This window comes from Porites lutea, chromosome 14, assembly GCF_958299795.1.
Source record: "Porites lutea chromosome 14, jaPorLute2.1, whole genome shotgun sequence".
Lineage (NCBI taxonomy): Eukaryota > Metazoa > Cnidaria > Anthozoa > Scleractinia > Poritidae > Porites > Porites lutea.
The window spans coordinates 19,309,325-19,381,413 of NC_133214.1; the positions used below are offsets into that span (position 1 = coordinate 19,309,325).

Sequence of the window (72,089 nt, forward strand, 5' to 3'; positions counted from 1 at the left end):
TGAAGAAGATGTAAACAGCATATTAAACACATGTTTTTTGATCTACGGCAGCTTTGAAGGGGATTTTTGTACTGAAAAGATCATTTTTTTTTTTAAAGAAAAAACAGAATAGTCAAGTACTGAACAAGCCTCAAATGAGACTGTTACTAAAAATTTCTGGAGGTACCTTTTATCAAATCCAGGCAGAAAATTCTGCTCTTTTACAGAGAATCGACTCTAAACCCCTAACAGACCGTATTTACGTCTTTGAATATAGCACTTTGGTTACCAAAACATAAGAACACCAGTTGGTTTAATAGGTCGATATGTAAGATCTGAAGTAAAGATAGCCAGCTACTTCGAGGTCTCTGGTGGCATTTCATGAGTTCAAAAGTTATAATAATTTGGATTTGTGTAATACATGTTCAATAATTATTAACATGTATTGGATTTGTGTAATACATGTTCAATAATTATTGAACATGTATTACACAAATCCAAATTCTTATGACTTTTGAACTTATGAAATGCCACCAGAGACCTCGAAGTAGCTGGCTATCTTTACTTCAGATCTTACATATCGACCTTTTGGCTTATACTAGCTTGTTTTCTATGTTTGCAGGTCTAGCAATTTTCTTTATATTGACTTGAAAGACACGTGAATTTGACTTGAATTTTGCTTATCAAAAATTTTACTCTTTATTAAACCAACTGGTGTTCTTATGTTTTGGTAACGAAAGTGCTATATCCAAAGACGTAAATACGGTCTGTTAGGGGTTTAGAGTCGATTCTCTGGAAAAGAGCTGATAAGCAATGATGTGTATACTGCTTCAATATTCACTGCAGCAGATAGGTGGCCATTAGAGAAAGCGGATGAGTATTCATTGGTGCAGTTAGCTGGTCATTTGGGAAATTACCACATATTAATTAACCCCAACAGATAAGCAATGATTTGTGTACTGCTTCAATATTCACTGCAGCAGATAGGTGGCCATTAGAGAAAGTGGATGAGTATTCATTGGTGCAGTTAGCTGGTCATTTGGGAAATTACCACGTATTAATTCACCCTAACAGATAAGCAATGATTTGTGTACTGCTTCAATATTCACTGCAGCAGATAGCTGGCTATTAGAGAAAGCTGTTGAGTACATTCATATTGGTGCAGTTACCTTGTCATTAGGAAATTACCACATATTATTCACTGTAACTGGATAAGTAATGATTTGTGTACCAATTGAATACTTACTGCAACAGATAGCTGGCCAGTGGAGAAAGTGGTTGAGTGTTCATTGGGGCAGTTACCTAGTCATTTGGGAAATTACCACATATTAATGTTCTGTCTGATTTTAGAAAAGGGCACCTTTCTCAGAGTCCCAACTATTGGCTAGAGTAGCTATCTAACATTCCGTTATACAGTAGTGGTCATGCACGCAAGCATTGATCAATGCTTGCGTGCATGACCGCTACTGTATAACGGAACGTTAGATAGCTACTCTAGCCAATAGTTGGGACTCTGAGAAAGGTGCCCTTTTCTAAAATCAGACAGAAAATTAATATGTGGTAATTTCCCAAATGACTAGGTAACTGCCCCAATGAACACTCAACCACTTTCTCCACTGGCCAGCTATCTGTTGCAGTAAGTATTCAAGCGGTACACAAATCATTACTTATCCAGTTACAGTGAATAATATGTGGTAATTTCCTAATGACAAGGTAACTGCACCAATATGAATGTACTCAACAGCTTTCTCTAATAGCCAGCTATCTGCTGCAGTGAATATTGAAGCAGTACACAAATCATTGCTTATCTGTTAGGGTGAATTAATACGTGGTGATTTCCCAAATGACCAGCTAACTGCACCAATGAATACTCATCCACTTTCTCTAATGGCCAGCTATCTGCTGCAGTGAATATTGAAGCAGAACACAAATCTTTGCTTATCTGTAAGGGTGAATTATATATATATATACAGCTGTTTGCGAAAATTTTGAACCCCCCAGAAATATATAAATATGAATATATACAGTCAGTTTTAGTGCAAAAAGTCTGTAAACAGGAGAAATTCACACCTGCCTGTAACTGCATCATCATGCATGCATTCTTTTATCACAAGAAAACAATATTTGCCAATGGGTAAATTACACCCTTACGATATTAACAGATCACGCCAATATATGTTTATATATCTGGGGGGTTCAAAATTTTTGCAAACAGCTGTATATATATATATATATATATATATATATATATATATATATATATATAAAGGAAAAAAACACACACACAGAGCAACTAACAGAAGCGATTTGATAGCGAAATAAACGACTGGACAAGCCAAGCTGAAACAACCTAACGTTAATTTGAAAATCAACAGTAGAAATACCATTTAGAAGCCAATCGATTTTTTTCTTATCTGAGGCACAATGCCATTTATTTCCAAGTAATTGTGCAGCGGAGGTATACAACTTTTCACGCAGAGAAGCAAAACTTGGGCAGTATATATAGCAAATGATGTTTCATGTCTTCAATAGATGCATCACAAAGAGCACAGGCAGGTGAAGGACAGCAATTATTCTGAAAAAAGTGATAATTTAAGGCACCAAATTAAGTCTCAAACGAGTGTGAAAAATTGACGCTGAACGATCCCCGATATAAAAAAGATAGCTGCGGGATGGAAAATGCAGGAATTTTAAAAGGTTGCTCTTGAAGATACCTGGAGAAGACGATATGCGTGTTTCTAATGGAGGACTGTTCCACTCTTGAACTGATGAAAAGAGAAAAGATTTTTTGTGCCTTTCAGTACGAACGAAAGGTAAGCAGAAACTATTGGCAGAACGGAGACTATAACTAGATCTTTCAGAAACGAAATTAGGACATAAATCGCATAAAGAAGGCGAGGCTAACTTAAATACCATTTTGTACATCTAAATAAGTTTATGAATTTACTTGATGAGTTTGTCAGACACTAGTCATTCAAAAATCTTTGATTAGAAACACTTATTGTCCAGACACTCTTTCTCGCTCTTTGGGGGAATACGACTCAGTCCACAAGCCTGAATCAACGGCTAGCTTATCACTAGCAGAACAATAGACGATTACGAAATTCATTTTACTTCAGTTTTGTTTTTTAAAAGAGGATTATAGCGTGCATTTGTATAGAAGAGGTAATAGATTAGACAAGGAATGATACTGGAATAAGGCTATAAAGGAGGTTAAGTATTAAAAAAGGTAGAGTTTGCATGAAAAGCTGAAGTGAGACAAAAGTATTTTACAACAAGACGCTTAGAAGCGTTCACGTGGGATGCATTGGTAATGCAAGCAGCAAGTTTAAATTGTTACTGTAGTAAGAATAAAATGTCTACATGTGTCTCATGTTAGGGTTGGGAGTTTGTGATCATGGGAAATGGCAGGATAAAAGGAGAGACTGTTTAATAATTCAAATACTTTAATTCTCTTAGTGGTATCAATGGGTATTTTAACAATGGTACTAATCATATAAACGCTAAGAATTTGCTTTTTTTTGTAATTACAAACTGTAACATAACTTGTATAGTAATAATACTGTAGCTAAGCGCAACAAAACGAACTAGAGTACAAATACAGTGAACGACAACCAACTTAGACATGTGTCAATGAACTTTTCAAGGAAATCTTAAATGCGTTTTAAGATTTTTACGTTCAAATGGAAATAGTTTTACTAAAGAGGTGTGATTTTGGAATGTGTGAAGTTCGTCTTGAGGGACATATCTTTTAAGATGAACGTTCTTGAATATTGCAAATGTAAAAGTGTTTCCATGACAACTTCCTCATTTACTGAGTTTCGTTGTGCTAGGTTGTAACTAAATTATTTCCTATTCAAAAAAGATAACGATTTGTTGATTCAACGGAATGATGTAGAGAATTCTCACAATACAATTTTTCTTGGTAGATGTAACAAAGGACTAATGCACGAATTTCAGTGGTTCAACGGTAACAAAACCGCTTATGCCACGGATCAATGTTCTTTGTTAAGCTTGACTTTAATCTGATAAAAGTCCAAAATGCTTAGTTTTCCTCAAAAGAGGCTTGGTTTCGCTCAATAGAGGCTTAGTTACTCTCAAAAGGGTCTCCGTTTTCCTCAAAAGACGCTCATCCATTCTTAGGAAAGGTTCATTCATCTCCAGAAGTCGCGTGTTTGTGAGCAACGGGTTCGTCATGTTAGCTTGTTGGTCCTTTCCACTTCGTACGAAACGACTTAAACCTAGTGCAAAATATAAATAGCGGGGTTTTATTCGGCCGACATTCACGGTTTCCTTATCCATCCTTAGAAGAGGCTCGTTCGTCTTCAGAAGATGCTTGTTTGACAGCAATGGGTTCGCCATGTTGGCTTGTTTGTTCATTTCACTTGGCAGGAAACGACTTAAACTTGATCCAAAATACAAACCGCTGCGTTTTATTCGGCCAAGATTAACGGTGCCAATGTTGTGGTAAGTAAAGGGAGTAATTCTGCTTGAGAACATTGTGTAAAAGGGACAATTTACTTACCGATTACGAAGAACCAGCAGACAAGAGCCTGTTGAAAGCACATGGCAATCTTGATTCCAATTGGCTACAATATATCACGTGATGAAATTACGGTGTTACAGACTGATTTCGATATCAATAGTGCAAGCTAGTAACCTAGCCTGCAAAACCCAACCTGCACAAAAACGACGCGCAGTGTCTCATCCGATATCCAGTCACCGAGAAGTGGGTTGAAAAACGAGGCACAGCAAAGTTTTTAAGACCGACTTCGAGGTGTCTGGATGTCGGATGAAACACTGAGTGGAGTTTTTAATATAGCTTCTCAAATGAACAATAATTCTTGGAGAAATTCAAAGATAAAGTTGGCAAAATTTTATGATAATTAGTATCCGATATACTACAAACCACCGTCACGGTTGTGATTTCCTTTGTTTTCTCTTCATGAATTATTTATGAGTTTGAGAACTTCTAATCAAATCTTTTTTTATGGTTTACAATCTACTATTGTTTGCAATCCCAGAAGATGCCCGCAAGTCTGAGCCTATAAACCAAGAAACTAAGCTTAAAACTTTACTTTCACATAAGTTTTATACCAGATTTAGGCCGCAACTTTTGGGATATTTTCCCTCAAATCTTCCTCACTTTCAGGGTTTGGATCAAGCCTTCAAAAAAGGTAGTCTTTGAACCACTGTAACTTAAAAATGTTTACATCAAAGATATTTTTATTTAGCCTATGAACTATCGAAGGTTAACCAAAAAAACTGAATCGAACAGTGTTTTTGTGCGGGCATTCGTTTGTTTGCAACGCGCTTCTAAAAATCCATCAATTTTAGTCTTTCAAACACTCTCTGAGAGGCCGAGACGGAGTCAATTCGCTTTTGGCTCGTAGCAGAGCAAGGATATTTACAGGATCTATTTAGTCTCCTTTTTTTCGATTTACAGGATATTTACAGGATCTTCATAGCGTCTTTCCATTAAGACCTTGAGACTTGAGTAATTTCGTAATAACATAACTACGTGGATTTCCAAGGTAGGAAATATGGGATTCGTTCTTCGAACATGCCAGTCCTAAATTTTAACTTTCCTTAAAAATTTCTCCTTTCTGTTTGGGATCTCCTCTTTGAAATAAACACAATTCTTTCATATTATTTTTATTATTTTATTTTTTTTTAAATTCAATATTTATCCAGGGGCATCCAATTTAGTAGAGCTAGTTTAAATGGAGCCCTGACACAGCTCAAAAACAAAGACATTACCACATTAAAACTAGACAATGAAGTTAGTTACAAAGACAACATGTACCGCAGGTGTTACTGTTTAAAGTGGCGCTTTAGCTTGATTTTGAATTCACCGAGGATCTCTACTTGTCTAATGATTCTCGGTAGGGTGTTGTCTGTTCTCTCGTTCGGGAAAGTCAATTCAAGCCATAAAGCTTCAACATCGATCGAACTTATATCTGTTCTTAGCCGTGCAACGAGGTTTGATTTATACTAAATCGCAGTGCCCCCGCCACACTGGTCGTCTTTACGATCTTTCCGGACGAGATTATAACCTTTAACTGTTAGCTCGCCGTCATGACAAGAACTATTTAGCCAAGTTTAATTAAGACAGAACACGTCGAAAGGATTGTCCCGTAGGAATATCCTAAGTTCATCAAGGTGTTCAGATAGGCTCCTAATGTTCAGATGACCAATCTTCAAGCCAGGCTTCTGCAAACTTGAGTTTATCCATCCAGGGTTAGGAAAGACGTCACCTGGGAGAAGAATCAATAGTATTGCAGTAGAGCTGTACTGAAGGAGTTTCATTGCCCTAATTGCCTTTAGTCTTGGCTGGAAGCGATCGCCGTTGTTATGGGAGTGAAGTGAACGGTGTTTTATAAACTGATTAGCTTTTTTCCATTGAATGGCTTTTCAAGTTGACACTCCTCGAATAATTTTTTAATTAGGCTGTTAACCCGCAAGAAGGATAGCCTAATCCCTGATTTGAAAACGATGTGGTAATTCTCCTTATATGGGCAGCTTAGTTGACTTTCAAGTAGTCATAAACGATATGTATTTATTTCTGTTTCGGATCTCCCCTTTGAAATGAACACAATTCTTTCAGACCGACCCCTCCCAGTGGAAAACTTGTTCTCGTTCTTTTTGTCCCGCAGAAAGAAATAAGGTTTGAGTTGTATATTATAATGTGATTAGCTTTTTTCCATTGAATGGCTTTTCAAGTTGACACTCCTCGAATGATTTTTTAATTAGGGCTGTTAACCCGCAAGAAGGATAGCCTAATCCCTGATTTGAAAACGATGTGGTAATTCTCCTTATATGGGCAGCTTAGTTGACTTTCAAGTAGTCATAAACGATATGTATTTAGGTTCTTGGCATTTTTAACCGACTTCCAAGCTTGGCACAATGTTAGGAGCAAACGTTTTCGCTTTCCTGATTGCCGTTGCTGTCCTGGTGGCAACGGTTTTCTTCCCGACTGAAGTCCATGGAAGAAGTAAGTGCTACCCTTTGAAACAAAACTTTTAAACCTTTAACTAAGGAACTTTAACTAATAGCTAAGGAACAACGTAAATATCTTCTATCAATTCTTTACCAAGCTTGATGAAGCAGACTTCTTCACTTGAGTATCAACGAATTTTTTTGAGATTCGGTATCTTTTTTTTACAGCTAAAATTTATACAACACACCAAATTTGTGTTTGGGTTTGATCATGTCGTAGAACAAAACACTGTTTACTAAAGACAGTACACGAAAACTTGAGCGGCTCACCGAAAAATATCTGTTCGGTGAAAAAAAGTCATCCCGAAATTTGGAAATTTACTCAATATGCTATACTGACTCAAAGGCCTGCTACATTTCACAAAAGGCGGAAATAATCAACTTACATTTGTTAACTATCAGCAGTTTTCGGAGAGAGCAATCAAACATATCCCCAGTATTTTATCATACTGTGATACGCATGACTGTTTTGGCCTTTTGACCTTTCGAACACTTTCCTCCCCTCCAAACACCTTGGACAAAAATCACTTTCGATAAGCAAAAAGTCGGTGCGTTTATTATGCAGTCATTAAGTTCTTACGTGAAGAGTTCATTGCTAATCTGCTTTATAATTTGTTTAAGACTATTAACTGACTGTATTTTCCCTTTCAGACAGAAAACTGCACTTCAAGAAGCCGAGCAAGCACTTATTGGAGCTTCCTAAAGAAATTTCTTACAGCGATCCCAAAAAATCGGCTGTGCAAAATTCCTTTAGCCAGCGCCTTTTTGATAATGGCAGAAGCGTGTTGATACGAAAGTTAACGAAAGAAAGTGCCTTTATTCAAGGCATGGTTTCAGCGACACTAAACGCAAATTACTACGGCGCATACATGGTTCAAGATATGGCCTACCTTTACAATGCAGTTAATGCATTCAACCGTGCCGCTGAAAAGATGAGAGACCAAGGGCAAAGTGAATTTGAGCAATTTTACAAAAACGAGTCTTCTGTTTGGGAGTCTAAGTACTTGGCGCCGATGCTAAGAGACTGGCATCTTAATAATACTCAAGACGTGCAACCTGGCACTGCAGCCCAAGAGTACATGTCTTTCCTGACTACTGTGAGCGAAAAGCATGCTAAATACCTAGCTATAGCGATGCTACCATGCACGATGCTTTGGCGCTGGATGGCTGATGAGCTATTTCCTTGTGTCCAGGAGAACAGCGCTTATTATAGCTGGTTTGAAGTAAACAAGAGCGGCCGTCCGGGCGACAAAAGCCGCCTGGAGAGTTTTGTTGATGAGAAATTCCGTTCACAGGAGGAATATGAAGAAGCCAAAGTTTTTTTCTGTCAAGCAATGTTGAGCGAGTTGAATTTCTTCAGCGAGAGTGGTAAAGAGTCACTTTACGTCCTCCCTCCGGATTGCCAACCCCTGATAGGGTAAATAATTGCTCACGAGCTAGAGTAGCTAATATCTTTTCGCCCTTCCTCGGGAATGCTAATTCAAGGGCTAATCATTTCAATGTGAACTTTGTTCTAAATTCGGGACTACTCAAGGTATGAATATTGATCATTACATTGAAATTGTGAAATTGGTTTTTTGTTAGTTACATAATCATGATGTGGGCTGCGCATCTAGATCTTTATTTGTCTAAAGCAAAGCTTGCTTATTAGATTCTAAGATATGGAAAGAACTAATTTGTGTGTTAATAAGTGCTTTCTGAGAACTTCATGTAACAAGTTCTTTTCAAAATGGAATAAAATTCTTTGCAAATCTCGCCACGTGAAAACATGGTGTTTTGTTTTGCTTTTTTCTGTTGTATGATTTCCCGCGCACCAAACGAAAGTCTAATGGTAACCATTTACGGTGACTCATAATGTTTTATACTTTCCTGTCTTAATTTGGCTCTTTATCACAGCTGCACAACAATATGGAAGAGCAACTTTCACTACAAATTTGTATAGGTTTTACCAAACAGCAAATGAGATCAGTCTCCGTTAAGGTCAAACGTCCCCTTTTCTTGAACCTTTCAGACCAATAGAATTTTGAAGCGTGATTGAGACGGCTCGTTTTTGCTGCTTCGGTGCTCCCAGGCATTGATAGGCTAAATAATTGCGCGGAATTCGAAGCCATGACCTCTGCGATGCCGGTGCATTGCTCTACCACCTGAGCTATTGAAGCCACTCAGTTGGTTAACCACTCATTTGCGTCCTAGTGGATGACGCGTATATTTAGAGAAGTACTTACAGTTGCTATATACAGTCAGTATATAACAGAAAAAAATTCTCTATTTACTTGATCAGGGGCCACATGGAATCGTTGGGTAATGGTAACGTTTATTTTGTTCGCGCCCCCAAGTAAGAGATGGTTAGGATGACGTAAAACAGAAAATCCCCGAAGGGACCTCTTTGATAGATTTTGTGACATTTATTGTACAGTCATTTTTCGATACTCTTTTGTGTTACGTGATGTATAGCAGCTGTTTTGAAATTACCAAAATAGAGTACGCGCAGATGAAGTTATAAGGTGCGTATAACTGTGTATATATAAACACTTTTTTTTTCATAAACAATATTTATTGCAATATTTGCCCTAAGAGCCTAAAGGGCTCATCTAGAGAGCTTACGCTGTTTACATTCAATATTCTAAAAATACAAATGCACGTCAAGATCGAACACACACACATAATATATAGATTTAGCCAGGGCTAAAAGGGAAGCCTCCCTTTCTATACTTATGGCATACATGAACTCTAAGCCAGAAAAAAAGAAATCTTCACATCCCTAAGAGCTTCGGCACCAGACACCTTTAGAGAGAGGGGCTACATGATTAAGAAAAAATATTCCACAAACAAACCTGAATTGAAAAAATTGTTAAATTGTAGGTCTCTTAAGTAGCAGCAATTTACAGGTTACGATTTCTAGGGTCGGTGTTTCTGTGTTTAAGGGAAGACCTAAAAGAAAAATCAGGCCGACTTAAGGACTTTTGTCTTCCCGTAAGCCCATTAAATTTTCTCTTCTTTTCTTTTTTCTTTTAAACGGGCCCGGACGAACAGTTATGTGTAGCCTTTACATTTATACCTCACAATATCTGAAAGAAAATTTTACCGTAAGGTGTATAATATTTTCTCTGAGGACAGACATAGGAAAGCAAACGATAACCTTTTTCGTTACTAATAACAATAATCCAATCTTCAAAAATTTGACCCTTGAGGTCAATAAAAAGCAGTTGAAAGTCGCTAGTTAGGGCTTAAAAGGGACGAATTAGTCGCTGGCAACACACGAAAAGTTGCCCTTGGCAAAAGCGACAGATTTGTAAGGAAATGAACAACATTTTAAATCACAGAAATAATGACCTTTCAGTCTCTTAAACTATGAGGCTCATAACGAGATGCCCGACTAAAACAGACCTAGAATCCACCTTTCTTGACCCCACAATCGGTTGTCCAAGACAAAGTCACTTCAACTAAACACTTACAAAGCGTTTTCATGCTTGTACACTATATTCTTATAACACAAGCGCCACGACATACCTGAAATCTGTCTGTTAACAACTTCAGGAAATCACACAATTAACCACGTTCGCGGCACTGATAAAACTATCCACAACCAACCAGGCACAATGTTTCCAGACTTAATACGGGCGAAATAACTCTCTCTCAATAACTCTCGCTTTCTCCACATAAATCATCACATGTAAACTTTGCTGACACAGTCGATTTATTCAAGATCCCGGATGTAGACGAGCCGTTTTGAAAGGGACACATGGACGCCGGCCTTCAAAACAATTTTTTACTAAGTCTCTGGCCTGGTCAGAAATCAGCATCAATTTTGCTCTCGCCGAATACTTTTGACTCCTAAAAGCTACTTTTTGAGGCCAGAGACTCGTCACCGCCCACATGAAAGCTCGCAATATGATGCCTTTCCGTCTCAAGCCCGAGATCAGGCTTTCACCCGTTTAGCCAAAATGAGACGAAATACGGTAACATATTGGACGACGGCAGACTTTGCCAATCGTGAGACTTGTTCCTTCATAAGGATTAATGATGCCTTCCGGAAAACTTTGCTGCAGGCGGCCAAAAAAAAACCTAGCAAATTAACCGACCACGGAAAACAACTTCTACCGCGCGCTGATTTCAAATGTAATAGTGTTTTATGACAAGGAGAGAATTATCGGAAATGATAGGTAGGGGAGAGCTGCGGGGGGGGGGGGGGGGTTGAAGAAGATGTAAACAGCATATTAAACACATGTTTTTTGATCTACGGCAGCTTTGAAGGGGATTTTTGTACTGAAAAGATCATTTTTTTTTTTAAAGAAAAAACAGAATAGTCAAATACTGAACAAGCCTCAAATGAGACTGTTACTAAAAATTTCTGGAGGTACCTTTTATCAAATCCAGGCAGAAAATTCTGCTCTTTTACAGAGAATCGACTATAAACCCCTAACAGACCGTATTTACGTCTTTGAATATAGCACTTTGGTTACCAAAACATAAGAACACCAGTTGGTTTAATAGGTCGATATGTAAGATCTGAAGTAAAGATAGCCAGCTACTTCGAGGTCTCTGGTGGCATTTCATGAGTTCAAAAGTTATAATAATTTGGATTTGTGTAATACATGTTCAATAATTATTAACATGTATTGGATTTGTGTAATACATGTTCAATAATTATTGAACATGTATTACACAAATCCAAATTCTTATGACTTTTGAACTTATGAAATGCCACCAGAGACCTCGAAGTAGCTGGCTATCTTTACTTCGGATCTTACATATCGACCTTTTGGCTTATACTAGCTTGTTTTCTATGTTTGCAGGTCTAGCAATTTTCTTTATATTGACTTGAAAGACACGTGAATTTGACTTGAATTTTGCTTATCAAAAATTTTACTCTTTATTCAACCAACTGGTGTTCTTATGTTTTGGTAACGAAAGTGCTATATCCAAAGACGTAAATACGGTCTGTTAGGGGTTTAGAGTCGATTCTCTGGAAAAGAGCTGATAAGCAATGATGTGTATACTGCTTCAATATTCACTGCAGCAGATATTTGGCCATTAGAGAAAGTGGATGAGTATTCATTGGTGCAGTTAGCTGGTCATTTGGGAAATTACCACATATTAATTAACTCCAACAGATAAGCAATGATTTGTGTACTGCTTCAATATTCACTGCAGCAGATAGGTGGCCATTAGAGAAAGTGGATGAGTATTCATTGGTGCAGTTAGCTGGTCATTTGGGAAATTACCAAGTATTAATTCACCCTAACAGATAAGCAATGATTTGTGTACTGCTTCAATATTCACTGCAGCAGATAGCTGGCTATTAGAGAAAGCTGTTGAGTACATTCATATTGGTGCAGTCACCTTTTCATTAGGAAATTACCACACATTATTCACTGTAACTGGATAAGTAATGATTTGTGTACCACTTGAATACTTACTGCAACAGATAGCTGGCCAGTGGAAAAAGTGGTTGAGTGTTCATTGGGGCAGTTACCTAGTCATTTGGGAAATTACCACATATTAATTTTCTGTCTGATTTTAGAAAAGGGCACCTTTCTCAGAGTCCCAACTATTGGCTAGAGTAGCTATCTAACATTCCGTTATACAGTAGTGGTCATGCACGCAAGCATTGAAGTCATTGCATGCTGTTAGTTTATTCTGCTCCGGCCCATATAAGCTGTTAGGACAAGGGCCTCGGATACAGGGGTGAGGGGAATAGGGGGAGAAGGGGTGTGGCTCATTAGCCAATTTCTGCCATACTTGAAAGAAGCTTGGCCACTCTAAGGCCTCTTTGGTAATTTAGAAGTTAAGTCAATATTGGAACCACAGAAAAGACATACATTTGTTACAGACCCTCTTCTGTTGTAGGGTACCTTTTTCCAAAATCAGACAGATACATATATATATATATATATAACCAAAAAAGTGGAAAGAAATCCTCATCTACTATAAAGTGCTCAATAGCAGAGCTAGAGCTATGAATAATTATATTCTGTATTTCAAATTTCTGTGATTGTAACCGTTATTTCTGGCAGTTGCCTGATCATTGCTTCCCAAGAAGCATGAAACTCAGAGTTGCAGTAAATGTTCAAATAACCTAGCTCTTGGAGTATAATTATATATATATATATCTATATATATCTATATATATATATATATATATATATATATATATATTGTTAAAAATAAATATATATGATCAGCTAGCTTCTTTAATGAGAAACGTTGGTTCTTAGCAATCTGCTTATGGATTCCATGACTGAAGTATTTAACAACTTTAAGATCATTTCTTTCTTTATTTTATTTTATTTTTAATTTGCCACATAGAATAAATATTACAGAAAGAAAATGAAATATATATACAATATATTATTACTAAGATTGCACAATTTACAGCGCAGGAAAAGCTACCAAAAAAAAGTTCAAAATTAAATGTAATATTAAGTGACTTAACTTTTGTAATAGATAGAGTGGCGAGGAAGCCCAATAGAAGCTAAATAGCTTGGAGAAAATTGGGCTCCTCATATTTAATTATGATTTAATGTAAGCTGCCATATCTAGTCAGGCGAGTTTAATTTATAGCTCTCTCTATGAGGTATTTTTTAATGAAGTCTTGAAACTACAGGACAGTTTTTTTAATATAGTAATTTAATTTAATCTCGCACTTCCTAAACCAGAGATATGATCAGCTAGATAAAATTTAACACAGAAAAGTAAATGTAGAAACTTGAAATCAGGAGCACCTAACGAGAATATAGTTCAAAACCACTTAAACGTAGTATTGTTAAACGTATCTTAGTATTTAAACGGTAGATATAGGCATATTTTTATCCCCTAAAAATTTTTTATCTGTTCGGATTTCCTAGCTGAAAGTCTAGGGATCCGAAAATTATAGGGATCAAAACTTACCTTTTCGAAAATTTCATCCAGAAAAAAGGCTCCCGAAAATTCTAGGTGACCTTTTGAGGGTAAAAATCCGTTAAAAATGGGCAATTATGCCATTTTTTAGATGTTCGAAAATCCTAGGAGAGGCAGGCAAGCAAGAAATTTTACAAAAAATGTTCCGAAAATTCTAGATCTCAAATCGTCTTCCGAACAGATATTTTCCGAAAATTGACGTTGGGTGCCCCTGTTGAAATTAATGCGAAACCTTTCCTCGGTATTACAAATACAAACAAAGAAGGAATGCGCGTACTCATCAATCATAAATACACAGACAAACAATTGAAGTTAACGCAGAAAGTTAATAACGGACACCTTTTTTAATTTACCGTTCGTCCTTTATTTAACTCTTTATTCGGTGGACACGTTTTTAGCGTCGAAACTTCAAGGACAGACGAAAATGTTGCCATCAGAGTGACAATCAAGAGGGCTTGAACCTTCTCTGACGAGTTCTGCACTGCCGGTCGCCATTATTATTTACATTATTTTGCGCTTTACAGTTGTATACATAAATTGCAATTTGCTTGCGTTAGAATAGAAGAAGTTTAGACGATTTTTTCAAACCTCTAATTTCAGTCGTTTTGTTTATTGTTTTCCCCATAAATCCCTCGAAGACTCGTAAGCTGAGTACAGTAGCCTAGTAGCGTTGCAGCCGGACTTGTAACTCAAGACATAGCTAACTTAGGCCACGTGAGTTAAATGTGAGAGCTGCGAGATCACCACAGAATAAATATACCCCTTGCTTTCAAAATAGGGCCAAGAGCACAACCTTGCTGAAAAAAGGAGTTGTGTTTGCATACTAGCTTGGGCTGTATCATGGCTATCTAGAAAAAGGCGCAAATTTGAGAAGAGACAAAAGAAAAACACGTGCGAAAACTAACATGCATATAGCTGTAACAGGCACCAAAATCCATTCAACAGAAAATAATAAAAAGCAGCACTTTCTTGTGGTACTTATATTATGCTGCACCGGAGGTTCTAACTTCTCAGCGGGGGCATGGGCGCAGGTTCTCAGTCATTCAATATTTCTTTGCTTTCATCCTGAAGGTATGAATTGGTATTATCATTATCATTATCATTATTATCATTGTTATTATTGTTGTTGTTATTATTATTATTATTATTATTATTATTATCATCATCATCAAGAAACTTAGCTTAGACTGTAAGGAGTTTTAACTGAAGCTTGAACGGTAATGAACTAGGATTGGCAATTAAACAAAGAAGAGAAATTAGTAGAAGTTGAATTCTGGTTTGTCACTAGAACTGTGCTAGTCCCCGTCAAGTTCTACGTTGACACTTTCTTCTTTGCTTTTTCTTTTTCTTCCCTTTCCTTTCCTTATGCTTGTGTGATTTTTTAGCTTATTGGGCGCAAAAACCCTGCTTCGGCCTTTTTCACTCACATGGCTGCTAATTTCGCTAGCGGTTCGTTTTCAAACAATCGGTTAGTTTGTTATAGTAGCGGAGTTCACCCATCTGAGAAAATTTGGTAATCACGTGACCGTACACCGGCCGACTGGCCGACCGCCCGAGTGTCCGTCCGCACCACAGGGATACCAATGTAAAATAATTCAATCAACAGGTATGGAAACCGAAATGCAACTCACGGTTTTATTTGGAAAGAAATCGAATGACCGCCTGGACTTTTAGAAAGAAAAAACAACAACAAAGTCTCGTCTTTTTCGACGTTACTTTTGATGTTTACACTCACGTGGATAACAGGAAAAGAGCTAGAGCGAGTGATTGAAAACAAAAGAGACAAATGTTGTAGGAAGAAAAACATGAAACTTCAAAGCGGCGGTGAGACAATTAGGGCCATTTACTCGAGGAAAATTAAACGCGTCTTAAACAGGACGCGAACTGGACCATTTATACGAGCATGTCTTATCTTAGTCTTCCGTATACTTAAACTTACTATTAAAGTGTAAGATTATAATACGAAGATAGCAATTTGATTAGTAAATATAAATTGTGATAGTTTAAAGTTAAAAGGGTCTACTTACACCAGCAGATGTCACGCATTTGTCCAGGAGGTCTATTATCGCCTTCTCCTTACATAATAACAAAAAATATTTTTCCTTCGCGATGGACCAAGTGTTTCTTTTTACCTTTAACGGCTTGCTCATTGTATTTGAGCGAAGAAAAAAATAAAGCAGAAACGAAAACGCGTTGTAATTTGTAGACAATTTTTCCTCGCCAGTGGCCTGCCAATCCACCGCGGGGCAAGCGATAATTTTCCCGCCAAAAATTAACGCATGCGTACTATGCGTTCGCGTCCTATGTAAGACGCGGAGGTCATTTATACGAAGTTTTTCTCGTCTTAGCTAAGACGCGTCTTATCTAAGAACAGGTGTTAAGGTGACTCGACCCAGTTTTTTTGGGGGGGTACCATCCTACTTTGAAGCTCTCTGGTATCCCCACCTTTACTTTTATCGTAAGTCTAACACATAGAATGGATAACATATAGATCAATCTACAATGTAACATAAAATTTTTGGCGATCGGAGTAAATGTCACGTGGTTATAATGCCACGCCTCTTTGAGGTCTGAGTCGAAAATCTGCTGTTGCCGGCATTTTTTCGTGAAAATCTCTCGGCTACACATAGTGCGCATTAGTGCCTTAAGCTGAACAGAGTTTCACCAAAATCGCAAAGACCCAATTCGAGAAATTCAGCGGTTTCCAAATTTAGGTCATAATTTATGCGAAAATGATAAGCAAACTTTACACGGATTATATCTAATAAACTATGAGATTCATCTCTTTATTTTGGGCATCGTTAAAACAGATGGGTCCTTGCAAGTCAGCAAAACGCTTTAGGGCCTTGTAAATGCGCGCGATTTCGATTTCCTCGTATAAATGGTCCTAATGAGAAATGCTAGCGGCCCGCAAGGCGAAAATGAGCGGCAGTGAAAAACAAGAGCGAAGATGAACACAAGAGACAAAATATTGGGTAAGCACATACGACAATTCCTCCATAAAAATAATGTGTAACTAAGAAGTTCGACGTTTTAGCCCTACAGAACAGCGTTGTAGTTGTGCAAAACAACGGCAAAGAAAGACAAAGGCGTGCTGCACGTGCAAATTTGTTTTTTTTGCTAATTAGAAAAAAAGTGTACTGCACGTGCAATTTGTTTTTTTGCTAGTTAGATCTATTGATCTTGATGCCATTTTCATTGCTGTCCGCGTTTAGCATTACACGATTTAATTTTTTTTGTTTATAAGTATTATTAACCAGAGCTTCGCTTTTAGCCCTGGCTAAATCTATATATTACAAACCTTGCTACAGCGCCAGACCATGCTTAGGGCCTCTTCACATGGGCCTGGTTGACCGGGCTGGTCCGATTTCCAAGATCCCGCCTCTCCTCTAAATCCTTTGTAAAATTTTCGATGTGTTCATATGAGAGGGTGGGCAGGCTCGGTTCCCGAGATCTCGGTTTTTCCAACCGGGATCTTGGTAAGCGGGCTAAAAATTTTGCCATATGAACATTTCAGCCCGGTTACCGCGATGAAAGCGGGATAAATTCTGGCGGCTCGGATGGCGTTGTCTTGCCTTGCCTGCTGTGTTTTCTACATCATAAGCATCCCTTTTAACTGCAGCGATACAGCTTTAAGGGTTGCCAAATCTATGGTAGGCGCGAAAGTTATAAATATTGTGTTTTCCCATGTTTGTTTTGTTTTTCGAATTTCTCGCCGGCACTCGTCTCGTCTTCAGGTTATTAATACGATTTACCTATCACTTGCTGATTAGGCGCCGGGCAGCCTTTGTGGGGTATAGCTATCCCATTAACTACTAAAGTGATACAGCTTGTCCAGCAGCCGCGGAATAAAACGACGGTTCCTCATTTCAGGGGAACTTCGATCGCAATGTGGCAGTCTGTCATATAGTTTTGCGAACTGCTGCGTGTTATTTCCAGAGCATCCCTACGTAATACATAGACGATCTCTAAATCCGTTCCGCAGCTCTGTGCACAAGAGAAAAGCAAAAATCTTCCTTTGATCAACCAATTAAATTTCAAAAAGGTGAAATAATTTAATATTTCTTTGCCTAAATAGCAGCACTCCAGAACTGCAAGAACTGCCTGTATTCGTAACTCGATGGCTTCACGTTCACTATTTACACTTCGGACTTAAAAAAAAAAACAAGGGACGGCACGGTTCGAGTCCAGGGGCCTAAAAATCGGACACCGGGGCCTTGAACTCTCAACACGGTGGTTGCACCTTTTACTGATGTAGACATAAATTTATCTCTGCAGGCCTGCGCTATTATGAAATCTTACAAGTGCTATGTTTTGAATTGGATTCTGATACCTTTGATGAACGTTTTGATGTGCACTTTGCACGACTTGTGCGTTGCGTCCCGGTAAAATGTTACGAAATATAACTTTCCTGAAGCCAAGTCTAAAAGGTTCGCTAAAGATCGCATAGAGAACAGGATTCATGGCAGAGTTAAGCACTTGTAGCCAAAGGATAAATGGAATTAACCAGATGGGTAAAGTGCGTGCCAGCTCTCTAGCCAGACGATGTATCCAGACGAAAATAAATTGCGGTGCCCAACAGATAAAGAAAGAAAGTACAACAGCAATCATCATTTTGGTGATTTTCCGTGCCATACGATTTGCTTTCTGTTGTTGCAAAGCACTCGGTTCTCCAGGAACGTGCCTTGTCCACAGATGATAGATGATGATTGGGTAAAGTATTAGCATCACTGTGAATGGAAGTAGAAAGCATATGCTCAGCGTGATCACCATACTTAATGGAACTTGTTCTACGTCGCAGACTGAGATGTTCAGTCTTGAACTCGAGGAACTTTTACCGCCAATTTCGTGCCACATGTGTATGGGAAGTAAAATAGCCGCGAGCCATATTGCGGGAATAATAACCTTTGTGAATTTGGACCAAGGTTGGTGCTTCAGTGGTCGGATCACAGCCAAAAAGCGATCTGTTTGTATCCAAACCCGGCTAAAAATACAGCCTAGGAGAGCGACCAAAACGAGATAGAAATTCAGCTTGCATAGCAAACCTCCAAATTTCCCAGGAATCCAAACTAATCCAACAAACAAGAATTTGATTAATGGCGGGCACGTCACTGAAGTCGTTACCAAGTACAGGCCATGTTGAGTATTAGAAGAAATGTGGTGGACTTCAATAGTTGATCCTTTCTGATTATATAGATCACCATCGAGTTACCGAGGAAGGATACAATAAATGCCATGCTAGTCAGGAACGTGAAGACTACTTTGGTAGTTAGGAAAAAGTCTGGCGATTTCAGGATAAACAAAGAAAAGGGAAAAAACGGAAAGTGAAACTTAGAATTCAACTTTTCTTGATATTTAAAAAGGTCAAAAAGCCTTTAATTAAGGCAGTATAAGCATGCCTTTACTACTAAAGAATGGGAAACTTATTCAGTTTTCCTCTTTGACACCAATTCTGGATCCTTTTACGAAAAACACACGACGACAAGCTCATAAATACACAATTTAAAGCACTTTTTATGGCCTAGAAACTAACTCCATAAAGTCAGGGTGATAAGCTCCTGTTAAAGTGCATTGCAACAGTTTTTTTAACGCCAAACTTGTGGACTTCTCGAAACCCATTATTAAATTTTTGGGTTAAAATCCAGAGTTTTTTAATTTCTTTTTTTGCATAATACCAAAGCAATTAATTTTTTATGAATGTCTTTTAATGTGATAATGATGATAATGAAATAAGATCAAAATATTTTTCCTTTTGATTTTCTAGGTCTGATATTAATTTAAATCCAAAGAACTATTGTGATATTAAAAAAACTCCAGAGTTTTGAAATTTCTTAAAGCCCTATATTAATATCTGCAGTACTGTTGTTGAATCTTATTTTTAAACTGCGACAGAACAAACCAAAATCGGTGATAGAAAATTAAATATTATGCATAGAATAAAAAAGAGCTTTTCTGGCTAATGGCGATTTTATCCTACCTTGTGTCACGTCTGTGCTGTTTTCCATGCTAGGTGCTGCTTTTTTGGCAATGGTGAAATATATTTGCAGCTTATGGTTTCAGTACTGCGAATTATTACAACGCCTCTGAAACTGGCCAAGTAACTATTTTGAATTAATTAACGCTTTTTGTACAACAGCTGAAGTTTGTTTATTCTTTTCTTTGTATATCCTCATATATATCTGTCTGATTTTGGAAAATGGTACCCTACAACAGAAGAGGGTCTGTAACAAATGTATGTCTTTTCTGTGGTTCCATATTGACTTAACTTCTAAATTACCAAAAAGGCCTTAGAGTGGCCAAGCTTCTTTCAAGTATGGTAGAAATTGGCTAATGAGCCACACCCCTTCTCCCCCTATTCCCCTCACCCCTGCATCCGAGGCCCTTGTCCTAACAGCTTATATGGGCCGGAGCAGAAAAACAATAAACTAACAGCATGCAATGACTTCAATGCTTGCGTGCATGACCACTACTGTATAACGGAACGTTAGATAGCTACTCTAGCCAATAGTTGGGACTCTGAGAAAGGTGCCCTTTTCTAAAATCAGACAGAAAATTAATATGTGGTAATTTCCCAAATGACTAGGTAACTGCCCCAATGAACACTCAACCACTTTTTCCACTGGCCAGCTATCTGTTGCAGTAAGTATTCAAGCGGTACACAAATCATTACTTATCCAGTTACAGTGAATAATATGTGGTAATTTCCTAATGACAAAGTAACTGCACCAATATGAATGTACTCAACAGCTTTCTCTAATAGCCAGCTATCTGCTGCAGTGAATATTGAAGCAGTACACAAATCATTGCTTATCTGTTAGGGTGAATTAATACGTGGTGATTTCTCAAATGACCAGCTAACTGCACCAATGAATACTCATCCACTTTCTCTAATGGCCAGCTATCTGCTGCAGTGAATATTGAAGCAGAACACAAATCTTTGCTTATCTGTAAGGGTGAATTATATATATATATACAGCTGTTTGCGAAAATTTTGAACCCCCCAGAAATATATAAATATGAATATATACAGTCAGTTTTAGTGCAAAAAGTCTGTAAACAGGAGAAATTCACACCTGCCTGTAACTGCATCATCATGCATGCATTCTTTTATCACAAGAAAACAATATTTGCCAATGGGTAAATTACACCCTTACGATATTAACAGATCACGCCAATATATGTTTATATATCTGGGGGGTTCAAAATTTTTGCAAACAGCTGTATATATATATATATATATATATATATATATAAATTCGTTTTTTGGATAGAACGTATTTCGTAGAGCGCTCGACTCAATTGATTGAGGAGCATCAGCTATAACTTCACAGAAGTTCAGGTTTCACGAGTAATCATCGTTTTATTGCTACAGAACTGTTTCGTATGGTGCAAGGACCACACTCATCAGGCAATTTTGACGACTGAACTGTTGGAATTGGAAGGCTGGCAGTTAAATGCGAAAATTTAAATGGTTGCTATGGTAGATGCGTTACATTCAGGCTATATGAAACTGTTGAAAGGGTTGCTAGGTAACAAAAACATTATATAAGGGGGATTATCCGTCGTTATAAAAAATGTGATATACGCGGCTTTTAGGCTACGTTACTCTAAAGTTTCCAAGTACATATCGATTTCTGTGGGGGCATGAACTTGCTAATTCGTTTCTTCTGTTGAGGCTACACAGTTCTTTTTTACAGATGATTATGAACTTAGCAACTAACAGAAGCGATTTGATAGCGAAATAAACGACTGGACAAGCCAAGCTGAAACAACCTAACGTTAATTTGAAAATCAACAGTAGAAATACCATTTAGAAGCCAATCGATTTTTTTCTTATCTGAGGCACAATGCCATTTATTTCCAAGTAATTGTGCAGCGGAGGTATACAACATTTCACGCAGAGAAGCAAAACTTGGGCAGTATATATAGCAAATGATGTTTCATGTCTTCAATAGATGCATCACAAAGAGCACAGGCAGGTGAAGGACAGCAATTATTCTGAAAAAAGTGATAATTTAAGGCACCAAATTAAGTCTCAAACGAGTGTGAAAAATTGACGCTGAACGATCCCCGATATAAAAAAGATAGCTGCGGGATGGAAAATGCAGGAATTTTAAAAGGTTGCTCTTGAAGATACCTGGAGAAGACGATATGCGTGTTTCTAATGGAGGACTGTTCCACTCTTGAACTGATGAAAAGAGAAAAGATTTTTTGTGCCTTTCAGTACGAACGAAAGGTAAGCAGAAACTATTGGCAGAACGGAGACTATAACTAGATCTTTCAGAAACGAAATTAGGACATAAATCGCATAAAGAAGGCGAGGCTAACTTAAATACCATTTTGTACATCTAAATAAGTTTATGAATTTACTTGATGAGTTTGTCAGACACTAGTCATTCAAAAATCTTTGATTAGAAACACTTATTGTCCAGACACTCTTTCTCGCTCTTTGGGGGAATACGACTCAGTCCACAAGCCTGAATCAACGGCTAGCTTATCACTAGCAGAACAATAGACGATCACGAAATTCATTTTACTTCAGTTTTGTTTTTTAAAAGAGGATTATAGCGTGCATTTGTATAGAAGAGGTAATAGATTAGACAAGGAATGATACTGGAATAAGGCTATAAAGGAGGTTAAGTATTAAAAAAGGTAGAGTTTGCATGAAAAGCTGAAGTGAGACAAAAGTATTTTACAACAAGACGCTTAGAAGCGTTCACGTGGGATGCATTGGTAATGCAAGCAGCAAGTTTAAATTGTTACTGTAGTAAGAATAAAATGTCTACATGTGTCTCATGTTAGGGTTGGGAGTTTGTGATCATGGGAAATGGCAGGATAAAAGGAGAGACTGTTTAATAATTCAAATACTTTAATTCTCTTAGTGGTATCAATGGGTATTTTACAATTTTACAACAATGGTACTAATCATATAAACGCTAAGAATTTGCTTTTTTTTGTAATTACAAACTGTAACATAACTTGTATAGTAATAACACTGTAGCTAACCGCAACAAAACGAACTAGAGTACAAATACAGTGAACGACAACCAACTTAGACATGTGTCAATGAACTTTTCAAGGAAATCTTAAATGCGTTTTAAGATTTTTACGTTCAAATGGAAATAGTTTTACTAAAGAGGTGTGATTTGGGAATGTGTGAAGTTCGTCTTGAGGGACATGTCTTTTAAGATGAACGTTCTTGAATATTGCAAATGTAAAAGTGTTTCCATGACAACTTCCTCATTTACTGAGTTTCGTTGTGCTAGGTTGTAACTAAATTATTTCCTATTCAAAAAAGATAACGATTTGTTGATTCAACGGAATGATGTAGAGAATTCTCACAATACAATTTTTCTTGGTAGATGTAACAAAGGACTAATGCACGAATTTCAGTGGTTCAACGGTAACAAAACCGCTTATGCCACGGATCAATGTTCTTTGTTAAGCTTGACTTTAATCTGATAAAAGTCCAAAATGCTTAGTTTTCCTCAAAAGAGGCTTGGTTTCGCTCAATAGAGGCTTAGTTACTCTCAAAAGGGTCTCCGTTTTCCTCAAAAGACGCTCATCCATTCTTAGGAAAGGGTCATTCATCTCCAGAAGTCGCGTGTTTGTGAGCAACGGGTTCGTCATGTTAGCTTGTTGGTCCTTTCCAAAAAATAAATATAAAATATAAATAGCGGGGTTTTATTCGGCCGACATTCACGGTTTCCTTGTCCATCCTTAGAAGAGGCTCGTTCGTCTTCAGAAGATGCTTGTTTGACAGCAAGGGGTTCGCCATGTTGGCTTGTTTGTTCATTTCACTTGGCAGGAAACGACTTAAACTTGATCCAAAATACAAACCGCTGCGTTTTATTCGGCCAAGATTAACGGTGCCAATGTTGTGGTAAGTAAAGGGAGTAATTCTGCTCGAGGACATTGTGTAAAAGGGACAATTTACTTACCGATTACGAAGAACCAGCAGACAACAAGAGCCTGTTGAAAGCACATGGCAATCTTGATTCCAACTGGCTACAATATATCACGTGATGAAATTACGGTGTTACAGACTGATTTCGATATCAATAGTGCAAGCTAGTAACCTAGCCTGCAAAACCCAACCTGCACAAAAACGACACGCAGTGTCTCATCCGATATCCAGTCACCGAGAAGTGGGTTGAAAAACGAGGCACAGCAAAGTTTTTAAGACCGACTTCGAGGTGTCTGGATGTCGGATGAAACACTGAGTGGAGTTTTTAATATAGCTTCTCAAATGAACAATAATTCTTGGAGAAATTCAAAGATAAAGTTGGCAAAATTTTATGATAATTAGTATCCGATATACTACAAACCACCGTCACGGTTGTGATTTCCTTTGTTTTCTCTTCATGAATTATTTATGAGTTTGAGAACTTCTAATCAAATCTTTTTTTATGGTTTACAATCTACTATTGTTTGCAATCCCAGAGGATGCCCGCAAGTCTGAGCCTATAAACCAAGAAACTAAGCTTAAAACTTTACTTTCACATGAGTTTTATACCAGATTTAGGCCGCAACTTTTGGGATATTTTCCCTCAAATCTTCCTCACTTTCAGGGTTTGGATCAAGCCTTCAAAAAAGGTAGTCTTTGAACTACTGTAACTTAAAAATGTTTACATCAAAGATATTTTTATTTAGCCTATGAACTATCGAAGGTTAACTAAAAAAACTGAATCGAACAGTGTTTTTGTGCGGGCATTCGTTTGTTTGCAAAGCGCTTCTAAAAATCCATCAATTTTAGTCTTTCAAACACTCTCTGAGAGGCCGAGACGGAGTCAATTCGCTTTTGGCTCGTAGCAGAGCAAGGATATTTACAGGATCTATTTAGTCTCCTTTTTTTCGATTTACAGGATATTTACAGGATCTTCATAGCGTCTTTCCATTAAGACCTTGAGACTTGAGTAATTTCGTAATAACATAACTACGTGGATTTCCAAGGTAGGAAATATGGGATTCGTTCTTCGAACATGCCAGTCCTAAATTTTAACTTTCCTTAAAAATTTCACCTTTCTGTTTGGGATCTCCTCTTTGAAATAAACACAATTCTTTCATATTATTTTTATTATTTTATTTTTTTAAAATTCAATATTTATCCAGGGGCATCCAATTTAGTAGAGCTAGTTTAAATGGAGCCCTGACACAGCTCATAAACAAAGACATTACCACATTAAAACTAGACAATGAATTTAGTTACAAAGACAACATGTACCGCAGGTGTTACTGTTTAAAGTGGCGCTTTAGCTTGATTTTGAATTCACCGAGGATCTCTACTTGTCTAATGATTCTCGGTAGGGTGTTGTCTGTTCTCTTGTTCGGGAAAGTCAATTCAAGCCATAAAGCTTCAACATCGATCGAACTTATATCTGTTCTTAGCCGTGCAACGAGGTTTGATTTATACTAAATCGCAGTGCCCCCGCCACACTGGTCGTCTTTACGATCTTTCCGGACGAGATTATAACCTTTAACTGTTAGCTCGCCGTCATGAAAAGACCTATTTAGCCAAGTTTAATTAAGACAGAACACGTCGAAAGGATTGTCCCGTAGAAATATCCTAAGTTCGTCAAGGTGTTCAGATAGGCTCCTAATGTTCAGATGACCAATCTTCAAGCCAGGCTTCTGCAAACTTGAGTTTATCCATCCAGGGTTAGGAAAGACGTCACCTGGGAGAAGAATCAATAGTATTGCAGTAGAGCTGTACTGAAAGAGTTTCATTGCCCTAATTGCCTTTAGTCTTGGCTGGAAGCGATCGCTGTTGTTATGGGAGTGAAGTGAACGGTGTTTTATAAACTGATTAGCTTTTTTCCATTGAATGGCTTTCAAGTTGACACTCCTCGAATGATTTTTTAATTAGGGCTGTTAACCCGCAAGAAGGATAGCCTAATTCCTGATTTGAAAACGATGTGGTAATTCTCCTTATATGGGCAGCTTAGTTGACTTTCAAGTAGTCATAAACGATACGTATTTATTTCTGTTTCGGATCTCCCCTTTGAAATAAACACAATTCTTTCAGATCGACCCCTCCCAGTGGAAAACTTGTTCTCGTTCTTTTTGTCCCGCAGAAAGAAACAAGGTTTGAGTTGTATATTATAATGTGATTAGCTTTTTTCCATTGAATGGCTTTCAAGTTGACACTCCTCGAATGATTTTTTAATTAGGGCTGTTAACCCGCAAGAAGGATAGCCAAATTCCTGATTTGAAAACGATGTGGTAATTCTCCTTATATGGGCAGCTTAGTTGACTTTCAAGTAGTCATAAACGATATGTATTTATTTCTGTTTCGGATCTCCCCTTTGAAATAAACACAATTCTTTCAGACCGACCCCTCCCAGTGGAAAACTTGTTCTCGTTCTTGTTGTCCCGCAGAAAGAAATAAGGTTTGAGTTGTATATTATAATGTGATTAGCTTTTTTCCATTGAATGGCTTTTCAAGTTGACACTCCTCGAATGATTTTTTAATTAGGGCTGTTAACCCGCAAGAAGGATAGCCTAATCCCTGATTTGAAAACGATGTGGTAATTCTCCTTATATGGGCAGCTTAGTTGACTTTCAAGTAGTCATAAACGATACGTTTCTAGGTTCTTGGCATTTTTAACCGACTTCCAAGCTTGGCACAATGTTAGGAGCAAACGTTTTCGCTTTCCTGATTGCCGTTGCTGTCCTGGTGGCAACGGTTTTCTTCCCGACTGAAGTCCATGGAAGAAGTAAGTGCTACCCTTTGAAACAAAACTTTTAAACCTTTAACTAAGGAACTTTAACTAACAGCTAAGGAACAACGTAAATATCTTCTATCAATTCTTTTCCAAGCTTGATGAAGCAGACTTCTTCACTTGAGTATCAACGAATTTTTTTGAGATTCGGTATCTTTTTTTTACAGCTAAAATTTATACAACACACCAAATTTGTGTTTGGGTTTGATCATGTCGTAGAACAAAACAGTGTTTACTAAAGACAGTACATGAAAACTTGAGCGGCTCACCGAAAAATATCTGTTCGGTGAAAAAAAGTCATCCCGAAATTTGGAAATTTACTCAATATGCTATACTGACTCAAAGGCCTGCTACATTTCACAAAAGGCGGAAATAATCAACTTACATTTGTTAACTATCAGCAGTTTTCGGAGAGAGCAATCAAACATATCCCCAGTATTTTATCATACTGTGATATGCATGACTGTTTTGGCCTTTTGACCTTTCGAACACTTTCCTCCCCTCCAAACACCTTGGACAAAAATCACTTTCGATAAGCAAAAAGTCGGTGCGTTTATTATGCAGTCATTAAGTTCTTACGTGAAGAGTTCATTGCTAATCTGCTTTATAATTTGTTTTAGACTATTAACTGACTGTATTTTCCCTTTCAGACACAAAACTGCACTTCAAGAAGCCGAGCAAGCGCTTATTGGAGCTTCCTAAAGAAATTTCTTACAGCGGTCCCAAAAAATCGGCTGTGCAAAATTCCTTTAGCCAGCGCCTTTTTGATAATGGCAGAAGCGTGGTGATACGAAAGTTAACGAAAGAAAGTGCCTTTATTCAAGGCATGGTTTCAGCGACACTAAACGCAAATTACTACGGCGCATACATGGTTCAAGATATCGCCTACCTTTACACTGCAGTTAATGCATTCAACCGTGCCGCTGAAAAGATGAGAGACCAAGGGCAAAGTGAATTTGAGCAATTTTACAGAAACGAGTCTTCTGTTTGGGAGTCTAAGTACTTGGTGCCGTTGCTAAGAAAGTGGCATCTTAATAATACTCAAGACGTGCAACCTGGCACTGCAGCCCAAAAGTTCATGTCTTTCCTGACTACTGTGAGCGAAAAGCATGCTAAATACCTAGCTATAGCGATGCTACCATGCGTGATGCTTTGGCGCTGGATGGCTGATGAGCTATTTCCTTGTGTCCAGGAGAACAGCGCTTATTATAGCTGGTTTAAAGAATACAAGAGCGGCCGTCCGGGCGACAGAAGCCGCCTGGAGAGTTTTGTTGATCAGAAATTCCGTTCACAGGAGGAATATGAAGAAGCCAAAGTTTTTTTCTGTCAAGCAATGTTGAGCGAGTTGAATTTCTTCAGCGAGAGTGGTAAAGACTCACTTTACGGCCTCCCTCCGGATTGCCAACCCCTGATAGGGTAAATAATTGCTCACGAGCTAGAGTAGCTAATATCTTTTCGCCCTTCCTCGGGAATGCTAATTCACGGGCTAATCATTTCAATGTGAACTTTGTTCTAAATTCGGGACTACTCAAGGTATCAATATTGATCATTACATTGAAATTGTGAAATTGGTTTTTTGTTAGTTACATAATCATGATGTGGGCTGCGCATCTAGATCTTTATTTGTCTAAAGCAAAGCTTGCTTATTAGATTCTAAGATATGGAAAGAAATAATTTGTGTGTTAATAAGCGCTTTCTGAGAACTTCATGTAACAAGTTCTTTTCAAAATGGAATAAAATTCTTTGCAAATCTCGCCACGTGAAAACATGGTGTTTTGTTTTGCTTTTTTCTGTTGTATGATTTCCCGCGCACCAAACGAAAGTCTAATGGTAACCATTTACGGTGACTCATAATGTTTTATACTTTCCTGTCTTAATTTGGCTCTTTATCACAGCTGCACAACAATATGGAAGAGCAACTTTCACTACAAATTTGTATAGGTTTTACCAAACAGCAAATGAGATCAGTCTCCGTTAACAACAACAACAACAACAACAACAACAACAAAACAACAACAACAACAACAACAAATTTTATTGAAAATTGGAAAATAACTAATTACATTACTTTCCCACCCGCAAATAGCTTATGAACTAATCGAGGCGGGGGGAGCTGAACACAATTTACAAACAAGAGATTTATATATAGATGGACTAAATAACAGTGAAGACACTACAATACAGTAAATAGAATTTAAACTAACATAAAACAAGGCATGTACATAACGATTACGAAGAGAGGCTAACCTAAAGTATTAAATAACTTAATAAGACGGGAGACTTCGACTTGCTTAGGAATTCAAGGCTGTGAGATTTTTCTTTAGCAGAAGGGGCGGCACTGCTGCTTTGTTGTTGAAATAAGTCTTTTAGTCTTGAAATTTCCTCCGTTAACGTTGAAACTTTAGATTTGAGATCGTTATTTTCTCTCTTTAGGTTGGCAATAGACTCAGGCATAATGTGACACACGAAACAAGATAACAAAACAAATAGAAAAAAGCAGAAGGAACACTTAAACATCAGAAATTTGCGAAATGTTACGCGGAGCACTTAAACACACCGCCGTCCATCTTAACCACATCACGTGGTCCCTTCCCCTCCCCCGTTAAGGTCAAACGTCTCCTTTTCTTGAACCTTTCAGGCCAATAGAATTTTGAAGCGTGATTGAGACGGCTCGTTTTTGCTGCTTCGGTGCTCCCAGGCATTGATAGGCTAAATAATTGCGCGGAATTCGAAGCCATGACCTCTGCGATGCCGGTGCATTGCTCTACCACCTGAGTTATTGAAGCCACTCAGTTGGTTAGCCACTCATTTGTGTCCTAGTGGATGACGCGTATATTTAGAGAAGTACTTACAGTTGCTATATACAGTCAGTATATACCAGAAAAAAATTCTCTATTTACTTGATCAGGGGCCACATGGAATCGTTGGGTAATGGTAACGTTTATTTTGTTCGCGCCCCCAAGTAAGAGATGGTTAGGATGACGTAAAACAGAAAATCCCCGAAGGGACCTCTTTGATAGATTTTGTGACATTTATTGTACAGTCATTTTTCGATACTCTTTTGTGTTACGTGATGTATAGCAGCTGTTTTGAAATTACCAAAATAGAGTACGCGCAGATGAAGTTATAAGGTGCGTATAACTGTGTATATATAAACACTTTTTTTTTTCATAAACAATATTTATTGCAATATTTGCCCTAAGAGCCTAAAGGGCTCATCTAGAGAGCTTACGCTGTTTACATTCAATATTCTAAAAATACAAATGCACGTCAAGATCGAACACACACACATAATATATAGATTTAGCCAGGGCTAAAAGCGAAGCCTCCCTTTCTATACTTATGGTATACATGAACTCTAAGCCAGAAAAAAAGAAATCTTCACATCCCTAAGAGCTTCGGCATCAGACACCTTTAGAGAGAGGGGCTACATGATTAAGAAACAATATTCCACAAACAAACCTGAATTGAAAAAATTGTTAAAAAAAAAAATTGTTGTAGGTCTCTTAAGTAGCAGCAATTTACAGGTTACGATTTCTAGGGTCGGTGTTTCTGTGTTTAAGGGAAGACCTAAAAGAAAAATCAGGCCGACTTAAGGACTTTTGTCTTCCCGTAAGCCCATTACATTTTCTCTTCTTTTCTTTTTTCTTTTAAACGGGCCCGGACGAACAGTTATGTGTAGCCTTTACATTTATACCTCACAATATCTAAAAGAAAATTTTACCGTAAGGTGTATAATATTTTCTCTGAGGACAGACATAGGAAAGCAAACGATAACCTTTTTCGCTACTAATAACAATAATCCAATCTTTCACTACAAATATAAACGTTAATACAGCAACTTACAACTTTTTTTTATTTAAAAAAAAAGGACAAACTCGGGCTCGAAAAGCCGGCGAGTCTGTCCGTTTTAGAATAGAGGAGAACTCTTTCATTTTTTACATACGCTCACTTTTTCAGTGATAATAATCCGTAAACAAACAACTGAAAACAAACGAAAACGTAAAATTCAAGCGGTATTCAGCAGCTGTATTCAGGGCACAAGTTATGGAAAAAGAGCAGCATACTGCACACTGCAAAACTACAGAAATCCTTGAATTCTACACACTGCAAAATTCTTGAGTGGCAAGTGATGAATGAGAAACCGAATAGCAATTCAATGCGGAACACGTACAAAAACAACACTTCATTTTAATTCAAGAAAGGGCCCGTCTGAATGTTTCTAAAAATCTCACGATCTGTAGTCTCATGGTCGTTTTTTGAGCTAATGTTATGAATGAACAATGACACATAAATAACTTAGTTTCTTGAAAATTTTTATTCAAAAACCCATACGTTAATCGTAAAAAGTAATTCGCGTAAGACAAGTTAAATCGTTGCGTTCACGCAAGTTAAATCGGTCGAGCACATGGTAAAAAAATCAATTTCAAATGCACATTTTGTGGTTTTTCTTTCACGCCGATGTCAAAATGTAGAAAACATCCATGAAACCTTTATAAATACAAAAATTCATTTTTAAAAACGAACTTTTCTTTGATCATAGAGTACGGAATATACCTTAAGTGTCTTCAGAAACCTCGCTGCCTTGGTTGGTTCAAAACAAGCCAAGCGCCCCGATCCGCCGTGTAGAAAACAAGGTTGAATTCCTCGAAAGACAATTTTATAGCGAAAAGCTTTCGTTTGGCCACAAAAAAGAAACTGAGCATTCTTTTGAACTTTCTCTTTCCATTTGTATCTTTTATCGGCGTATTTTCAATCTTGAAATGCAAAACTTTAGTCTTGAAAACCACCACATCATGATCGCGCGCCAGCCATTTTGTTGATGGACGACATTTACAAAGGTGTCAAATCCGTTTCTTCCCCCACCCCCTAAATGGTTGACATGACCATTGGGCGTTTGTGGGGGAGTGGGGTATGGGTGATTTTACTGATTTAGTTTGTATTGGAAGAATTCTTTCCCAAACCTCTCTGGAGTTAGAAATTTTTTTCCCGACATATAACGGTATAAGATTTTTTTTTTTCAGTATTGTACGTCATGAGCGATATTTTTTTCAGCGCAGGATATTTTTCTCCCAGGAATTTATTTGCAAGCAATCATCCATAACCCCCGCAAAAGTCAAATGGTCGGCCCCTAAAATTCACAAATTAAAACATTTGGTCAGTTAACAGATTCTGATTTGTCAATCATTTCTAAAGGCTTTTGAAACAATAGGAGACAAAACTCTCTAGGGGAGAGGGGAGGAATTCGTTTCTACGTACTCCTACCCGGAAAGTCCGTACGGACGGACGTACGCTGACGTCATAACCAAAATTTCTCGGTTGGATAGTTTACCAAATTATGTTAGTTATGGTGCTCCGCTCGCGCGCGCAACGAGCTCCGCTAAAAAAGGGAAAGAATAAAAAGAACAAAATAATATATATATATATATATATATATATATATATATATATATATATATATATATATATATATATATCTGTCTGGATTTGATTAAAGGTACCTCCAGAAATTTCAAGTGCGTTTTAAAAATTTGACCCTTGAGGTCAATAAAAAGCAGTTGAAAGTCGCTAGTTAGGGCTTAAAAGGGACGAATTAATCGCTGGCAACGCACGAAAAGTTGCCCTTGGCAAAAGCCACAGATTTGTAAGGAAATGAACAACATTTAAAAGCACAGAAATAATGACCTTTCAGTCTCTTAAACTATGAGGCTCATAACGAGATGCCCGACTAAAACAGACCTAGAATCCACCTTTGTTGACCCCACAATCGGTTGTCCAAGACAAAATCACTTCAACTAAACACTTACAAAGCGTTTTCATGCTTGTACACTATATTCTTATAACACAAGCGCCACGACATACCTGAAATCTGTCTGTTAACAACTTCAGGAAATCACACAATTAACCACGTTCGCGGCACTGATAAAACTATCCACAACCAACCAGGCACAATGTTTCCAGACTTAATACGGGCGAAATATCATCAAATAACTCTCTCTCAATAACTCTCGCTTTCTCCACATAAATCATCACATGTAAACTTTGCTGACACAGTCGATTTATTCAAGATCCCGGATGTAGACGAGCCGTTTTGAAAGCGACACATGGATGCCGGCCTTCAAAACAATTTTTTACTAAGTCTCTGGCCTGGTCAGAAATCAACATCAATTTTGCTCTCGCCGAATACTTTTGACTCCTAAAAGCTACTTTTTGAGGCCAGAGACTCGTCACCGCCCACATGAAAGCTCGCAATATGATTCCTTTCCGTCTCAAGCCCGAGATCAGTCTTTCACCCGTTTAGCCAAAATGAGACGAAATACGGTTAACATATTGGACGACGGCAGACTTTGCCAATCGTGAGACTTGTTCCTTCATAAGGATTAATGATGCCTTCCGGAAAACTTTGCTGCAGGCGGCCAAAAAAAAAACCTAGCAAATTAACCGACCACGGAAAACAACTTCTACCGCGCGCTGATTTCAAATGTAATAGTGTTTTATGACAAGGAGAGAATTATCGGAAATGATAGGTAGGGGAGAGCTGCGGGGGGGGGGGGGGGGGAGGTGAAGAAGATGTAAACAGCATATTAAACACATGTTTTTTGATCTACGGCAGCTTTGAAGGGGATTTTTGTACTGAAAAGATCTTTTTTTTTTTTAAAAAAAAACAGAATAGTCAAGTACTGAACAAGCCTCAAATGAGACTGTTACTAAAAATTTCTGGAGGTACCTTTTATCAAATCCAGGCAGAAAATTCTGCTCTTTTACAGAGAATCGACTCTAAACCCCTAACAGACCGTATTTACGTCTTTGAATATAGCACTTTGGTTACCAAAACATAAGAACACCAGTTGGTTTAATAGGTCGATATGTAAGATCTGAAGTAAAGATAGCCAGCTACTTCGAGGTCTCTGGTGGCATTTCATGAGTTCAAAAGTTATAATAATTTGGATTTGTGTAATACATGTTCAATAATTATTAACATGTATTGGATTTGTGTAATACATGTTCAATAATTATTGAACATGTATTACACAAATCCAAATTCTTATGACTTTTGAACTTATGAAATGCCACCAGAGACCTCGAAGTAGCTGGCTATCTTTACTTCAGATCTTACATATCGACCTTTTGGCTTATACTAGCTTGTTTTCTATGTTTGCAGGTCTAGCAATTTTCTTTATATTGACTTGAAAGACACGTGAATTTGACTTGAATTTTGCTTATCAAAAATTTTACTCTTTATTAAACCAACTGGTGTTCTTATGTTTTGGTAACGAAAGTGCTATATCCAAAGACGTAAATACGGTCTGTTAGGGGTCTAGAGTCGATTCTCTGGAAAAGAGCTGATAAGCAATGATGTGTATACTGCTTCAATATTCACTGCAGCAGATAGGTGGCCATTAGAGAAAGTGGATGAGTATTCATTGGTGCAGTTAGCTGGTCATTTGGGAAATTACCACATATTAATTAACCCCAACAGATAAGCAATGATTTGTGTACTGCTTCAATATTCACTGCAGCAGATAGGTGGCCATTAGAGAAAGTGGATGAGTATTCATTGGTGCAGTTAGCTGGTCATTTGGGAAATTACCACGTATTAATTCACCCTAACAGATAAGCAATGATTTGTGTACTGCTTCAATATTCACTGCAGCAGATAGCTGGCTATTAGAGAAAGCTGTTGAGTACATTCATATTGGTGCAGTTACCTTGTCATTAGGAAATTACCACATATTATTCACTGTAACTGGATAAGTAATGATTTGTGTACCAATTGAATACTTACTGCAACAGATAGCTGGCCAGTGGAGAAAGTGGTTGAGTGTTCATTGGGGCAGTTACCTAGTCATTTGGGAAATTACCACATATTAATTTTCTGTCTAATTTTAGAAAAGGGCACCTTTCTCAGAGTCCCAACTATTGGCTAGAGTAGCTATCTAACATTCCGTTATACAGTAGTGGTCATGCACGCAAGCATTGAAGTCATTGCATGCTGTTAGTTTATTGTTTTTCTGCTCCGGCCCATATAAGCTGTTAGGACAAGGGCCTCGGATACAGGGGTGAGGGGAATAGGGGGAGAAGGGGTGTGGCTCATTAGCCAATTTCTGCCATACTTGAAAGAAGCTTGGCCACTCTAAGGCCTTTTTGGTAATTTAGAAGTTAAGTCAATATGGAACCACAGAAAAGACATACATTTGTTACAGACCCTCTTCTGTTGTAGGGTACCTTTTTCCAAAATCAGACAGATACATATATATATATATATATATATATATATATATATATATAACCAAAAAAGTGGAAAGAAATCCTCATCTACTATAAAGTGCTCAATAGCAGAGCTAGAACTATGAATAATTATATTCTGTATTTCAAATTTCTGTGATTGTAACCGTTATTTCTGGCAGTTGCCTGATCATTGCTTCCCAAGAAGCATGAAACTCAGAGTTGCAGTAAATGTTCAAATAACCTAGCTCTTGGAGTATAATTATATATATATATATATATATATATATCTATATATATCTATATTGTTGAAAATAAATATATATGATCAGCTAGCGTCTTTAATGAGAAACGTTGGTTCTTAGCAATCTGCTTATGGATTCCATGACTGAAGTATTTAACAACTTTAAGATAATTTATTTATTTATTTTATTTTATTTTTAATTTGCCACATAGAATAAATATTACAGAAAGAAAATGAAATATATATACAATATATTATTACTAAGATTGCACAATTTACAGGGCAGGAAAAGCTACCAAAAAAAAGTTCAAAATTAAATGTAATATTAAGTGACTTAACTTTTGTAATAGATAGAGTGGCGAGGAAGCCCAATAGAAGCTAAATAGCTTGGAGAAAATTGGGCTCCTCATATTTAATTATGATTTAATGTAAGCTGCCATATCTAGTCAGGCGAGTTTAATTTATAGCTCTCTCTATGAGGTATTTTTTAATGAAGTCTTGAAACTACAGGACAGTTTTTTTAATTTAGTAATTTAATTTAATCTCGCACTTCCTAAACCAGAGATATGATCAGCTAGATATAATTTAACACAGAAAAGTAAATGTAGAAACTTGAAATCAGGAGCACCTAACGAGAATATAGTTCAAAACCACTTAAACGTAGTATTGTTAAACGTATCTTAGTATTTAAACGGTAGATATAGGCATATTTTTATCCCCTAAACATTTTTTATCTGTTCGGATTTCCTAGCTGAAAGTCTAGGGATCCGAAAATTATAGGGATCAAAACTTACCTTTTCGAAAATTTCATCCAGAAAAAAGGCTCCCGAAAATTCTAGGTGACCTTTTTAGGGTAAAAATCCGTTAAAAATGGGGAATTATGCCATTTTTTAGATGTTCGAAAATCCTAGGAGAGGCAGGCAAGCAAGAAATTTTACAAAAAATGTTCCGAAAATTCTAGATCTCAAATCGTCTTCCGAACAGATATTTTCCGAAAATTGACGTTGGGTGCCCCTGTTGAAATTAATGCGAAACCTTTCCTCGGTATTACAAATACAAACAAAGAAGGAATGCGCGTACTCATCAATCATAAATACACAGACAAACAATTGAAGTTAACGCAGAAAGTTAATAACGGACACCTTTTTTAATTTACCGTTCCTCCTTTATTTAACTCTTTATTCGGTGGACACGTTTTTAGCGTCGAAACTTCAAGGACAGACGAAAATGTTGCCATCAGAGTGACAATCAAGAGGGCTTGAACCTTCTCTGACGAGTTCTGCACTGCCGGTCGCCATTATTATTTACATTATTTTGCGCTTTACAGTTGTATACATAAATTGCAATTTGCTTGCGTTAGAATAGAAGAAGTTTAGACGATTTTTTCAAACCTCTAATTTCAGTCGTTTTGTTTATTGTTTTCCCCATAAATCCCTCGAAGACTCGTAAGCTGAGTACAGTAGCTTAGTAGCGTTGCAGCCGGACTTGTAACTCAAGACATAGCTAACTTAGGCCACGTGAGTTAAATGTGAGAGCTGCGAGATCACCACAGAATAAATATACCCCTTGCTTTCAAAATAGGGCCAAGAGCACAACCTTGCTGAAAAAAGGAGTTGTGTTTGCATACTAGCTTGGGCTGTATCATGGCTATCTAGAAAAAGGCGCAAATTTGAGAAGAGACAAAAGAAAAACACGTGCGAAAACTAACATGCATATAGCTGTAACAGGCACCAAAATCCATTCAACAGAAAAGAATAAAAAGCAGCACTTTCTTGTGGTACTTATATTATGCTGCACCGGAGGTTCTAACTTCTCAGCGGGGGCATGGGCTCAGGTTCTCAGTCATTCAATATTTCTTTGCTTTCATCCTGAAAGGTATGAATTGGTATTATCATTATCATTATCATTATTATCATTGTTATTATTGTTGTTATTATTATTATTATTATTATTATTATTATTATTATTATCATCATCATCAAGAAACTTAGCTTAGACTGTAAGGAGTTTTAACTGAAGCTTGAACGGTAATGAACTAGGATTGGCAATTAAACAAAGAAGAGAAATTAGTAGAAGTTGAATTCTGGTTTGTCACTAGAACTGTGCTAGTCCCCGTCAAGTTCTACGTTGACACTTTCTTCTTTGCTTTTTCTTTTTCTTCCCTTTCCTTTCCTTATGCTTGTGTGATTTTTTAGCTTATTGGGCGCAAAAACCCTGCTTCGGCCTTTTTCACTCACATGGCTGCTAATTTCGCTAGCGGTTCGTTTTCAAACAATCGGTTAGTTTGTTATAGTAGCGGAGTTCACCCATCTGAGAAAATTTGGTAATCACGTGACCGTACACCGGCCGACTGGCCGACCGCCCGAGTGTCCGTCCGCACCACAGGGATACCAATGTAAAATAATTCAATCAACAGGTATGGAAACCGAAATGCAACTCACGGTTTTATTTGGAAAGAAATCGAATGACCGCCTGGACTTTTAGAAAGAAAAAACAACAACAAAGTCTCGTCTTTTTCGACGTTACTTTTGATGTTTACACTCACGTGGATAACAGAAAAAGAGCTAGAGCGAGTGATTGAAAACAAAAGAGACAAATGTTGTAGGAAGAAAAACATGAAACTTCAAAGCGGCGGTGAGACAATTAGGGCCATTTACTCGAGGAAAATTAAACGCGTCTTAAATAGGACGCGAACTGGACCATTTATACGAGCATGTCTTATCTTAGTCTTCCGTATACTTAAACTTACTATTAAAGTGTAAGTTTATAATACGAAGATAGCAATTTGATTAGTAAATATAAATTGTGATAGTTTAAAGTTAAAAGGGTCTACTTACACCAGCAGATGTCACGCATTTGTCCAGGAGGTCTATTATCGCCTTCTCCTTACATAATAACAAAAAATATTTTTCCTTCGCGATGGACCAAGTGTTTCTTTTTACCTTTAACGGCTTGCTCATTGTATTTGAGCGAAGAAAAAAATAAAGCAGAAACGAAAACGCGTTGTAATTTGTAAACAATTTTCCTCGCCAGTGGCCTGCCAATCCACCGCGGGGCAAGCGATAATTTTCCCGCCAAAAATTAACGCATGCGTACTATGCGTTCGCGTCCTATGTAAGACGCGGAGGTCATTTATACGAAGTTTTTCTCGTCTTAGCTAAGACGCGTCTTATCTAAGAACAGGTGTTAAGGGCTGTTCTAAAATAAGACGCTTCTTAGCTAAGTCGCGTCTTATTTTAGACGAAATGTGCCGTTTATACGATAAGTTCGCGTCTTATGTAAGACGCGTCTTATTTTTCCTCGTATAAATGGTCCTAATGAGAAATGCTAGCGGCCCGCAAGGTGAAAATGAGCGGCAGTGAAAAACAAGAGCGAAGATGAACACAAGAGACAAAATATTGGGTAAGCACATACGACAATTCCTCCATAAAAATAATGTGTAACTAAGAAGTTCGACGTTTTAGCCCTACAAAACAGCGTTGTAGTTGTGCAAAACAACGGCAAAGAAAGACAAAGGCGTGCTGCACGTGCAAATTTGTTTTTTTTGCTAATTAGAAAAAAAGTGTACTGCACGTGCAATTTGTTTTTTTGCTAGTTAGATCTATTGATCTTGATGCCATTTTCATTGCTGTCCGCGTTTAGCATTACACGATTTAATTTTTTTTGTTTATAAGTATTATTAACCAGAGCTTCGCTTTTAGCCCTGGCTAAATCTATATATTACAAACCTTGCTACAGCGCCAGACCATGCTTAGGGCCTCTTCACATGGGCCTGGTTGACCGGGCTGGTCCGATTTCCAAGATCCCGCCTCTCCTCTAAATCCTTTGTAAAATTTTCGATGTGTTCATATGAGAGGGTGGGCAGGCTCGGTTCCCGAGATCTCGGTTTTTCCAACCGGGATCTTGGTAAGCGGGCTAAAAATTTTGCCATATGAACATTTCAGCCCGGTTACCGCGATGAAAGCGGGATAAATTCTGGCGGCTCGGATGGCGTTGTCTTGCCTTGCCTGCTGTGTTTTCTACATCATAAGCATCCCTTTTAACTGCAGCGATACAGCTTTAAGGGTTGCCAAATCTATGGTAGGCGCGAAAGTTATAAATATTGTGTTTTCCCATGTTTGTTTTGTTTTTCGAATTTCTCGCCGGCACTCGTCTCGTCTTCAGGTTATTAATACGATTTACCTATCACTTGCTGATTAGGCGCCGGGCAGCCTTTGTGGGGTATAGCTATCCCATTAACTACTAAAGTGATACAGCTTGTCCAGCAGCCGCGGAATAAAACGACGGTTCCTCATTTCAGGGGAACTTCGATCGCAATGTGGCAGTCTGTCATATAGTTTTGCGAACTGCTGCGTGTTATTTCCAGAGCATCCCTACGTAATACATAGACGATCTCTAAATCCGTTCCGCAGCTCTGTGCACAAGAGAAAAGCAAAAATCTTCCTTTGATCAACCAATTAAATTTCAAAAAGGTGAAATAATTTAATATTTCTTTGCCTAAATAGCAGCACTCCAGAACTGCAAGAACTGCCTGTATTCGTAACTCGATGGCTTCACGTTCACTATTTACACTTCGGACTTAAAAAAAAAAACAAGGGACGGCACGGTTCGAGTCCAGGGGCCTAAAAATCGGACACCGGGGCCTTGAACTCTTAACACGGTGGTTGCACCTTTTACTGATGTAGACATAAATTTATCTCTGCAGGCCTGCGCTATTATGAAATCTTACAAGTGCTATGTTTTGAATTGGATTCTGATACCTTTGATGAACGTTTTGATGTGCACTTTGCACGACTTGTGCGTTGCGTCCCGGTAAAATGTTACGAAATATAACTTTCCTGAAGCCAAGTCTAAAAGGTTCGTTAAAGATCGCATAGAGAACAGGATTCATGGCAGAGTTAAGCGCCTGTAGCCAAAGGATAAATGGAATTAACCAGATGGGTAAGTGGCTGCCAGCTCTCTAGCCAGAGGATGTATCCAGACGAAAATAAATTGCGGTGCCCAACAGATAAAGAAAGAAAGTACAACAGCAATCATCATTTTGGTGGTTTTCCGTGCCATACGATTTGCTTTCTGTTGTTGCAAAGCGCTCGGTTCTCCAGAAACGTGCCTTGTCCACAGATGATAGATGATGATTGGGTAAAGTATTAGCATCACTGTGAATGGAAGTAGAAAGCATATGCTCAGCGTGATGACCATACTTAATGGAACTTGTTCTACGTCGCAGACTGAGATGTTCAGTCTTGAACTCGAGGAACTTTTACCGCCAATTTCGTGCCACATGTGTATGGGAAGTAAAATAGCCGCGAGCCATATTGCGGGAATAATAACCTTTGTGAATTTGGACCAAGGTTGGTGCTTCAGTGGTCGGATCACAGCCAAAAAGCGATCTGTTTGTATCCAAACCCGGCTAAAAATACAGCCTAGGAGAGCGACCAAAACGAGATAGAAATTCAGCTTGCATAGCAAACCTCCAAATTTCCCAGGAATCCAAACTAATCCAACAAACAAGAACTTGATTAATGGCGGGCACGTCACGGAAGTCGTTACCAAGTACAGGCCATGTTGAGTATTAGAAGAAATGTGGTGGACTTCAATAGCTGATCCTTTCTGATTATATAGATCACCATCGAGTTACCGAGGAAGGATACAATAAATGCCATGCTAGTCAGGAACGTGAAGACTACTTTGGTAGTTAGGGAAAAGTCTGGCGATTTCAGGATAAACAAAGAAAAGGGAAAAAACGGAAAGTGAAACTTAGAATTCAACTTTTCTTGATATTTAAAAAGGTCAAAAAGCCTTTAATTAAGGCAGTATAAGCATGCCTTTACTACTAAAGAATGGGAAACTTATTCAGTTTTCCTCTTTGACACCAATTCTGGATCCTTTTACGACAAACACACGACGACAAGCTCATAAATACACAATTTAAAGCACTTTTTATGGCCTAGAAACTAACTCCATAAAGTCAGGGTGATAAGCTCCTGTTAAAGTGCATTGCAACAGTTTTTTTAACGCCAAACTTGTGGACTTCTCGAAACCCATTATTAAATTTTTGGGTTAAAATCCAGAGTTTTTTAATTTCTTTTTTTGCATAATACCAAAGCAATTAATTTTTTATGAATGTCTTTTAATGTGATAATGATGACGATGAAATAAGATCAAAATATTTTTCCTTTTGATTTTCTAGGTCTGATATTAATTTAAATCCAAAGAACTATTGTGATATTAAAAAAACTCCAGAGTTTTGAAATTTCTTAAAGTCCTATATTAATATCTGCAGTACTGTTGTTGAACCTTATTTTTAAACTGCGACAGAACAAACCAAAATCGGTGATAGAAAATTAAATATTATGCATAGAATAAAAAAGAGCTTTTCTGGCTAATGGCGATTTTATCCTACCTTGTGTCACGTCTGTGCTGTTTTCCATGCTAGGTGCTGCTTTTTTGGCAATGGTGAAATATATTTGCAGCTTATGGTTTCAGTACTGCGAATTATTACAACGCCTCTGAAACTGGCCAAGTAATTATTTTGAATTAATTAACGCTTTTTGTACAACAGCTGAAGTTTGTTTATTCTTTTCTTTGTATATCCTCATATATATCTGTCTGATTTTGGAAAAAGGTACCCTACAACAGAAGAGGGTCTGTAACAAATGTATGTCTTTTCTGTGGTTCCATATTGACTTAACTTCTAAATTACCAAAAAGGCCTTAGAGTGGCCAAGCTTCTTTCAAGTATGGTAGAAATTGGCTAATGAGCCACACCCCTTCTTCCCCTATACCCCTCACCCCTGCATCCGAGGCCCTTGTCCTAACAGCTTATATGGGCCGGAGCAGAAAAACAATAAACTAACAGCATGCAATGACTTCAATGCTTGCGTGCATGACCGCTACTGTATAACGGAACGTTAGATAGCTACTCTAGCCAATAGTTGGGACTCTGAGAAAGGTGCCCTTTTCTAAAATCAGACAGAAAATTAATATGTGGTAATTTCCCAAATGACTAGGTAACTGCCCCAATGAACACTCAACCACTTTCTCCACTGGCCAGCTATCTGTTGCAGTAAGTATTCAAGCGGTACACAAATCATTACTTATCCAGTTACAGTGAATAATATGTGGTAATTTCCTAATGACAAGGTAACTGCACCAATATGAATGTACTCAACAGCTTTCTCTAATAGCCAGCTATCTGCTGCAGTGAATATTGAAGCAGTACACAAATCATTGCTTATCTGTTAGGGTGAATTAATACGTGGTGATTTCCCAAATGACCAGCTAACTGCACCAATGAATACTCATCCACTTTCTCTAATGGCCAGCTATCTGCTGCAGTGAATATTGAAGCAGAACACAAATCTTTGCTTATCTGTAAGGGTGAATTATATATATATATACAGCTGTTTGCGAAAATTTTGAACCCCCCAGAAATATATAAATATGAATATATACAGTCAGTTTTAGTGCAAAAAGTCTGTAAACAGGAGAAATTCACACCTGCCTGTAACTGCATCATCATGCATGCATTCTTTTATCACAAGAAAACAATATTTGCCAATGGGTAAATTACACCCTTACGATATTAACAGATCACGCCAATATATGTTTATATATCTGGGGGGTTCAAAATTTTTGCAAACAGCTGTATATATATATATATATATATATATATATATATATATATATATATATATATATATATATATATATATATATATATATATATATATATATAAAGGAAAAAAACACACACACAGAGCAACTAACAGAAGCGATTTGATAGCGAAATAAACGACTGGACAAGCCAAGCTGAAACAACCTAACAGTAGAAATACCATTTAGAAGCCAATCGATTTTTTTCTTATCTGAGGCACAATGCCATTTATTTCCAAGTAATTGTGCAGCGGAGGTATACAACTTTTCACGCAGAGAAGCAAAACTTGGGCAATATATTTAGTAAATGATGTTTCATGTCTTCAATAGATGCATCACAAAGAGCACAGGCAGGTGAAGGACAGCAATTATTCTGAAAAAAGTGATAATTTAAGGCACCAAATTAAGTCTCAAACGAGTGTGAAAAATTGACGCTGAACGATCCCCGATATAAAAAAGATAGCTGCGGGATGGAAAATGCAGGAATTTTAAAAGGTTGCTCTTGAAGATACCTGGAGAAGACGATATGCGTGTTTCTAATGGAGGACTGTTCCACTCTTGAACTGATGAAAAGAGAAAAGATTTTTGGTGCCTTTCAGTACGAACGAAAGGTAAGCAGAAACTATTGGCAGAACGGAGACTATAACTAGATCTTTCAGAAACGAAATTAGGACATAAATCGCATAAAGAAGGCGAGGCTAACTTAAATACCATTTTGTACATCTAAATAAGTTTATGAATTTACTTGATGAGTTTGTCAGACACTAGTCATTCAAAAATCTTTGATTAGAAACACTTATTGTCCAGACACTCTTTCTCGCTCTTTGGGGGAATACGACTCAGTCCACAAGCCTGAATCAACGGCTAGCTTATCACTAGCAGAACAATAGACGATTACGAAATTCATTTTACTTCAGTTTTGTTTTTTAAAAGAGGATTATAGCGTGCATTTGTATAGAAGAGGTAATAGATTAGACAAGGAATGATACTGGAATAAGGCTATAAAGGAGGTTAAGTATTAAAAAAGGTAGAGTTTGCATGAAAAGCTGAAGTGAGACAAAAGTATTTTACAACAAGACGCTTAGAAGCGTTCACGTGGGATGCATTGGTAATGCAAGCAGCAAGTTTAAATTGTTACTGTAGTAAGAATAAAATGTCTACATGTGCCTCATGTTAGGGTTGGGAGTTTGTGATCATGGGAAATGGCAGGATAAAAGGAGAGACTGTTTAATAATTCAAATACTTTAATTCTCTTAGTGGTATCAATGGGTATTTTAACAATGGTACTAATCATATAAACGCTAAGAATTTGCTTTTTTTTGTAATTACAAACTGTAACATAACTTGTATAGTAATAATACTGTAGCTAAGCGCAACAAAACGAACTAGAGTACAAATACAGTGAACGACAACCAACTTAGACATGTGTCAATGAACTTTTCAAGGAAATCTTAAATGCGTTTTAAGATTTTTACGTTCAAATGGAAATAGTTTTACTAAAGAGGTGTGATTTTGGAATGTGTGAAGTTCGTCTTGAGGGACATATCTTTTAAGATGAACGTTCTTGAATATTGCAAATGTAAAAGTGTTTCCATGACAACTTCCTCATTTACTGAGTTTCGTTGTGCTAGGTTGTAACTAAATTATTTCCTATTCAAAAAAGATAACGATTTGTTGATTCAACGGAATGATGTAGAGAATTCTCAGAATACAATTTTTCTTGGTAGATGTAACAAAGGACTAATGCACGAATTTCAGTGGTTCAACGGTAACAAAACCGCTTATGCCACGGATCAATGTTCTTTGTTAAGCTTGACTTTAATCTGATAAAAGTCCAAAATGCTTAGTCTTCCTCAAAAGAGGCTTGGTTTCGCTCAATAGAGGCTTAGTTACTCTCAAAAGGGTCTCCGTTTTCCTCAAAAGACGCTCATCCATTCTTAGGAAAGGGTCATTCATCTCCAGAAGTCGCGTGTTTGTGAGCAACGGGTTCGTCATGTTAGCTTGTTGGTCCTTTCCAAAAAATAAATATAAAATATAAATAGCGGGGTTTTATTCGGCCGACATTCACGGTTTCCTTGTCCATCCTTAGAAGAGGCTCGTTCGTCTTCAGAAGATGCTTGTTTGACAGCAAGGGGTTCGCCATGTTGGCTTGTTTGTTCATTTCACTTGGCAGGAAACGACTTAAACTTGATCCAAAATACAAACCGCTGCGTTTTATTCGGCCAAGATTAACGGTGCCAATGTTGTGGTAAGTAAAGGGAGTAATTCTGCTCGAGGACATTGTGTAAAAGGGACAATTTACTTACCGATTACGAAGAACCAGCAGACAACAAGAGCCTGTTGAAAGCACATGGCAATCTTGATTCCAATTGGCTACAATATATCACGTGATGAAATTACAGTGTTACAGACTGATTTCGATATCAATAGTACAAGCTAGTAACCTAGCCTGCAAAACCCAACCTGCACAAAAACGACGCGCAGTGTCTCATCCGATATCCAGTCACCGAGAAGTGGGTTGAAAAACGAGGCACAGCAAAGTTTTTAAGACCGACTTCGAGGTGTCTGGATGTCGGATGAAACACTGAGTGGAGTTTTTAATATAGCTTCTCAAATGAACAATAATTCTTGGAGAAATTCAAAGATAAAGTTGGCAAAATTTTATGATAATTAGTATCCGATATACTACAAACCACCGTCACGGTTGTGATTTCCTTTGTTTTCTCTTCATGAATTATTTATGAGTTTGAGAACTTCTAATCAAATCTTTTTTTATGGTTTACAATCTACTATTGTTTGCAATCCCAGAAGATGCCCGCAAGTCTGAGCCTATAAACCAAGAAACTAAGCTTAAAACTTTACTTTCACATAAGTTTTATACCAGATTTAGGCCGCAACTTTTGGGATATTTTCCCTCAAATCTTCCTCACTTTCAGGGTTTGGATCAAGCCTTCAAAAAAGGTAGTCTTTGAACCACTGTAACTTAAAAATGTTTACATCAAAGATATTTTTATTTAGCCTATGAACTATCGAAGGTTAACCAAAAAAACTGAATCGAACAGTGTTTTTGTGCGGGCATTCGTTTGTTTGCAAAGCGCTTCTAAAAATCCATCAATTTTAGTCTTTCAAACACTCTCTGAGAGGCCGAGACGGAGTCAATTCGCTTTTGGCTCGTAGCAGAGCAAGGATATTTACAGGATCTATTTAGTCTCCTTTTTTTCGATTTACAGGATATTTACAGGATCTTCATAGCGTCTTTCCATTAAGACCTTGAGACTTGAGTAATTTCGTAATAACATAACTACGTGGATTTCCAAGGTAGGAAATATGGGATTCGTTCTTCGAACATGCCAGTCCTAAATTTTAACTTTCCTTAAAAATTTCTCCTTTCTGTTTGGGATCTCCTCTTTGAAATAAACACAATTCTTTCATATTATTTTTATTATTTTATTTTTTTTTAAATTCAATATTTATCCAGGGGCATCCAATTTAGTAGAGCTAGTTTAAATGGAGCCCTGACACAGCTCAAAAACAAAGACATTACCACATTAAAACTAGACAATGAAGTTAGTTACAAAGACAACATGTACCGCAGGTGTTACTGTTTAAAGTGGCGCTTTAGCTTGATTTTGAATTCACCGAGGATCTCTACTTGTTTTATGATTCTCGGTAGGGTGTTGTCTGTTCTCTTGTTCGGGAAAGTCAATTCAAGCCATAAAGCTTCAACATCGATCGAACTTATATCTGTTCTTAGCCGTGCAACGAGGTTTGATTTATACTAAATCGCAGTGCCCCCGCCACACTGGTCGTCTTTACGATCTTTCCGGACGAGATTATAACCTTTAACTGTTAGCTCGCCGTCATGACAAGAACTATTTAGCCAAGTTTAATTAAGACAGAACACGTCGAAAGGATTGTCCCGTAGAAATATCCTAAGTTCATCAAGGTGTTCAGATAGGCTCCTAATGTTCAGATGACCAATCTTCAAGCCAGGCTTCTGCAAACTTGAGTTTATCCATCCAGGGTTAGGAAAGACGTCACCTGGGAGAAGAATCAATAGTATTGCAGTAGAGCTGTACTGAAGGAGTTTCATTGCCCTAATTGCCTTTAGTCTTGGCTGGAAGCGATCGCCGTTGTTATGGGAGTGAAGTGAACGGTGTTTTATAAACTGATTAGCTTTTTTCCATTGAATGGCTTTTCAAGTTGACACTCCTCGAATAATTTTTTAATTAGGCTGTTAACCCGCAAGAAGGATAGCCTAATCCCTGATTTGAAAACGATGTGGTAATTCTCCTTATATGGGCAGCTTAGTTGACTTTCAAGTAGTCATAAACGATATGTATTTATTTCTGTTTCGGATCTCCCCTTTGAAATAAACACAATTCTTTCAGACCGACCCCTCCCAGTGGAAAACTTGTTCTCGTTCTTTTTGTCCCGCAGAAAGAAATAAGGTTTGAGTTGTATATTATAATGTGATTAGCTTTTTTCCATTGAATGGCTTTTCAAGTTGACACTCCTCGAATAATTTTTTAATTAGGCTGTTAACCCGCAAGAAGGATAGCCTAATTCCTGATTTGAAAACGATGTGGTAATTCTCCTTATATGGGCAGCTTAGTTGACTTCAAGTAGTCATAAACGATATGTATTTAGGTTCTTGGCATTTTTAACCGACTTCCAAGCTTGGCACAATGTTAGGAGCAAACGTTTTCGCTTTCCTGATTGCCGTTGCTGTCCTGGTGGCAACGGTTTTCTTCCCGACTGAAGTCCATGGAAGAAGTAAGTGCTACCCTTTGAAACAAAACTTTTAAACCTTTAACTAAGGAACTTTAACTAATAGCTAAGGAACAACGTAAATATCTTCTATCAATTCTTTACCAAGCTTGATGAAGCAGACTTCTTCACTTGAGTATCAAGGAATTTTTTTGAGCTTCGGTATCTTTTTTTTACAGCTAAAATTTATACAACACACCAAATTTGTGTTTGGGTTTGATCATGTCGTAGAACAAAACACTGTTTACTAAAGACAGTACACGAAAACTTGAGCGGCTCACCGAAAAATATCTTTTCGGTGAAAAAAAGTCATCCCGAAATTTGGAAATTTACTCAATATGCTATACTGACTCAAAGGCCTGCTACATTTCACAAAAGGCGGAAATAATCAACTTACATTTGTTAACTATCAGCAGTTTTCGGAGAGAGCAATCAAACATATCCCCAGTATTTTATCATACTGTGATACGCATGACTGTTTTGGCCTTTTGACCTTTCGAACACTTTCCTCCCCTCCAAACACCTTGGACAAAAATCACTTTCGATAAGCAAAAAGTCGGTGCGTTTATTATGCAGTCATTAAGTTCTTACGTGAAGAGTTCATTGCTAATCTGCTTTATAATTTGTTTAAGACTATTAACTGACTGTATTTTCCCTTTCAGACAGAAAACTGCACTTCAAGAAGCCGAGCAAGCACTTATTGGAGCTTCCTAAAGAAATTTCTTACACCGATCCCAAAAAATCGGCTGTGCAAAATTCCTTTAGCCAGCGCCTTTTTGATAATGGCAGAAGCGTGTTGATACGAAAGTTAACGAAAGAAAGTGCCTTTATTCAAGGCATGGTTTCAGCGACACTAAACGCAAATTACTACGGCGCATACATGGTTCAAGATATGGCCTACCTTTACAATGCAGTTAATGCATTCAACCGTGCCGCTGAAAAGATGAGAGACCAAGGGCAAAGTGAATTTGAGCAATTTTACAAAAACGAGTCTTCTGTTTGGGAGTCTAAGTACTTGGCGCCGATGCTAAGAGACTGGCATCTTGATAATACTCAAGACGTGCAACCTGGCACTGCAGCCCAAGAGTATATGTCTTTCCTGACTACTGTGAGCGAAAAGCATGCTAAATACCTAGCTATAGCGATGCTACCATGCACGATGCTTTGGCGCTGGATGGCTGATGAGCTATTTCCTTGTGTCCAGGAGAACAGCGCTTATTATAGCTGGTTTGAAGTAAACAAGAGCGGCCGTCCGGGCGACAAAAGCCGCCTGGAGAGTTTTGTTGATGAGAAATTCCGTTCACAGGAGGAATATGAAGAAGCCAAAGTTTTTTTCTGTCAAGCAATGTTGAGCGAGTTGAATTTCTTCAGCGAGAGTGGTAAAGAGTCACTTTACGTCCTCCCTCCGGATTGCCAACCCCTGATAGGGTAAATAATTGCTCACGAGCTAGAGTAGCTAATATCTTTTCGCCCTTCCTCGGGAATGCTAATTCACGGGCTAATCATTTCAATGTGAACTTTGTTCTAAATTCGGGACTACTCAAGGTATCAATATTGATCATTACATTGAAATTGTGAAATTGGTTTTTTGTTAGTTACATAATCATGATGTGGGCTGCGCATCTAGATCTTTATTTGTCTAAAGCAAAGCTTGCTTATTAGATTCTAAGATATGGAAAGAACTAATTTGTGTGTTAATAAGTGCTTTCTGAGAACTTCATGTAACAAGTTCTTTTCAAAATGGAATAAAATTCTTTGCAAATCTCGCCACGTGAAAACATGGTGTTTTGTTTTGCTTTTTTCTGTTGTATGATTTCCCGCGCACCAAACGAAAGTCTAATGGTAACCATTTACGGTGACTCATAATGTTTTATACTTTCCTGTCTTAATTTGGCTCTTTATCACAGCTGCACAACAATATGGAAGAGCAACTTTCACTACAAATTTGTATAGGTTTTACCAAACAGCAAATGAGATCAGTCTCCGTTAAGGTCAAACGTCCCCTTTTCTTGAACCTTTCAGACCAATAGAATTTTGAAGCGTGATTGAGACGGCTCGTTTTTGCTGCTTCGGTGCTCCCAGGCATTGATAGGCTAAATAATTGCGCGGAATTCGAAGCCATGACCTCTGCGATGCCGGTGCATTGCTCTACCACCTGAGCTATTGAAGCCACTCAGTTGGTTAACCACTCATTTGCGTCCTAGTGGATGACGCGTATATTTAGAGAAGTACTTACAGTTGCTATATACAGTCAGTATATACCAGAAAAAAATTCTCTATTTACTTGATCAGGGGCCACATGGAATCGTTGGGTAATGGTAACGTTTATTTTGTTCGCGCCCCCAAGTAAGAGATGGTTAGGATGACGTAAAACAGAAAATCCCCGAAGGGACCTCTTTGATAGATTTTGTGACATTTATTGTACAGTCATTTTTCGATACTCTTTTGTGTTACGTGATGTATAGCAGCTGTTTTGAAATTACCAAAATAGAGTACGCGCAGATGAAGTTATAAGGTGCGTATAACTGTGTATATATAAACACTTTTTTTTTTCATAAACAATATTTATTGCAATATTTGCCCTAAGAGCCTAAAGGGCTCATCTAGAGAGCTTACGCTGTTTACATTCAATATTCTAAAAATACAAATGCACGTCAAGATCGAACACACACACATAATATATAGATTTAGCCAGGGCTAAAAGCGAAGCCTCCCTTTCTATACTTATGGTATACATGAACTCTAAGCCAGAAAAAAAGAAATCTTCACATCCCTAAGAGCTTCGGCATCAGACACCTTTAGAGAGAGGGGCTACATGATTAAGAAACAATATTCCACAAACAAACCTGAATTGAAAAAATTGTTAAAAAAAAAAATTGTTGTAGGTCTCTTAAGTAGCAGCAATTTACAGGTTACGATTTCTAGGGTCGGTGTTTCTGTGTTTAAGGGAAGACCTAAAAGAAAAATCAGGCCGACTTAAGGACTTTTGTCTTCCCGTAAGCCCATTACATTTTCTCTTCTTTTCTTTTTTCTTTTAAACGGGCCCGGACGAACAGTTATGTGTAGCCTTTACATTTATACCTCACAATATCTGAAAGAAAATTTTACCGTAAGGTGTATAATATTTTCTCTGAGGACAGACATAGGAAAGCAAACGATAACCTTTTTCGCTACTAATAACAATAATCCAATCTTCAAAAATTTGACCCTTGAGGTCAATAAAAAGCAGTTGAAAGTCGCTAGTTAGGGCTTAAAAGGGACGAATTAGTCGCTGGCAACACACGAAAAGTTGCCCTTGGCAAAAGCGACAGATTTGTAAGGAAATGAACAACATTTAAAAGCACAGAAATAATGACCTTTCAGTCTCTTAAACTATGAGGCTCATAACGAGATGCCCGACTAAAAAAGACCTAGAATCCACCTTTCTTGACCCCACAATCGGTTGTCCAAGACAAAATCACTTCAACTAAACACTTACAAAGCGTTTTCATGCTTGTACACTATATTCTTATAACACAAGCGCCACGACATACCTGAAATCTGTCTGTTAACAACTTCAGGAAATCACACAATTAACCACGTTCGCGGCACTGATAAAACTATCCACAACCAACCAGGCACAATGTTTCCAGACTTAATACGGGCGAAATATCATCAAATAACTCTCTCTCAATAACTCTCGCTTTCTCCACATAAATCATCACATGTAAACTTTGCTGACACAGTCGATTTATTCAAGATCCCGGATGTAGACGAGCCGTTTTGAAAGGGACACATGGACGCCGGCCTTCAAAACAATTTTTTACTAAGTCTCTGGCCTGGTCAGAAATCAGCATCAATTTTGCTCTCGCCGAATACTTTTGACTCCTAAAAGCTACTTTTTGAGGCCAGAGACTCGTCACCGCCCACATGAAAGCTCGCAATATGATGCCTTTCCGTCTCAAGCCCGAGATCAGGCTTTCACCCGTTTAGCCAAAATGAGACGAAATACGGTAACATATTGGACGACGGCAGACTTTGCCAATCGTGAGGCTTGTTCCTTCATAAGGATTAATGATGCCTTCCGGAAAACTTTGCTGCAGGCGGCCAAAAAAAAACCTAGCAAATTAACCGACCACGGAAAACAACTTCTACCGCGCGCTGATTTCAAATGTAATAGTGTTTTATGACAAGGAGAGAATTATCGGAAATGATAGGTAGGGGAGAGCTGCGGGGGGGGGGGGGGGGAGGTGAAGAAGATGTAAACAGCATATTAAACACATGTTTTTTGATCTACGGCAGCTTTGAAGGGGATTTTTGTACTGAAAAGATCATTTTTTTTTTTAAAGAAAAAACAGAATAGTCAAGTACTGAACAAGCCTCAAATGAGACTGTTACTAAAAATTTCTGGAGGTACCTTTTATCAAATCCAGGCAGAAAATTCTGCTCTTTTACAGAGAATCGACTCTAAACCCCTAACAGACCGTATTTACGTCTTTGAATATAGCACTTTGGTTACCAAAACATAAGAACACCAGTTGGTTTAATAGGTCGATATGTAAGATCTGAAGTAAAGATAGCCAGCTACTTCGAGGTCTCTGGTGGCATTTCATGAGTTCAAAAGTTATAATAATTTGGATTTGTGTAATACATGTTCAATAATTATTAACATGTATTGGATTTGTGTAATACATGTTCAATAATTATTGAACATGTATTACACAAATCCAAATTCTTATGACTTTTGAACTTATGAAATGCCACCAGAGACCTCGAAGTAGCTGGCTATCTTTACTTCAGATCTTACATATCGACCTTTTGGCTTATACTAGCTTGTTTTCTATGTTTGCAGGTCTAGCAATTTTCTTTATATTGACTTGAAAGACACGTGAATTTGACTTGAATTTTGCTTATCAAAAATTTTACTCTTTATTAAACCAACTGGTGTTCTTATGTTTTGGTAACGAAAGTGCTATATCCAAAGACGTAAATACGGTCTGTTAGGGGTTTAGAGTCGATTCTCTGGAAAAGAGCTGATAAGCAATGATGTGTATACTGCTTCAATATTCACTGCAGCAGATAGGTGGCCATTAGAGAAAGTGGATGAGTATTCATTGGTGCAGTTAGCTGGTCATTTGGGAAATTACCACATATTAATTAACCCCAACAGATAAGCAATGATTTGTGTACTGCTTCAATATTCACTGCAGCAGATAGGTGGCCATTAGAGAAAGTGGATGAGTATTCATTGGTGCAGTTAGCTGGTCATTTGGGAAATTACCACGTATTAATTCACCCTAACAGATAAGCAATGATTTGTGTACTGCTTCAATATTCACTGCAGCAGATAGCTGGCTATTAGAGAAAGCTGTTGAGTACATTCATATTGGTGCAGTTACCTTGTCATTAGGAAATTACCACATATTATTCACTGTAACTGGATAAGTAATGATTTGTGTACCACTTGAATACTTACTGCAACAGATAGCTGGCCAGTGGAGAAAGTGGTTGAGTGCTCATTGGGGCAGTTACCTAGTCATTTGGGAAATTACCACATATTAATTTTCTGTCTGATTTTAGTAAAGGGCACCTTTCTCAGAGTCCCAACTATTGGCTAGAGTAGCTATCTAACATTCCGTTATACAGTAGTGGTCATGCACGCAAGCATTGAAGTCATTGCATGCTGTTAGTTTATTGTTTTTCTGCTCCGGCCCATATAAGCTGTTAGGACAAGGGCCTCGGATACAGGGGTGAGGAGAACAGGGGGAGAAGGGGTGTGGCTCATTAGCCAATTTCTGTCATACTTGAAAGAAGCTTGGCCACTCTAAGGCCTTTTTGGTAATTTAGAAGTTAAGTCAATATGGAACCACAGAAAAGACATACATTTGTTACAGACCCTCTTCTGTTGTAGGGTACCTTTTTCCAAAATCAGACAGATACATATATATATATATATATATATATATATATATATATATATATATATATATATATATTTAAGCAATAGACCACACTTTCTATGGGTTTACCGGCGTGATAACCCACGCGGGATGTTGGGAGAACACTCGAAAAGCTTGTAAATCACTCGCCTTCGGCTCGTGATTTACAAGCTTTTCGAGTGTTCTCCCAACATCCCAAGTGGGTTATCACGCCGGTAAACTCATAGAAAGTGTGGTCTATTGCTTTTATAAAATAACTTTTAGTAGAATGGAGTCTTTTAGGTAAAAAATATGGTTTTAGTACCGTGATCAAGTCATGTCTTCTCTCTAAAGTCATCATAAGCCAATCATGACTCACGATTTAATAGCGCCGAACTTTCTCAAAACTCAGTTCAGTCAAACAACAAACAGCAGCACTTCAAAACAGGAGTTTTTGCACTCATTATATGATAACTTATGAAAGCTGTTTTACAGGAAAAGTCAACATTTATTCAAGCGAACGTACAATGAAAAAATACGTTCATGGTTTGTTTACTACAGAAGAAGAAATTAATTGAACATCAGACTGTACGCCGCTGTATTTTGTTGAGCCGATCCGTAAGAATTTCGTGCTTACAGACGGAACTGGCAGCTATTGTAATGGAGGACTTCATTCACATTTTACAAGCCGCAGTGGTTTAAGATCTGTTTTCTGGACTTTATTATGATTAAGAAATGCTGCGGTGACGACGTGGCTGCATTTGCTAAGTTGTCGCATGTAACTTTTATATGCACGTACAGCGACCGATGGAAATATGTCAGTGGTGGAGAAAGGTTTCTTTGCCGTAGTCACATATTGGCGTTAATATTTGTCGATTTGTAAAGTCAGGTGGTTTGAGGTAGGTTATGGCATCCATATCACCGAATAATTTGTGCAAATGTTGGAAAAAACCAGCCCGAAACTCTGACATCTTTCATCATCGTTGGCAGCTTGTTTACAACCTACAGTGGCCGATTTTGTACCATATCTTGATCAGAGATCTCTTTTTGGAACAATTTCTTTCATTAAGGAATTTAATTTTGACATAAAATAGATCAAGAATGCTAAAACTATCCGTTTTGTTGCTGGTTAGCACATGGTCAAGTTTTCCTGGAGACTTTCTACACCAGAAATTCACACAGTTGTTGTCTTTCTCAGCGATTTGGCATCGTCATGAAATGTAAACTGCTTTCCAGCTTTGTACTTTATTACTTCTAAAGCTATGGCAGTAATAAAATGTGAAACCAACGCTTTTAATATTAAGAAGGGCTGGGTAAGTAACTTGTTCTGTTTTCAGCCTTTCTAAAATCATTGTTTGCAGATCAATAGCCGGTTTTGTTTATGGCTCGTGGTCCGGATGCCTTTTTCTATGGGTTTACCGGTATAATAAACCATAGGTTTTTGACCAATCAGATCACGCGTACTATCTCAGTTATTTTATAAATATATATATATATATATATATATATATAGAAAGTAAACTTCTGTGTCGAATGAAGATACTAAAAATAATGAAAAACGAAAGTCTTCTTTGCTTTTGCGCTACGCGTTTCACCGCTGTTGCGGCTCTTCAGGCATAGCAAAGTGTTTTTATTAACTTATTATATATATATATATATATATCTGTCTGATTTTAGAAAAAGGTACCTATCTCAGAATCCCAACCATTGGCTAGTGTAGTTTTCTAATTCACTGTCGTACGGGAATGGTCAAGCAGCAAATAGTAGTTTTCAACAACAACAACATTTTTTTTATTAGCGAATGATAAAATTGTGCTATACAGTGAAACCCCTTGCCTAAGAACCTATATTTTAAGAACCTGTTTAGTCTAGAAATTGAAACAATTTCTTAGTTTCTAAAATCTTTGAAAAAATTTGCCTGTACTCTTGGGCAAAAGTTAGATCAGTCACTATTCAGAATCCTCTTGAAGACATACTTGCATTATCGCTATAACTGGACGGTTTAAATGCCAATGAGGTCAATGCTTTAGGTTTTCTTTATATGGTCGTTTTTACATAACGTCTTATTTGGTGTGCAGATTTTATATGAGGAATAAGCTGAACCACTAAATTCTCTTGGCTATATTGTATTTTTCTTATTCAGAACATAACCTAAGTAAGAACCTAAATAGCCTTAACCTGTACTAACCACCATTTGTATATTAAAAAGAATAACCTGTTTAGGATAACTTTGAAAAATCCAGGTTCTTAGTCTCTTGGTACGTTTTACTGTAAGACAAAGGCAAGGCGAAGGAAACTGAGGTGCTGCGTTAAAGAGGAAGCTAATTAGGACACACGATTAATGTTCAAGTGAAAGGTATATAATGATAACCTTCAATCGTCAATCTCGCTCCCCTCTTGGATACATGGTAGGGCAGCATAAAAACGTTCGGCACGTTCACTTAAATATTTTCTAGCTAGATTTAGACACTGCTGCTTTACATCTTCACGAATTGGCCTTAGTTCCTGCCTCAGTGTGGTCAGTAGGTCTATTCGCAGTGGAGTTGCTTGCCTTTTCTTTGTGTACGAAACTAGCCTGGGTTGCTGTTTTGGGTCAATAGTGAAACGCACGAAGGCGCAGTCGGGATGATCTACAACTTTCAGATTGCCCCTGTCATCAGGCTGTTCCCCAATTCCAACATTAATCCATGCGATTTCTTTGACCTCAAATTTCTCGTGCTGTAAATCTTCGTTTCTACTGACGTATTTTAACTTTAAAAATGACTTGTAGTCCTTTATCATGTCAAGACCTACCCAACAGACCTTGACGCTTGATAAACTGCTGCTGACTAGAACGTTTTCCCAGTCTTTGGGTGTTTCAATTTTCTCTTGGGCGTTAAAAACTTTTTGAATGTTTCCAAAATATCTATCGCACACACTATACGAGTGGCCCTCCAACAAAAATTTTAAGTCTGTTCGTAGGAAGTCTCCTCTTGTGACCAGGTAATCCATATAAAAAAATAGAAAGTTTTGCTTAAACTGAGCCGGAGAATTGTCACACCACACTATAAGATGGTCATACCTGTCTCGGCCTTGCTCCGTCTGAAGTTTTTTGAGAAAATAGTCCAAGATTGAGATCACTTCATTTGGGCCTGCACCAGCAATAGACTCGTCGTACATAAAACAGTGTATGACCTCCTGGTTTGCGCAGTATATACCCATTAGGCTTGTCCTGAGCTTTTTTGAGTAATACCAGTCTTGAGAAGACACCTTTGGTGTAGGTAAGCTTTTGTGAAAATCCATATGCAAAGTAAGCGTTTTCGAGGCCATTTTAGTCCATGCAAACGGGCCTGACTACGTGAAGCTTAACACATCGTGCCCTCTTTAACGCAGCACTCAGTTTACTTTGAAAATTATGTCTTCAGTTATTTACAGCTTGCGCTAGTGGCTCGATATTCAAAAAAAAAAACTACCGTTATCACTTACGTTTGCGACAGTCATTGGAAGAGGAACTTAAGAGAGCGCGCGCAGGTCCGTTGACCTTGCACACAGTTGTCTTCACATTAGGGACCCTAAGGCCCAGTTCATACGTCGTGCTTCTGCCGTGCCGAACCTAATTAATATTGGGTTCGACAGAAGCACGGCACAAGTACGACTTCAATTCAGACGTCGTGCCAGAGTCGAACTTAATTCAGTGTTCGCACAGTAGTCAGTATAGCGGTAAGCGGTGACGAAAAATGGCGCCGCACCGTAACCTCCAGCGTAAATTGCTACTTGTAAAACTCTTACAAAACTCGAGGACGAGAAGAAAAGAAATGCAGCAGAAAATCCTTTTCCTTTTGACCGTCAGGCGAATGATATTATTAGAAGTTTTTTTTCTTTCTGCTCTTCTTATTTCTTCCGAGAAAACCACTGCTGATCGATCATGTCGACGGCTTCCCCGTAACAAGGGATGGTTCGAAGAAGTATGGAACACATACACTGCTCAGAGGTTCAAGAAAACGTTTCGTGTATCAAAAGCCACCTTTGATTTTATCCTTGGTCGTATACAACACCATTGCGATGACACTGACTCAACATCGCCGATCGCTTCCTCGTCTTCCTCTTCATCTTGTTCTTTATAGCCAGCTAGTGGAATATTTTCGTCAAAAGGTAGTTCGTCTTCTGATGAATTATCGGACTCAAACCAAGGAGGAAGGAGCATGCAAACTTGCACAGAAAGCCGCCATGTTTGTTTTAAACCATTCTCGACCCCGGCCCAGTGCTTACGCTTCTGATTCCTGGCCGTCATGCGCAGAGGAGCTCTGGGGTAATAAAGACAATCAATGCGTATGCTCATTGAAGGACATTTTTCCTCGAAGCTACTCGCGGGACTCGCAAGATAACAATTCCCGCGAAAAATACATTTCTGAAATTTATGCATTTAGTTCGACACGGCATAAGCACGACGTCTGAATCGCTGCCGTGCCAGAGTCGTGTAGCACGGCAGACCTTGTCGAACTTAATTGTTCTGCCGCACTAAATTAAAAACTTTGATTCAGACGTCGTGCTTCTGCCGTGCTTATGTCGAACTTAATTCAAGAATTAAGTTCGGCACGGCAGAAGCACGACGTATGAACTGGGCCTAAGCAAAGACGACTTTGAGCGATGCACGTCAACCGGAAGTGAGGCCTTCTCTTCTTTTATATGCCTTGACGCTAAAAAATTTGTATTGCTAAGTTTCTTTTCTCTTATAAAGACGATTTGCCCGGGATTTTGAACCCATCCACTGCCCAATGTTGCAAAAAGCCCACTTCCGGTTGACGTCCGTCGCTCAAAAACGCTGTTGCTTAAGCTCCCTATTGGAGCCAAGAGTCACGTTTGCGGCAAACGGCAAACGTGAACTTGTACCACGTGACCAAGTGTTCCCTGTTTCTTGTTGTGAAATTCTCAACTTGAATCTGACGTTTGTTCTTTTCCGTAAAGGAGACTCTAAATATCTCTGTTCAGTCTGCCATGGCTCACGGTTTCCTGTACTTCTTTGAACTGAAATTGTGTGTGTTTTAGTGAATCTTTTTCCGTGATGCGGTGTGTATTTTGTATCAGTACGGGGACTTTTTTATGTAATGAATAATTGAAAGGGATGACAATTCGAGGAGGGCGATTTTTTTAAAACAGATATATAACAAATACGCAACCCTTTTCCGGATTCAGGCCCATGTTTCATGGTAGGAGGGAGGGCTACCCACCTATCATAAGGCATAGGGAGGTTGTACTTTCCTCAAGTTAACAAAGCCTTGATCTGAGACATGCGATTAGCTTTGGTAGGCTAAGGTAATAGGCCCTTTGCAGCTAGTCATTCACGTGGTACAAAACCGCCGTGCTGGAGAGCGAAAGTCGCACTGGGACAAGACTAACAAAGAAAATTACCATTTAAAATTATGCCGGTATGTCTTTTGTTTGTCTTGTCCCAGTGCGACTTTTGCTCTCCAGCATGGCGGTTTTGTACCACATGAATGGCTAGCTGCAGAGGGCCTATTACTAGTGCCATCAAATCGCAAACTACAAAGTTACCCACCTTCTCTCAAATCAACTCGAACTCAGCAAGTACAAATTCTTTCAACACTTTATTCACCTTAACTATACTGAGTTTTAAACTCTTCCGACATTTTCTTGACCTTCAAGCTAAAGCAAAGAGGAAATCAGCGTCGACAATTCATCTGCTAACTTTCATCTGTACACCCATTGACCCGTTTCTTAGACAGAACAAACATGTCATACTTTAAGGCAGCATATCTCCTTTCGCCCTCAATTAAATGATTTTGACGTTCTTTTCTTATTCTTTGAAGTTCTTCTTCATTACTGGCGCCGTCCTCGGCTGCGCCGTTTGTCATTCGTCCTATCGTGTTTAAGGTCTTGTCACAAACCTGACATGTGTCTTCTCGTGGTTTTCGAAAACCCAACCTGCTGCCGAGATCTTCGTTGAACACGTTCCTGAAGGTAGTAAAACTTATAACAGGACCTTTGTTTTTCTTTCCCAAACGTGTCGAGGTGAAATTCGGGTGTTGTCTAGTAAACTGTCCCCACATTCGACGCATAGTTGTCGGCGTATCAAAAAATTGTTTTTCCGTTCGCGCCCTTCTGTAGTGCGAGTGGTTTGCCGAATGGGAACAGATAAACTCTGTTACTTGTCTCCTCGCATCTTCCGTCAATTTGCGCGGTCTGTTACTGTGCCTACCCCGTTTATCGGGGTCAATAGATAAACAGTCACAATCCATTTTCTCTAAAAGGACTTTAATTTTTTTAGGCGACACTCCGTAGCATTTCATGAAGGCGATTTTGCACACAGGGCCTAAAGCTGGGATACTGTAGGTTATTTTTCTGCGTCCGCTAGGAAATAGTTCCACTTGCATAAGTTTCGATATCACGTAATTTTGTTCATTGTAGTTTCTACATCTATAGAAAGCTCTACCTCGTTCCTGTCGAGTAACCTGCCTCGCAGTCTCTATGCCATTCTTTAAAAGACATCCACCGTTGCAGCAGACCAAATTGACCGTGTCAACGTCGCGATAGGCGGCATTTTTTCTCCTTGACGGTGTTTGCTTCCTTGAAGAGTACCTTTTATCCATTTTGAATCTAGTTTTTCTTCTTCCCCGTTCAACCGAGGAGGCTGTTGGTGGTCCATGACGGAAATGGCTCCATTGATTGTCCACGTCAAAGTCATAAAAAAATCGGGATAGGTCGGGAGCTGACTCTGCTTCACTGTTGGAAGCTGCAGCATAAGCCATTTTTAAAAAAAAACTACCGACAAGCAGGAGCGACAAGCTTTGTTCGAATCTTCAGTTCTACTTCAAGATGTACAAAAACGCGCATTCACCTGTTACGTAAAAAGGGAGACGCCACGGTTCCACTGCTCGTGCAAAGTTTAGAACTGGCACAAAAAACGACTGAAAAATCGTTTATTTATTTCTTTTTTCTTTTTTACACAGGGGGATTAACTAGTTAGGTTTTGCGCTTGCAGCCGTTTTAAGATTGGAGAGTATGGTAGATCGCGTGACTGGTTCTTTTAGCGCGCCTCGCTTTGAGGCAGAGAGTAAGCTTTTTTTGAAGGCTTATTTCTCGGAGGGGGTGAATTTTGCAAGAGAGAAAAACTGTGCATATATAAATATGGAACATAAACTACGCGATGGAAGGGGTTTCAGGTCAGTGAAAATCGTTGTTTTTTCGCTGAAGGACAGCAAAGTCAGTAGTTCTGGCATGGCTGCGCTGAGAGAGACGAGAAGTACTGGGACGGGTGAGTATTTGTACCCAGAGACGTGGTTATTTTTAGCTGTCGTCCGCATCCACTGCTACCCAGGGAAAGTAATGTACACGTGAAAAAGTCAGATTGATTGTTCCACGAAAGCACACGTAATTATCGTAAGTTTTTGTCGTCGTTAGAATTGCAATCGCCACAATTGAAAAAGACACCATATTTCACATCCCTGATGAGGGCTCTGCAGTTCTTGATTTATTGTTGTTGTTGTCGTTATTATTTTTATTATTGTCATTATTACTATCATCAACATCTGAGCCTTTGCATTGTGCTTTCCTTAAAGGTCAAATGAACCAAAAAATTGACATATTTTCTTTTGTCGCTTTACCTTCACCAAACACTAAAAAGAACCATCCTAAGTGAGATTTGGGTAAATATTTTTCTTCCCAAGCCTTTATAGAAAGATAAAAGATCAAAATCCGAGCATTTCCGAAGACTTCACGAAAACGTTTCTGAAATGGCCGCGTGATAGACTGGAGACTACGTGATGTCCGTGACGTCAATGTTGGTCTTTCAGGGCGGAAAAACGTTCTGCGCAAGCTTCTGCGCATCCCTTATCGCCTGCGTTTGTTTGTCTCGTTCTGTGAGAGTTCTGACTGAGACTGAATGAAATACACGAGGTGCGAACGTTTGCTCGTTGTAAAGGCTTCTTTTTTTCTTTTTGTTGTTTTTTCGTCACTTGAAATTACTTTGGATTCAGAACAACCAATGTTAGAGTAAAAACAGATCATTCTGTCAGTCTGTGGTGGAATAAAACGTTTTGAACATTTCCAAAAAGGTTTGTATTTTTCTGATAATTGTGCATTCGATTTGTGAGTTGATTTTGTGCCTTCTTTCGCCGGGTTGAATTAAAACCTGCTTGTATTCTGTTATTAGTAGTTATGGTTACTTTTTTTACGTGCCCAGATTTATTTACCTTTGCAGAACCAGCTTTATCCTTGTCTTCAGTCAAAGAACCGTAACGGCTAACGCATGCAAGTGAACAAGCTTTTAAAAACTTTCTCGGAACTTTAGAAGGCCAGCAAGCTTACTCGAGAAGAAAAGACTACTTCGATCATTTCTCTGTTGCTCAAGTAATAATAGTCAGAGTTTTTTTCCTGTAGTTTTTTCAGTTTTAATTACATAGTTTTGTTATCTTTCTGTACGCAAATTTTCCTTTCACTCGTTGTGAAGTAGCGGAGAACGACAACTGCCGGCAATGACTCCAAAACAATCGATTCATTGCCCGTAAACAATTCCTGGAGCTGGATTCGACTGAAGCGAGCAAAACAAATCCTTATGTGCAGTTTTCTGTACTTTCTAATGATTCAGTTTGCTGAGTTTAATTTGCTTGAACATGAAGACCCTCGCATGGACCAGTTATTAAAAATAGCTAATCTAGCTACGGTAAGTAGTCGGAATCATGGCTTGGCTGCGAAGCTTGCAACTCGTCTTTTGCTTTTAAGATCTTTAGGTAGGTTGTTTCCGTACAAAAAATTCACTTCTTCTTTGTCAGCAGGTATAAGAGCCTCAAGCCTTGTGTTTTTTTAATGAAAATTTGTTGTCTTGCAACCTTATTGAAGCTTTTTTTAGTTCACTTAAGCTGAATTTTATGCATGATGGAATTGTTCGCATCTCTTTGCCAGCTTGAAGTGGCGTCTATGGTCTTTAAAGTGACCTCAATCGGTAATTAAGTCTTATACATAATTGGAAAGAAGTTTTTGCAATAATGTAACTTCAACTTTGTTTGAAGGAAATCTTACTTACTTGACAGGTGTTATGCATGTTCAACTTAACACAAAATAAAGCAAAATTAATCTGCGCGAAACGATCAAGTTTAAACTTTGAAAACTAGCTATGGTTGCCTGGAAACCGATCTTGGGGAAGATTTACTAGATAATGATTAACTCTTTTTTGTCCACATATCAACGCCAAAACTTCTACATTGAGGATTTTGTTTATATTTTAGTGATCTGCGAAGCTAGAAGTGTCCGATCGAGTGCGACAAAGTTCAGTGACTTCAAACACATTGTGGGCAAACTTGAATTTCTTTGGGCAGATTATTATACCAAGATATTTTGTTTTTGTGTCCACCGTGGAGCTCCGGACCTTATATATCCAGGAACTTCCTTATATGAGCACATTTTGTGAATGCATCTTGCAAAAAAATCGGACTTACGCACGCACATTTCCAGTACAACTTAAGGAAATTAGTAACTGTCGTTAAAGTCCGTTTACTATGATGTATTCTTCGAGAAAATTAAATGATAAGAAGGTTATAACCACAGCTTGCAACTTTTGAAGACAAATTGCCTGTTCTTTCCAGGTTTATGGCCGCACAAACCACTTCTGCGCCAAGTCGAAAAACTCTGTTTTGAATTTCCCGCTTTTTTTCACCTGACCAACATTGACGTCACAAGCTGTTTTTTCCGGCAATTTTTCCGACAGCTCTACGAAGATAAGGGCCAAAAAATAGCAATTTTTAACTGCAAATATCTCGGAGATACTTGCTTCAATTGAGCTGAAACTTCATAGTATGTTTATTTGGTTCATATTAAACACATTTCACTAGAATTGAACTAAAATAAAAAATGTCGAATTTTTGGTTCATTTGACCTTTAAGAAAAGCTTCACAAAGACTGAGACTAACCCTTAGTCCTAAGGTATTGACTTCAGTTTCTAGGTCTTCGTATTCTGAGAGTTTTTCAGTGACCTTAACAGAGGTGTTCTTGTCTAAACGCTTTGTAACGTAGTTTGCACGTCATGTTTCGTGATCTTAGATGACAATGTCTGGTCTCTAAGTAGCGAATCCTTGGTCGGTGTGTATTTGCATCTTCCTTAGAAATGTAACATCTTCATGTTCTACAACTGTCTATTGGCTTAAATAGATCATACCATTTTCCTGGCATCTTTTAATATGATATTATAATTCTGCCATATCTTCTAATGAATGCACTTGCGGCCTGATCATGGCTATGGATAAACCCAGAGCCCGGAGCACTAGCCTGTTCCAGGTGTTCAGATAGTAGAGTACAGTGTTCAAATGGTGGGGGAGTCAGTTAACACGCTCTACTGTCTGAACGCTTGGAACAGGCTAGTGGAGCACTTATTTATTTTTTGTGAATTTCTGGAGAATGAAGGGCGGTGGGGGAGGTGAGAGAAAGGCACTTATTTAAACCGGGCTTCTCTTCTTCTTATACAGCACTTGTTATAATACATAAATTTATTGGAGATCCACGTACTGTATACTATATATTTTGTAAGGAGAGGTGTTAAGGAAAAGGGGGCTGCAATAGTAAACCCTTCTTTGATTATTATTATTTTCCAATATGGTCACTTTATTGAAAAGGCAAGTTAGTGTCAAACTTAATACCGCTATCGATCCCAGTGGATCAAATAAACCCCACAAGACGAGAAAATAGCACAACTTTTTGTGTTATTCCTGATAAGAATTTCCCTTTTTCGTCATCGTTCCAGCAAACTCTATTACGTTGACAATTACGGTACTTGCATGTAGCATTGTCAAACTTAACTAACCCTGTGGTTCAATTAATTCAATCTTGGCTGAAAGTTATACTGTACAAAGTAATTCTTATGGATGACAATGGCACAAAACTTCCCATTTGTTTATTTTATTGTTCAAATGGCAGTCTTGACTGAATTTGACCATAAATAGTTTAGTGGCAACTTGATCCCATCTGATCTGGAACCAGGGCAGGCTGAAAGACAAAATGTGAAAAAAATTAAAAGAAATTTCGTTTTGAGCTACAACACCCCCTGCCACGCCCCCAAACCACCAACACAGCCAATTTTATGCTAATAAATAGCCTGTATACAGACCCCCTCCCTCCCTGCAGGAAAAAATCGGAGAATGGAGGGGGGGGGGGGTACTGCACACAGGCTAGCTGATAAAGAGAGAGACTGGAACTCTCAAAATTGAAGCACAATTCTCCAACCGCACGTTTATGGTATATCTATGTGTTACTGGCAAAAATTATCAAGACAGTCAATTTAGAAAAGTCTTTGGCAGTTATAAAAGATGTGCAATATTCCTGCTTCTTGCTCAGAACGAGCTGAGTTTCAGAAATTGTGCACAAGGTGAATGTTAAGTGTAAACAAAGTTTCTCTACTGCACTTGCTTACCACAGGGTGCAAAGAAAGTCAGTTTTACAGCTTGCCATTCGGGCAAGCTGTAGCTAGCATGTACTAGCCCAAAAGTCATTTCAATTAGCCCGAAAAAAAATTTGATGAGCAGGATTGATTACAGTTCTTCTGTTTTTCAAATTTCTAAAAAAATATCACTTGCCCATCGGGCAAGTTAAAAACAGAATTCACTAGCCCAATAGCAAAATCCACTAGCCCCGGGCTATCGGACACCACTTTCTTTGCACGCTGGCTTACCATTAGTTCATGAATGCCTGGTGAATGGATCTCTTGCTTGTGTTGTGCTTGTGTTGAAATGATGGCATCCGCCTTTGTTTTTTGAAGGTGACCATGGTGACCGGGACGAGGCAGTGTTGCTTTTCTACCCATTGACTGTCTAACCCAACTCCAGTCAGAAGAAGCCACCCCCAACATTCTTGTGCTGTAGGAAGTGATACATGTACATCTCCATCCAAGAGGATTAAGGAGTGAATTTGGCTAGCCACGTATATTTAGGGGCTATCTACTGTGTTTGACTCCTCAACTAGTACAGCAAAACACTGGCCCATTTCCAACCTGTCTTAAGCTTGTCATGGCTATATAACTGGAGGGTGGCACTGGTTTCTTCTGCAAAGTCTCTAGCAGTGTACACAGTTGCTGTGTGGATAAAATGAATACAATAAAAATTCTTTTATACTGCACTTTAAAAGCTGGAGCTGGCTATTTGTGCAAGCAAAACTTGAATCCAACTTCCTTCTTGAAGGAATGGTTTCAATTACCAAAAATAACACCAATACAGTGAATGTACTAGTAGGATGTCTAGTCCTCTAGGCTTTTGACTAAACATGAATGGAATCATTACACTGAGAAAAGATTGATTTCCGGCATGAAATGGTTTAATCTTAAGTCTCTGTCTTAGCCTTTAGAATGTATCATCTGGGCTGGTAATTAGCAGTGTGTGCAGATTAGGCAGCCAGAAAAAACTAGACATTGCGATTTTCTCCCCATTTGTGTGAAAAAAAATCCAGGACATAAAATCAATACTGATCTGGTACAACCGACCAGTCTCGGTGAGATTAAGAACTTAAAAAAACACCAGCCGAAGAATTTTCTACCTTTTCTCACCATTACCAACCTTTTACAGAGCAAAAATCATGCAGGGACTACATTCTGTGATTTGATACCTTTCATTCCTTTATTGACCCTGTTTATTGTAACCGAGGCGGTGTCTGGCATGGGCTTTTTGACCAGTCCCCATAATTCTCTTAAGGGTCAGTGAGATCTTGAGGTGGTTTCCACCTTTGAGATCCAGCTGCAATGCTAAAAGGTCCTTTGGCTCTTCTTTTAAGATTAGGGATGGGTTTCAATTCAGGCATATAATTATGTGAACAGCTTATACTTCAGCACACCCCATATCAAGTACACAAAATAATAGACTACTGTAAGCATTTACATACCACAAGTAAAAATAATGTTTCCACTTCCTTTCCCCAGAAGATGCTGCGGGTGATTGTTTATGTGGTCTGTCAGAATGTGGCATAAGTAGTGGTCCCCCTGGATTCAAGAAGGAAAATCAATACTGAAACCTAAACCTGAATGAGGCAATCTTGAGGTTGTCTATATGTTCAAAAAGACTGTCTGCTTGACAATCGGAGGAAAAGACCTGTGATGAATCTTAAAACCTTGTTGTGTATGTCCAACAGTTTAATTCTCTGATCAACTAGGAGAATAATAAAGTTTACATCTCCAACAACATTAGTACCATGCTGTGGAGATTGAAGGATTAATCGCTTGCTTATAATATGGAATCCTTTATTTCAATATGTGGAATAGACAGAAAAGACCAACATAAAGTGCAGCAATTAACAATCTTTGGGCTATACAAACAAGTATGGAGGGTCAATGGTTTTTTGTTCCAGTGTACTCCTGTGATTATCTTTGCTTTGCAATGCAACAGTGTCTCGATGACTCACACTTTGTTTCTGATAGATGCCGACATTTATTATTCCATTTCACATTTCATTACTCCCCCCAAACGTGAGTTTAACACAGTGTTTTTAATCTGTTCTGCTTTGAACAAGCGTGAGCAGCACAAGATGAACAATTATTCTGATGCATTCAGCTGAATTCTGAATGGCTGAATTGTTATGTTGCTAAGGGAATGTCATGCTTGATTCCGTGTGGGTTATGTAAACACAAGACCAATTGCCATGTCTACGAAACGAATATAGGGAAAACTTGTACAACCTCATGAAAAGCCTTTATTGCAACTCGACATGTTCCATCAAAATCGGTGAAAACAAAACACAGCCTTTTTCATATTCCAGAGGTGTACGCCAAGGCTGTATTTTAAGCCCTCTTTTATTTAACCTCTATTTAAACAATCTACCACATTTATTTGAAAACACCTTACCTGACCCAGTGTAGCGTGCTTGTTTCGACTCATGTTTTTTTTAAGAACGAGTTATGTCATATGTGTGGCGTGCTTGTTTTGACTCATGGCACGATTAGACTTCTGGAGAATGAATTTTGCTCTTCCAAATGGGGAAAAATTAAATTCACTTTTGTACGCAGATGATTTAGTTATTCTATCAAGATCGAAAACTGGATTACAGAACTGCTTAAGTTTAAATGCGCTGTCCTTGTATTGTGACAAATGGAAGCTAAAAATTAATCCGAAGAAAACAAAAATTATGATATTCCAGAAAGGCACAAAAAAATCTATTGACATCAAATTCAACATAGGCAGTGAGTCAATTGAAATTCTCCAAGAATACACTTATTTAGGTACACGTTTAACTCTAACGGGAAACTTTACACTTGCACTCGAACGCTTAAAAGAAAAGGCCCTTCACGTGTTTTCTAGTATTCGGAAGTGGACAATTCTTAACAAACTTAATCCTAATACCGCATCCCATATTTTTGACACCATGGTATTCCCAATCTTAAGTTACAACAGTGAGGTATGGGGAGTGTACACCAAGCAAGATTTTAAAAAATGGGATAGCTCCCCAATAGGAAAAATCCACCTCAAATTCTGTAAACGTTACTTAGAGGTTAACGATAAGGCCTCTAACATAGCTTGCAGAGCTGAACTTGATAGATTGCCGCTGCTTATCCCGATAAATCAGAAAATTATGAAATATTTTGTTTACCTCAACAACAAAGATAATGACTCTATAGTCAAACAGTCTTTCCTTATGTCAAAGAATCTACATTCAGGATATTTTTCCAATTTCATAAACATGTTTGAACAATACAATCTAACCAGTTTAGATGCTCAATCTCTAGGTAATGATAAAATTAGACGATATACCACAGAAATGAGAGAGAAATATCTATCTTTTTGGCGGCACAGCCTTGAAAATTCAAAAAAACTAGAATTTTATAAAACTTTTAAAGATGAATACTCTACATCTGATTATCTCTACCAGCTAAGACATTATGACAAACGACAGAATTTTGTTAAATTTAAAATAAGTAATCACAAACTTATGATTGAACATGGTCGATATCAAATCGATCATTTGCCAAGAGAAAATAGATTACATCCCTTATGTAACTCAAATCAGGTAGAAGATGAGATTCATTGCCTCTTTCAATGTGACAAATACTCAGTACAGAGACAGGCATTTATTAATCAAATCAATCGAATAATACCTGACTTTGACAAGAAATCATCTCCAGAAAGCATAAAACTGATAATGAATTCGAAGGAACATCATGCTAGTTATGACGTTTGTTTCCTCCAGTATAAAAATACGTGATTCACTGTTAGTAATGTAACTGAATTTTTCTAGATTTTTATTAGTGCTGTTTGTTTTATATTTTGATTGTCATATGCATGCTTTTGCAATACTGTAAAATGATGCGGTCATGCAAATAAAGCAATTTATTACCATTACGAAACGAAAGCGGTCTGTTCTCTTAACAAAGGACATGCAAACGATTATTTCACCTTTAGAGAAAGGCGAGAAAGGAACAACAAATTTAGCACTCGCGTTTAAAATCAGCAAGCAGCAGATCTCATGCCCAGGTATAGGCAAAAACTATGCAAAGGTCCTGAAATTCACTGACAGCATCGAGATGAGCGAAGGATAATTGAAAAGAAATGCTAGAGAAATATTGACAACATCGACCCTATCCAAATAATGCAGCTTCGAAAAAATGATGGACTTTGCTATGCGACCACGTTGTTCGTTAAAACAAACTAGTATGCTTGAACATTTTAGAGTGCTGTAAATGCACGAACATGTGAAACAGGACCTTTTTTTTTATTTGAAAATACATAACATACAGACTGTACAAGAATGCAAGTAGGACCTCACTGGTAACGAAATTTTGTTTTCTCTACTCCCTGTTTTTACATTATTGCCTCGTTGATATTCATACGTTCGATTATCCGGACTATTTACTATTTAAGTCGAGGTTCGACCGTAAGAGAATTCTGTGTGTATGCTTTGGCTATGTTCCTTGATGATCTTCAAAATAATTTTAAAATACATATGTTTTTTTTGTTGTTGTTGTTTGTTTTTACTACATTCTGCAAATTATATTCAGACAGGTGTTGTGGTCCGGTTTTAGCACGCAGGTTCGATACTACCGTATTTTATTCATATTGTCTTGAGTTTCATTAGTGTTATAAGAATAGAGCGGTTTTCATTTGAGTGTCGAAAAGTAATTGGTTTTGCACTTTCTACACGATGCGATTGGCTTAAAAGATTCGCGCCACCTTTTCATCCAATCAGAAGTAAAACCAAAGCCAATTGTGACGCGCTCGCATGCATTTTCCCGCGCTTTGCGTCAGCCACATGTAATTACTTCGAGTTTTGATTGGTTCAATGTATTGTCTGTGTCCTATGTGATTGGCTAGAGTAATTACTTTGGTTTTGGTTTTACGACACTCAAACGAAAACCACTCTAAACAACACAAGCTTGTAAGCACAGCTGCCATGAGAGACGAGAACGGATTTCGCAATACAATTTGTACTGCAGTGTCCAATGAATGTAACAATGTAACTGTTTGCTTACCGATTATAACGATGTACAAAGAAACCCTGAATCTTGGAATATTCCTTGCTCGATCCCTCTGCGGCTGAGATCCTGGAGATCGCCATATTTGATTTTAGACACAACTGAATTATGGGTGCAGCACAGGTCACCCAGATAGTTAGGGCCTGTTGATAGATGCTAATCTTTGCGGACAGAGGTTAACAGTGGGGTTGGCGAAAAACTGTGCGTTTTATATTATAGAGAGTGAAGTTCGCGCTGGGAGGGTTTTCTTGTTTGTGAGAAAGTGTATTCTTACGTAATGGAGTAGGCCATTTGCACGTGGTGTCATTTTACCATTATCAGGGTATTGCTTTCTTGTGCAAGTTAAGGCTTTTGTTATTAAAACCTTACTGGGACTACCAAATTTAGATAGAAAAGAAAAAACGAAATGAATTCTGGTCTTAGTAGAAAAAATAAAGGGATACGTCATCGTACAAATGGCCCACAGAGCTGTCGCCCGCGCGAAGCCTGGGTTTTTGCCCCGTTTGGGGCAATTACACAGTCCTCCGCGGCCATGCGCAACTTCGCTGCAGGAGATGACGCATCCTCGGAGACCCAGGGGCAGTCAGTCAGTTTTCAAGCACAGGCGGAAGAGCCCCTGGGTACCGACTCTCACCGGACCATTTCCAAACGGTCAAGTGAATGCTGGCTTCTGATTGGGCACAAAAAATGCTTTGTATTATTGTGCCCAATCGGGGAACAGCATCTCCTGAGTTCTTTTCGTGAGTTCGTACACGACGCGACAGCTATTGACTCGATCACGGCTTGTCTGGCTTATGCACCAAACAAATGCACTCAGTCAGGAAAATTTCAGTTTGATATAAACACTTTATTTCAAAATACTGGTTGGTTGTCTTTACACCAGGCTGTTAAGTAAGACTTAAGAGCCGCTAAGTTTTACTTAACCAAAAATGCGTGTGTGAAGGCCTAAGTAAAATCTCAAGTAACTTTGCTTTGCATCTCATTAAAGTCGGAAAGTTGAAACGATTCAAGAAAGTTTCAAGCGACTTGAAAACCATCCTTATGGCCTACTTAGCTGACTTGCGGTTTTGCGGTTTCTTGAGCTTTGAGAAAGGCGAGACATGTCAATCAATCTTAATTTTGTTGCGTGGGAAAATAACCTGAAGTAAAAAAGAATCGGTTGTGTGTGAAGCTTTATTTTACTTGAAGTAATTAAAATTTACTTGTCTTGAAATATTTCTTAGCTTATTTAGGCTGTAGTGTAAAGACTACCACTGTCTACCCGAAAACTAAAGACGCTTTTCCAAAAATACAAGCTTGAGCTTACAACAGGTATTCACACTTGCATCGATCATGCCTTCGTAGATCTTAAGGAGTTTAAGATTCCACGACAGCTGACAGCCACGAACACGTCGCATGAAAAGTGAATTCATATTTTTCCAGTCTCTATCGTGATTATCCCAACTCGCTTACTTTGTCAAATGCAAGCGAACTCTTCTGGAGCTGATTTTCTATCAACCATATCCAAGTTCATAAAGAGAAAGAAAATTTTGTCATTGTTTGTTTACCTTCTTCACAAAACCTGAAATTAGGCATCTTCACGTGGTAGTCGTGCAGTGACGGCAAAGAAATCTGCAAAATGCGTGATGCACGTGCAAAGTTGTTGTTTTGCCTCGTCAAGCTATTGCTTTTTTATTATCTCGTCGCCGCCGCATATCTTAAACTTCCTATTACCTGATTATTTACGATACATTGTGATCCGTCAGAAACAGAATTTTCTCAGTGCAAAATGAATTGTTCCTGCTGATAGCATCCGAAACGTTTTTCGACTCATCGGTAGGTCCTTCGTTTCTGGTTAGGAAAGTAGAAAATGGAAGTTTCCCTTGTACGCACAAGCTTGGTGAACGAACCGGGCAACTGTGGCGACATAATACCCATCGTGTACGAACTCACGAAAAGAACTCACGAGAAACTGTTCGCCGATTGGGCACAATAATACAAAGCATTTTTTGTGCCCAATCAGGAGCCAGCATTCACTTGACCGTTTGGAAATGGTCCGGTGAGAGTCGGTACCCAGGGGCTCTTCCGCCTGTGCTTGAAAACTGACTGACTGCCCCTGGGTCTCCGAGGATGGAGATGACGGTGAGTGAAACTGCATTAGTTTTTTTGTTTTTTGTTTTACTCTCACAAGTAGAAGTCTTGACGTTTTTGTCAGTCTTTAAATGCCGGTAACTCTGGGAGACACTCGAGCAAAAGCTCTTGGTTCTTGCCGCAAAAGTTAACGGCAGG

The 72,089-nt window shown here is 38.2% G+C and overlaps 3 protein-coding genes across 3 annotated transcripts; 2 read left to right on the forward strand and 1 right to left on the reverse strand.

Annotated features, from left to right (window-relative positions):
• Positions 1-6,874: 6,874 nt before the first annotated feature.
• Positions 6,875-8,730, forward strand: LOC140923890 (uncharacterized). Its single transcript, XM_073373909.1, has 2 exons — positions 6,875-6,973; positions 7,630-8,730. Exons 1-2 carry the CDS (start codon positions 6,886-6,888, stop codon positions 8,397-8,399), a joined length of 858 nt encoding a protein of 285 aa, XP_073230010.1. The 5' UTR covers positions 6,875-6,885; the 3' UTR covers positions 8,400-8,730.
• Positions 8,731-18,144: 9,414 nt separating this feature from the next.
• On the reverse strand, positions 18,145-23,508 carry LOC140924027 (substance-P receptor-like). The gene is made up of 4 exons (XM_073374032.1): positions 23,407-23,508; positions 22,642-22,670; positions 19,010-19,116; positions 18,145-18,875 (listed from the first exon to the last, which is right to left on the reverse strand). Exons 1-4 carry the CDS (start codon positions 23,506-23,508, stop codon positions 18,145-18,147), a joined length of 969 nt encoding a protein of 322 aa, XP_073230133.1.
• Positions 23,509-26,496: 2,988 nt separating this feature from the next.
• Positions 26,497-28,360, forward strand: LOC140925310 (uncharacterized). The gene is made up of 2 exons (XM_073375314.1): positions 26,497-26,594; positions 27,251-28,360. Exons 1-2 carry the CDS (start codon positions 26,507-26,509, stop codon positions 28,018-28,020), a joined length of 858 nt encoding a protein of 285 aa, XP_073231415.1. The 5' UTR covers positions 26,497-26,506; the 3' UTR covers positions 28,021-28,360.
• Positions 28,361-72,089: the final 43,729 nt, after the last annotated feature.

Bases quoted from the DNA above. Each gene is read 5' to 3' on its own strand.
- LOC140923890 (XM_073373909.1), top strand. From the start codon at position 6,886: ATGTTAGGAGCAAACGTTTTCGCTTTCCTGATTGCCGTTGCTGTCCTG. The intron at 6,974-7,629 runs GTAAGTGCTACC...TTTCCCTTTCAG, and splicing joins GACTGAAGTCCATGGAAGAA to ACAGAAAACTGCACTTCAAG.
- LOC140924027 (XM_073374032.1), bottom strand. From the start codon at position 23,508: ATGACGAACCCGTTGCTCACAAACACGCGACTTCTGGAGATGAATGAC. The intron at 22,671-23,406 runs GTAACTAAGCCT...CCCTAACATGAG, and splicing joins AAACGGAGACCCTTTTGAGA to ACACATGTAGACATTTTATT. The intron at 19,117-22,641 runs GTAACAATTTAA...GTTCCTGACTAG, and splicing joins GACATTTTATTCTTACTACA to CATGGCATTTATTGTATCCT.
- LOC140925310 (XM_073375314.1), top strand. From the start codon at position 26,507: ATGTTAGGAGCAAACGTTTTCGCTTTCCTGATTGCCGTTGCTGTCCTG. The intron at 26,595-27,250 runs GTAAGTGCTACC...TTTCCCTTTCAG, and splicing joins GACTGAAGTCCATGGAAGAA to ACACAAAACTGCACTTCAAG.